Source organism: Mustela putorius, unplaced genomic scaffold (genome assembly GCF_011764305.1).
Source record: "Mustela putorius furo isolate JIRA1106 unplaced genomic scaffold, ASM1176430v1.1 tig00000107_pilon_pilon_pilon, whole genome shotgun sequence".
Taxonomy (NCBI): domain Eukaryota; kingdom Metazoa; phylum Chordata; class Mammalia; order Carnivora; family Mustelidae; genus Mustela; species Mustela putorius.
Window position 1 is genome coordinate 4,474,799 of NW_025421284.1, and position 60,948 is coordinate 4,535,746.

General features: G+C 63.1%; 1 protein-coding gene across 1 annotated transcript; it reads left to right on the forward strand.

The window, feature by feature from the left end:
* The first annotated feature begins 37,813 nt into the window (after nucleotides 1–37,813).
* IRX4 (iroquois homeobox 4) lies at nucleotides 37,814–42,100 on the forward strand. Its single transcript, XM_004768384.3, has 4 exons — nucleotides 37,814–38,194; nucleotides 38,928–39,040; nucleotides 39,917–40,245; nucleotides 40,711–42,100. Exons 1-4 carry the CDS (start codon nucleotides 37,949–37,951, stop codon nucleotides 41,535–41,537), a joined length of 1,515 nt encoding a protein of 504 aa, XP_004768441.2. The 5' UTR covers nucleotides 37,814–37,948; the 3' UTR covers nucleotides 41,538–42,100.
* Nucleotides 42,101–60,948: the final 18,848 nt, after the last annotated feature.

Sequence of the window (60,948 nt, forward strand, 5' to 3'; positions counted from 1 at the left end):
GGAACGCGGGTGGGGCTCCGGGGCACTCTGGCACGAGACCCATTCCCTCCGGAGCACAGACCCCCGGAGGACCGAGCCACGATCGGAGCAGACCCTTGAGAAAGGGACCATGTGGGGGTCTCTATTCCCCAAAACGTAACCAAGTAAAACGTTTCTCAAATATTGGAGTTACCCCTTTAAAGCAGTGACGAAAGTGTGTCCCCCAGGACAGTCTGAAAGCGATGAGGCCACCTGAGAAACATCTGGGGTCCTGATTAGAGGGAGGCTTCGGGTTTGCAAATTACGAGGTGATGACCCAGGTTAAATCTTCTACCAAACAAAAAAGACCATCACAGAAGAAACTGCTCCTAAGTAAGGATACTCAAAACCTGAAATTGTCCCAGAAAAATCAGAACTGTATTATAAGGGAAAAAAAGTCATCTCCGGACACATGCCTTTCTGGCCAGTGTCCCTGCAGCGCTGGAGGGAAGGCGCTCGGCAAGGCCCTTCCGTGTCAGGGGTCCGCCACGGGCGCAGAGAAGTCCTCCTGGGTTATCGCGAGTACAGACAGAGGTCCCTCACGGGAAAGCGTTCAGGAATGTCTATTCTCTAGGATCCCAGTCATCACCCAATGTTTAAAAAGAAAACACATCCAGGGCGCCTGTGGGGCTCAGTCGTTAGTTAAGCGTCTGCCTTCGGCTCAGGTCATGATCTCAGGGTCCTGGGATGGAGCCCCGCATCGGGCTCCCTGCTCAGCGGGGAGCCTGCTTCTCTCTCTCCCTCTCCCCCTGCTTGTGTTCCCTCTCTGGCTGTGTCTCCCTCTGTCAAATAAATAAAATTTAAAAAAGAAAGAAAGAAAGAAAGAGAGAGAGAGAAAGAGAGATGGAGGGAGGAAGAAATCCATCCCATGGTGACGGTGGCGGATGGGGACGGTTGGCCGTGGGGGACGGGGAGCAGGGCTGTGTGTCTGCTCTTGTTTGGAGCCGTCTGGACTCCGTGAGGACATCGGGGCGGCCGGCGTGCGAGGGGAGGGGTGCAGGGCAAGGGAAGGGCAGGTGGGGGCTGGGTGGGTCTGTTGGAGGGGCGCACCCGCCAGGGAGCAGGCAGGGCGCTGGGAAGCGGGAGCAGCTGGAACCGGTGATGACAGACGGGAGGCGGGAGCGCCCAGACCTGCGACGGCGGCCCCTGCCCCGGGCGGCACCAGGTGCTGGGGTGCAGGACAGCCTCCGGAAAACCCCCAGAAACACCGCGGGGAGGGCGGGCTCGTCTGGCTGAGCAGGAACAAAAGGCCCCGGACCTGCCAGCATTCACAAGCGCCGCGAGCGGGCTCTGCAGAGACACGGCCCCACCACACCCCCCGCGACTTGAAAGGAGCCGTCGGGATGAGACGTCACATGCGTGCAGCGAAGGTGTTCGAGCAATTAGCTGTGGCTCCTCATCTTCACGCCTTAAATGTCCCATGGCTGACGGCGCACGCCACGGGCGTTTGCCCCTCAGACGCAGCTCGTCTCGTATGAAAGCACGGTTGTCCTGTCCGTGGGAGCAGCGACCCTCCCTGGGGCTCGGAGCCCACCGCATGTGGGCAGCCCCATCTGTCTGACCGGTCCCCGCGCACAGTGCTCAGTGGACGTGGCGGATCCGAACCCGGCGAACGGGAAGATGGAGAGCCCATCGCAGGGAGCCAAAAAGACATCCGTCCACATGCCCAGAGAGGCCCCTGGCCCCACAGGCCGTCATGCCACCAAATTCAGAGACACAGATAGAGACGTCGCGCTCAGACGTCCAGGTCTGAGCCACCAGAAGGGGCCCCTCTCAGCGGACGGCGCCTGGCAGCATGGGCTCTGCCCCCCATCTGGGCTGCTCGGGGCTCCTCTGGGGGGAGATTCGTGTTCAGGGTCTGCAGGATTTGTGGTAAAGAGCTGGCTGACGAGACCGGGGGTGACCAAGCCTGCGTGACATCCCTGAGCAGGCCACCAGGAAGGGCGCACACTGACGCTGCCCATCGCAGGCGGGACACGCTGGTGGAGCCTCCGCTCTGTTCAGAAGTCCCTTCAACTGATTAGATCAGGCTCACCCAGATTATCCGAATAATCTGCTTTATTCAGTCACTGAACTATGGAGTTTAGTCCCGTCTACACAGTGTCTCGGCTACAAGACCTGGATGAGCGTTTGAGTCAACAACCAGGACGTGGCCTCTGGGCCCACACAGAGCACTGACCGCGGCTCCATCCCACTGTCCAGACCTGGGCGTGAACAGCAGGAAACCCCGGAGGAGGAAAGCACGTCACCCCCTGCATCAAACTAGCAACCAAACCAGTGATCCGTCTGCTGCCTGCGCCTCCCAGGGCTGCGGCTGCCGACACCGGGACGGGTAAGCGCAGACGGCAGGCGGCCAGGAGAGACCGTGCGGCGCGGAGCCTGGGGGGACGTGAGGGCTTCCTCCCGCCTGGCCTCCACACGTCCCACAGACCAGGTGTAGCCAACACCGTGACGTGTACGTTGTTCATTGGGAAGAGACTACGGACGCCTGGCTGTCCCGTTTTCCCCGCACACACTGCAGACCCTGCTTCCCGCACCAGCGGCATCGAGCGCCCGAGGATCCCACAGAGCCAGGACGTGGTTCCTCCAGAGCGGCGAGGACAGCAAGCCCGGCGGGCCTGTCTCCATGTCCGGGAACCGCAGGCAGGTCCCGCAGCCTGTGCGTCCCACCGACAGCGGGAGCCCTCCCCGGAGCCAGGAGCCCTCCCCGGAGCCTCGCTCTCCCGGCTACTCGTCCGTCGGCTCTCTCAGTTTCCACTCCGCGCCGGCGAGGAGGCAGGTGTGGGCAGGGGCCTGGCGGCCTCACCTCCACGGCGGGGCGGGGGAGGGGCACGTTCCCACCAGGGGGTTCCAGGGCCGCCGCAGGAGGGAGCAGCCGGTGCCTCCGCGCTGTTCCAGGCTCACTTCCAGCCGCGTCAGAGCACGGGGGCCCGGGCCGCGCCGTCGTGGGCCGAACACCCGTCGGGCCCTGGAGCACGTGCGCTCGCTCATCTGAAAACAGGAATAATCACCGAACACGCACTCTTCCTGTAACCCCGTGTGGCCACCCGCGTGCCACAGACGCAGAGGGGCGGCGAGGGGCATGAGCAGCCCGGCGTGGGCTCGCGGAGACTCGGGGAGGACCCGGGCCGATCCAGCTCACTGGGCCACCAAGAGCGGGCGCGAGGCCGGGAGCCAGACACCACCGAGGACCCCGAGCAGCTCCGGCCCCCGAGGACCCCGGGTGGCTGCGGCCAGCTCACAGAGGTAAGCAACGCTGCGTTAAGACAGGAGCCTGCGGCGGGGACAGCAAAAGCACGCAAACGGGCAGTGAAAGACAACAGCAGTGTGAGGCTCGCGGCCTGGCGTGGGTTTCCTGGGACCGTCCGGCGGCAGCCTGCACCGCCATGACGAGCGGGACGGGCCTGGACGGAGAGACCGTGTCTGTGAGCCGAGGTGAGGAACACGGGCCGCCCCACGCGCCCGAGAAGCAGGAGCCGACGCCGGACGCGCGGAGAGTCGTGGAGCCACGGCGGCGCGAGGCCGAGCAGCCTGACCCTAACCCGCAGGAGCCGCGCTTCACGGAGGAGGAAGCGCCGCGGAACTGAGCACCGCAGAGCGTGGCCGGCACTATTCATCACCAGCAAAATGCAAGTTAACCCGCCGCGATCTCAGTGCTGTCATGGACGTGGCAAAGGACGCCCGCACTTCCGACCACCGCGTCCAGAAGCCTCTCAAAATGCGACGCGCACACTGTCTCCCCAGCAAACCCTCCCCCCGCGGTGTTTCCCCGGCCGTCCACCCAGTGTCTGCTGCGAATGCGCGTGGCATGTCACTCTCCAAAGCGGCTGCTTGGTGGCGGAGCAGAGACAGAAAGAGGCTCCCGGGGGTGACGGGGGTGACGGGGACGCGCTCCTGCGACCAGCGGGGAGGCAGCCCGGCCTCCGAGGGAAGTCCCGCCCAGCGACACTGGCCCCGCGACCCCTCGCTCATGTGTTCTTGGGGAGGTAACTTGACTCGCGCTGGAAAAGTCGTGCAGATGGGGAACACAGAGGCCGCATGTGGCCCAGGGGACACGGAAGCCAGGGGCAGCACTCGGACTTCTCAGACGTTTGGGTTTCCTGGGCACTCGCGTTTGTCCAAACTCTGAGAGTTCATTGAGGTTTGGAGGTTTTCCTTATAGTCACAATACGTGTCATATGCACGTCCACAACAAAGACGCCGTAACAGAATCTGAGCTCAGGAGTCACAGCCACTGACACGTGGGGAGGACGCGTCCTCGAGTCCCCGCTCACCCAGACAGGTGCCAGAACAAGCCTGGTGTGAGAATGTGTGCAGGTGCGGGACAGGACAGGGAGGGCCCGAGGACACCAACCTACGTCCATTTACTATGAAATCACAAAGTTCTTTCAATGATGCCACATTTTCAGTTTTCATAAAAACGTAGATAACGTTAATGTGAAAAAAAATAATTAAATGGTGGAATTCAGGCTGAACGTATCAGCCAACAAAACCCGGGGGTGCAGGCTTGTCTCTGCTGGGACAGAAGGTTTGACGGTCCGACCCACGGGAAGCCCTCAGGGTGTTAAGGAGCAGGTATCAGTTGGGACACGAGACTGAGATGTACAAACAAGTCCCCCACTCCCCCGGGTCTTTCGCAGGTGTGTAAAGCACACAGAGAAGACTTCTGATCTGGAAATACTGCCGTTTCTCGGGGAACAGGGCAGAGCCGTGAGCCTTGGGAGCAGGGCCTCCAACAGAACGACTGGCAACATGAGCCTCACTGGACAGCATAGCTGCCGGGAGCAGGCAACTGCAGCTGCTGTCCCTTGTCGCCCTTTGAGCAAACACGTGCTCCGTAGTTCTGTGCATCTGGTCACCTCACTGGCAAGGCCAGCAGGACTGGAGCCACGTCCAGGAACAGAGGGTGACGGCCTCACGAAAGACTGAGGCTTTAGTTCACTCGCCGCTCCTCTGAACCCTGCATGTCCAGAAACCTTGGCTTTCCCGAGCTGCTTTCTTTCTCACTTCCCTTGTGTGCAGCTGTCCTTCCCCGGGTCGGAAAACGCGCTGTGGTGGGAGGAGGGCCGGGGGCCACTCTGCCGACTCAGGGCTGCGTCTGCTCCTCCGGGGAGAGACGCTTCTTAACTGGGGTCAGGACTCCTTGTGCCGACAGCAGTGAGGCCAGCAGGGGTGCAAGCTCGCTGTCCTTACGCGGAGCGCTAACGCCCGCACGGCGTCCGTGTGCGCACCCTTCCCAACCCCGCAGGCGCCGTGCCCGGTGACGAGCCAGAACCGAGGCGTGAGCAGTGGGTTCTCCCAACATCTGAATGCCCTCCCGCCACGCTGCTCGAGGTCTTGGGACAAAGAGGGTCCCCAGGATCTCGGGCGTTGGGGAGGTGAATGCTGGAACGTTGGTGGCTGAGCTCAGTGTCCCACCTGATAAAGGTCCGTGTCCGCAGCTGCAGTCGGCTCTGGGACCCACGGGGACAGCAGAAAACTTGTGCTTCTCACCCACAGCCCCGGCCACCCTCCAACCAGCAAGCTCTCCGTAAAATGGGCGTGGGGCGCGACCTAGGGCGGCGTGCTCTGGGGACACGCACGTCCTCCTGACAACACCAGCAACAGGAGCCCCCTCGAACAGGAGCCGGTGGAAAACCGTGTGCACAGTCTGCCTCTCCCCAAACGGGCATTCTGCTCAGTCAGCATCACTTACTGAGTCAGGGAAGCTCGGCGTAGGAAAGACAGATTTACTAACCGAAGGGCACGAGGACTTGGGAATAACGCACCAATATTCCCCACCGCACAGAACCCACCGCAATACAATTACTTAGAAAATAAAATTTGGATTTTGAATTTCTTTGACTTTTACTTGCAGGAATTGGAAGCTTGAAAAATACCCTCAGCCTCAGCTCCCTTGAACGGCCGAGGTTCTAAACGCCGGTCGATGAGAGCTGCGCTCCCAGGAAACAACAGTGCCGAGAAATTGGAAGATCTATTTTCTGTGAGACTCGTGTATCCATCTCACTGCACAACACACCCGGAGATCTCACAGCGCGGGCACTCACGGGCCCTTCCCACGCGGGCACTCGCGGCAGGCGGGACCCCGGCCTCCCGGGCCCTTTCCGGGGCTGCAGCCCGCAGGGCCAGTCGGTGGGAGAAGCGGCCCCAGCCACCCCACAGGGCCAGTCTGCAGCAGGGACGGGAACCCCGGCAGGTGGGTGTCACTTCTGCCGTCCCCACAGCTGGTCCCCCGCGCCCGCCCTCGAGGCCTCCGGATGGGAGAGGCTGACTCAGGGTCCCCGAGAAACCATCAGGAGGCCCCATGTTGCCGTGGAGACGGGAGGTCCTGTGTCACCGGCAGAATTCCCGGGACGGCACCGCCCCTTGGCAGGGGGCAGGGGCCAATCATGGTCTAGGAGCCTCAGTGTGACCCCGAACTTCAGGCACCTGCCCCCCGTGCTTCAGGACGGCTGCGGGACCTGAGCCGGGCAGGAGGGAAGACAGCACACGCAAAACAGAAGGCTGCCCTGTCCTGCGAAGGACACACGGGGCACCGCGTGGCCGAGGGACTGTGGGAGGAAGTCCCAGGGGAGGAGACGGCGCACGCGGAGGGAGGCAGGAGAGGCCTCCGGTCCTCAGACAGGGAGACGGGCTCTGGGAAGACGCAGAAGCGACACCGACGGCCACGAGGCCCTGGCCCACAGGAGCCGGATTCTCCGCAGGTGGACCAGCCCCGCAACCTGGCTGGGAGCGGCTCCTGTGAGCCACAGGCGTCGGCCGTCCCCCGACCACAGCCGGCGGGCGGTACACGGTGTGGACACGGGGGAGGGGGGCATCAGGACAAGGGGTGACCCTGGGGGACTGGTGGAGGCAGCTGGGGGCTTGCTGGTGGGGACCGATCCCCCGGAGGAGCTGCCGTTAGGGGCATCTCGGAGGGGGCGCTCGGCCTGTGTGTGGGACTGTTGGTCTGGGGCGCCCAGGGCGTCCGTGCCCACGTGTCTGTGCCAAGGCGCAGTCTGCTCACCGACCTTCTCCTCACGCCTCTGGGAAGCCACGTGTGGCACCTGCACAGGAGAACCGGCCCTGCTCGGGGCGGGGTCTGGGGGGTCGTGCACCGAGGCACCAGCCCGTGGGAAGGGCTCCTGCGGGCGGGCAGGCTGCGCCGGGTGCGGTTTGGAATTCCAGGACCAGGGTTTCGGGAATGACCGGAGAGGAGCCTCCTACCGGCACTCTGTGACACGACCCCGGTTTCTTGCCGGATGCCCGTCCAGCCTGGGTCTCTGCGGGAACCCCAGGACAGGCTGAACTGGGATGGCCTCTGTTCACTCAGCTTAAGGCGGCAACACTGGGGCTGATGGAACGGGGGCTCAAACTTCTGGAAGTTTCCACGGCCCGATGGTGTGACCCATCCCCCTCTGAGGCTTCTAGACGGATTCAGCAAACACCTGCCACCGTAACTTCATGGTACCCACGAGGCCTCTTACAATGCACAGTCCACGTTCCCAGCCAGGCCGCGTGGAGGCCATGGCGGGGTGCGGGTGCTCTGGAGCCCGTAGGCAAAGGAAGCCCCTTTAGAAGCAGACGGACTGGCAGATGCCCCACAGCACAGGGCTCCCAGGCCTTCCCTCGTGGAGAGCAGAGGCGGTGGGCAGCCTCGCTCGCCTCCTGGCAGGCTCGTCCACACACGTGGGCGCCGCCACCAGGGGCTGTGCTCGAGCGCTGACGACCAGCCTGCGCGTCTCCCCGTCTCGCTCTGACCCTCCGGCACTCCCGACCGTGGGAGGCTTCGTAGCTTCCGGCGCGGGGACGTCATTTGTTGAAAGGGTTGAGGCTTAACTTGGTCCTTGGACAGTTTCCCCAGCTCCAGAGCCTGGCGCCGCGGTGTTTGCTCCTCGGTTATTCATGCAGCTCAGGGAAGGAGACAGCAGCACCGCCCGTGGGAAGGCGGCATCTCCCCTGCCCTGTCCCCGGCCGTGGCGTCTCGGAACCGCGCACCCCTGCCAGGCCCTGACGTGGCACCGTCACACTGTGAAGAAAGTGAGGGCCTTGCACTGGAACTCACTAGATAACAATACGAAGTTGAAGCCTAAATTATTTGCTGATTATTCTGTACTTCTCAGGCAGATTTCAAAATGGTTGATTGACCATAAAACGAAGGGTAAGGATCAGGCATCACGTTTTCATGAAGATGAAGGAAGCCTGGCCCGTCCGCAGGAAACCACCCGCCCCGCTCCCGCGCCCTTCCCCTGCGGGCGTCGGGGTCTGCAGCCAAGGAGGCGGGCCGCGGACATCCGGGGGAGCGCTCGCCCACGCTCACCCCCACGTCCCCCCCGGTGGAAGGGACAGGACCGTGAGGAAAATGCGCCAACACTGGGAATCGCCACCTTTCTATTAGCGAGTTTATGTGGAGGGAAATGAAAGCCATTAAAGCCGCGGCAAGGGGCCTTGGACCCGCCGGTTCCTCGCAGTGGCTCCTGCGCACCAGCGCTGCCGGGGCCGGTCAGGGACGGGCTTTCAAGCCCGGAGCTGCCCGAGGCCGCGCAGCCCTCCCCTGGGTGCTCAAAGGACCTCGAAAGCAGGAAACTTGCTTTTCTCGATCTGTAAATGGCTCCATTCAAACCTCAAGCCCGCGGTCTTACCGAGGCGGGTCTCCACGGACCGCGTCCCACCTGCGGCACGAGGGACCGAGGCCACGCGCAGCGCCTGTGAGAAGCAGGACGTGGAGACTCGGAAAGAAGTGTGCGTTGTTAACTCAGCCTGAGACCCGGGGCTCACTGTAGGTCTGCGCTACGCTCACTCCTACTTCCTGGAAAGTCTGGGTGCACCGTTCCTTGCACCCCGTGTCCGCCGCGTCTGCTCTGAAGCGGGGACGGATCCCAGTGGGGTGGAGACGCGGCCCCTTCCGTCCAGCTCTGCCGGCCCTGCATGGGCACCGGCTCTGCGCCGGGATTCGGGAAGAATCCGTCAGTCTCCAGGGACGGGACCCCTGCTCGGAAGGTCTCGGGAGGGAAGGAGAGAAACTGAGACACTAAGGAAACATCGGGTTTGAAGGGCAGTTCGGTGGGAACGCGTTTTGCTCAGAGAACTTGGCGAAGACGTGCGCAGACCAAGCCACGGCACCGGCCCCGGCGTGGGACCCACACTCACCACCGTTGCTTCTCGGTACGCTTGACGTGTCTTTTGCTAAGACAAAAACACCATTAAGAAGTTTTTGGGCAAATAGTCTGCCACCACATTTGTGCTAGAAATCAGTGCAGGTCTTCCCGTCATGTGATGGGCGTGTAAGAAAGGGTAGCTCCTGGGTTTTTAGTGAAAAGGCCCCAAAGCACGCTGCTTGTCCATCCCGAGTACGTGCGTGCGGGAGCGGGCATCTCCCAAACCCCACGGCCACCGTGGGCTCCCTCGACAATAGGCTGCTCTGGACGGCCCAGCTAAGCCAGGGTGGCCCGGGACCCATGACCGGGCCCTGCAGGTGTCATCCTCAGTGAGGTAGCGGCTGCTGTGGCCCATCCCCCGCCTGCTCTTCTGCACGCAGTCCTCGGCACCCCCAGGTGTGAAAGATCGTGCACCAGACCCATTAAAAACGAGACGCAACCCAGGGCGATTACAACAGGAAGAGCCAGGACCCAAGTCCAGACACACGGGGCAAGCGGGACTTTCGTGGGTGACAGTGGCATGTGGGGTGTCCAGGGGCAGGGGGAGCCTGAGTGACGACAGGGCCGAGGGAAGCTGCACACGCAGCTTATCCAGACTCCTGCTGCAAGGGGCTGGCGGTCTGAGGACGGGCCTGAGCATCTGCGGAGGGTCTCCAGGAGCCCGGCCCTTGGCGGGGTGCACACCGCGTCCTGCCAGGACCCACGCGCGCCGTCTTATGTTCCGTCCACGTGACCTGGACGGCCCACCTGCCTGGTCTCGCGGAACCTACTGCCGATCTCAGAGAGCTTAGTGGGGGTTCTCGGCTGTGAGAATCTGCATGACGGCTTCTAGCTGAATCCATGTCCCGGGCGGTTTGATGGTGTGGGGGGCGGACACTCTCCAGGCCGCTCTGCTCTCCAGAGTCCCAGAGGCAGAATCCGGATGCAGGGTGAGCACAGTCTCAGTCACCGACAACTTGTCAGGACGCATTCTGGCGTAGGAGGGAAGACACGGCCAGACGGCAAAGGGAAGCCTGATTGCCCCTTCCATGTTTAAATGCATTCGAAAAGTCCTAGCCAAATTTCCAAAATTCTCACGAAAGAACCAAGGCAAAAATGTTAGAGCGCGGTCACACGAACCTCACGGTGGCCATCCTTGCGCTTCTTGCTAATCTGAATTATTCACGAATTTATCCAACCGATCGGAAATACCTTCCACACGGCAGCCACGCGTCAGCCACGAAGCAGGGGCAGAAGACCAGCGGGGTGGACAGGGTCCTGCCTGTGGGACCGCAGTGTGAGGACACCAGGACCACGGCGCAGAGCTCGGTGCCACGGGGCAGGTGGCGCACTGGCTCGGTTCTCCTGATCTGGGGCCCGGGGATGGCGCCGTCGAGGAACGAGGAGGAACAAGTGCATCCCGGAGACAAGGCTCGTCGGCTCCCACACACGCCTGGCTCCAGCGGCTTCCTTCAGTCACGCCGGGAAAACCTCCGTGTCGGCAAACACGCGGAAACGTGATGCTCCAGAGGGAGGAAATGAACCAGAAGCCCTCGCCCGAAATTCGCAGGCAAAAGAAAACCTTCAAACTCACTTAAGCTTAGTACAGTGCAGACCCAATTCGAGTTACATCGCCACACAGGCCCAAGGGAAAGGTGTCCCCCGCGGCCTCCGCAGACAGGAGGCAGGAAGGCCCAGCGGAAGGACAGGCGGAGGTTTCTCAGAGGCCCTGGTGTGGGGCCTGGGACCCGGACCCCGAGGGGGTGAACCCTGCAGCAGCAGCGAGCCGACCCGCCTTGGGAGGCCCTGTTCCGCCGAGGGGCAGGAGGAGCTGCGTTCTGATGCCTGCGGTGGCCGCGCCACTGCCTTGCCGCCGGCCAAGCCCCCGCGGGCTCCAGCGAGGAAATGTGCAAGTGCAGCGGCGCGAGGCCAGAGGCCACGGGACGGCTGGGGGCCTGCGGAGAGTCTGCGGACGCTTCCAGACAGAGGAGAGTGTCCTCGAGCAGCAGCGGCCCGTCCTCGGAGGGCCACGGCCCAGCGCCCGCTCAGACGGAAGTAACAGGATTTTATCACCTTGAGTGGCGGGTCCAGGTGCACTGATGGAAGAGCCCGTCGAGCCGAGTCCCTCTAGGTAGGAACTTCCGGATGCGTTTGTCTTTATTTCTCCAGAAAAAGCCCTTCTTTGGATACAACTTTAGTATTTTCTTTAAAAAAAAAAAAAAGCGTATTTCCCAGCTGATTCTTGCTTCGTTTTCAAGACAGTGTGTGTTGTTCCCTGCACAGGTCTCTCACCTGGGCTGGGGTCACCTGGTCGGTGACAGCGACCCACGAGCTCCCGTAAAACAAACACCCGAGAATCCTAGGAGATAATCAGAGAGGCTCCGAAGGCCCTTCCGCAAAGATGCGCCTTTTTTTTTTTCCTTAAACTACATGGGGCGCCTGGGTGGCTCAGTGGGTTAAGCTTCTGCCTTTGGCTCAGGTCATGATCTCAGGGTCCTGGGATCGAGTCCCGTGTCGGGCTCTCTGCTCAGCGGGGAGCCTGCTTCCTCCTCTCCCTCTGCCTACTTGTGGTCTCTCTGTCAAATGAATAAATAAAATCTTAAAAAAAAACCTACATTTTATAAGCCTGTCTTCCTTTCTGTACCAGGAGAGGAGAACTTCACTACTTTTTTACAGATTCACTAATTTATTATTATTGACAGTGCACACGCACAGGCAGGAGGGTTGGCATGCAGAGGGAGAAGCCAGGAGCCCAGTGCAGCGCTCGGTCCGAGGACCCCGGGATCGTGAGCCGAGCTGAAGGCAGACGCCTCACCGACGAGCCACGCAGGTGTTCCAGGATTCCTCTTTTCTTTCGGAATGTCGAGGTTTCTGAAAGAGATACACACACGAACTTTTTGAACCCATGAGTATGCACCAGTCAATGAAAATGCACATCAACACAGACTCCAGTGACCCCTCAGTCATAACAGACAAAAACCACCGTGTGTCCATCTACCGGAGAATCTGTCACACAATGTAGCATGGCACCTGCAGAATCCTGCCGGCAGCGAAAGGAGCAGACCGCCGGTTCGTGCTCCACGCGGAGAAACCTCAAAAACATGCTGAAAAAAATCAAAACATCATGCTGAAAACGCCAGACCTACAAAAGCCTATATCGAATTATTCCATTTATGTAAAGTTTCTAGAAAAGGACAAAAATAGCTACAAGCAGACCAGTAGTTGCTTGGCACTGGGGCTGGAGTTGGGTTTGGGGGACTATCACATTACTCGATGTGTTTGGACATCTAGAAACATTACTACGAGGTATTTGACACAGGACGAGAACGTGCGGAAAATACAGGACTCGTATCATAGAAAACCATGCCATGAAAACAGTCATGCCGATGTTAACTCCAGGAAAAATGTAAAGTAACACAGCGAGGGAAAGATAGACCCTGGGCATGACCTGACTCGGCCGTGAATAAAAATAGCCACCCAAAACTAGTGCGAAGAGTGAGTCAGGAAGAGAGGATCACGCTGGAGAAGACGTGTAGAGAGGCAGAGATGCCCACCAGCACGACAGCGACGTCCTTCGTAAGCACAGACGGGTCGCTGAATAGGTCGCGGAAACGGGAACTGCCCTGAGCCGGCACGTTAAAGTGTGGCGGGGCTGCACGGCATTTCTTTATAAACCTTTCAGTCTTCTTTGATTTTAAACAATGTTCAAATCATCTTTTGAAATCGTAGAACCGTTCTGAAAAGCAAAGACAATGAACAAAATAAATCATGACCATCACCTCCCTCGGCCACTTGGAAAGTGTATTGTAGTGCCAAAAAAAAAAGTTGGAAGAACAAAAATTAAATTGGTTCAAGGAAAGGGGTGGCTCAGTCCGCGAGGTAGCCGACTCTTGGTCTCGGCTCAGGTCACGATCTCGGGGTCCTGGGGCTGAGCCCCTCCAGGCGCCACGCTCGGTCGCTCCAAGATTCCCTTCGTCCCCCGCCCTCTGCCCCTCTCCAGTCACCCCTCCTCTCTCTCAAATTATTAAATAAGTCTGTGTTTTTTTAATTAGTTCGAAGAAATACTCATTTCTTTTTCTTAACTGCGTCATTTCGTTGCAGATGAATGAAAATCTCCTCGTGGTCTAGTGGTCATCTGGGATCAGCACCAAAGAAAGTGGACCCTGAGGTGGAGGAGCACATTGTCACGTTAGGCTTCCAGGAAAGGCTCTTTTTAGCTTTCTCGCTCTTCTGCTACTTCTCACCCAGAACGCAGGTGGGGTGGCGGCAGCCTCCGCAGGCACAGCAGGACTAGGAAGCAGACTCGGGATGGAGGCGGATGCGGCAGATCAGAAGGATGGGCCCAGCCCTGGTCCCTGAGGAGCTGGGAGCTCCGACGACAGCGCAGGCTGCCCCTCCAGCCCTCTGCGAGGGGAAGCTGGGTTCTGCTTTATTGAAGCTGCTGTCATGCCCGATGTCTCTTAGTCGCGTCCAAGCTCAATCCTTTGAGGATCTGGCTGGGCAGACCCCTCTCTCTACTCTCGCCGAGAGGCCCCTAACCTCTCCCTGTGGACATTCCCCGAGCGCAGCTGTTTCTTCAACAACAAGCATGTCCGCAGGAAGGAGCCGAGAGTTGGAACTTGCTTCCCCCCGCGGCAGCCCGCTCTGACTTCAGATCACCTCCGTGGGGAGTTTTTCTGAATATTCCTCCGCAGGCCTCTCCCCAACAGCTCCGTCCACCATCCCAATTCTGTCCTTAAGCCGCTGGTGCCCCATCTCACTCACACTCAGAATCACACTACACTGAGCTGCCGTGTGCCCGCAGGGGTGTCCACCTGGACCCGTGAGATGCGAGCGAGTATTGGAGGCACTTTCTGGACGGCTCTCAGAAGCCGCCGTGCACCAAGGTTGTCCGGCTGCAGCTCCGTCGACCAGGCGGCCCCACCTCTGCGGACGTGACAGGTGCCCAGGCCTGCCCCTACTCTAGGGCACAAGGCTGATACTCACAGTGGCCTGGGTGGTGGCCCCCAAAGGACACACCCACATCTTCATCCCCAGGCCTGGGGGTACAGCCGTATCCGGAAGAGAAACATTGCAGATGGAAGCTAGTCCAGGATCCCGGACAAGCGCTTATCCGGACTATGTGGGTGGCCCGAAACCAGGGACAAGTGTCCTTATCAGAGACACAGAGGAGAGACGCAGACTCAGCCAGAGGAGAAGCCTTGTGAAGGAGGAGCAGGGCCTGGAGGCCGTGGACACGAGCCCGGACACCCCTGCAGCCTCCAGCAGGGCAAGAGGCCGGACGGTCCCTCCCCTAGAGCACAGGTGCCACCAGGACTGGAGAGCATCCGTTCCTGCGGTCCTGAACCCCCAGTCCGTGACCTTTGTTACCCCTCCTCACACACCCCTCCCTGCGTCAGGACACGGACGCACCCCCTCTCGCACCCCCCCGAGCCCGGGACATGTTCAGGACACACAACCCCGTGTCACCAAGCCCCAAGACTCTCCTGAGTCACCGAGGCTTCCTCTTTGCCCCTGACCAGGGTGTCGCGAATTTGCCCCCGTGTCTGCGCCCAGAGGTGAAGGGTGGGGCGGGCGGCCCCTCCGAGGGAGCAAGGACAGAGCGTCCAGCAGCAGGGGCTGGTGACCCCACCTGGTGAACTCCCCGCGAGGAGCCTGGCTGGGTGTGACCCCCCCTCAGGCTCCCCTGCCAGGCTGTTCTCGGGAGCTGCGCCGGCTGAGACGGTGTCCGTAGCCCTGCTCGGTGCCCTTTCCCCAAACACAGATGCCCGCTAGGCTACCGTTTCCATGGTTCATTATTTTTCTCATGAAAAGTAATGAGTTTTAAAACCGTTCACCTCCTGGAGATGAAGACCGGCCGGGGGAGCGTTCGCGCTGCCCGACCCCGCGCCCACCGTGCACGGAGAGCTCTGGAAAGGTCGCGTCTCCCTCACGGGGAACAGGTCCTAGGGGAGGCAAGTGGCATTCGGATATTTTCACAGACACGCGGACAGGAATGTAGTTGTTTTTTTTTTATTTGAACACATTAGATTTAAGGGATTTTATTTACTTTTCGGACACGCGCTGGGTAACTGGCCTGCCACTGTTTGCCGGGATGAGGCTGTAGCACAGGACCCGCACGTGCGTGTGCTCAGTGCGAGCCCGCGGCCCACGCACACGGCCCACGGGCTCGGACGCTCAGGGTCGCGGGGCTGCTTCACTGGGACACGGAGCCGCGTGGACGTGACAGGGGCCGCGCGGCCCCGCAGGCTGGACGGCGCACCTGCAGGCGCTGCCCCGGGAAAGCCCGCTGGGCCACGACGGAGCGGGCGGACGTAGGGACCACGGGCACAGGCACCGCGGGTCAGAGGGTCAGGGGCAGCGTGGCGCTGCCGCATCGGAACGCAGCTCGTGGCAGCCTTATCTCTGAGCGCCGTGAAGTCCGGGCATTTGTAGTTGTTTCTATAATCTTTTCTGTGTTTTCCAAACTTTCCACAAAGAGCCTTGTAACTGTTACTTAAAAGCCTGCTTTGTTATGAAAGCGGTCCTGTCGACCAAGCCCACGCCCCGCCGTCCGTGGGTCAGAGGCCCGGGTCTCCGGGGGCAGCGGCAGGGAGAGCAGGGAACCAGAGCAGAGCGGGACGGAGGCCGAGACGCACCCGGACAGCCCAGGACCCAGAGCGAGCCGGGGTGGGAGGGAGGGGTCGGCGCTGAGCCTGCAGGGCTCACAGGGGAGGCTGGAGGTCCTCGAGTCCCCGCCCCACGCAGGGCACGCAGCCAGGCACCTGCCACTCTCCCCACAAGGGGCGTTTGCTGACTTGCCCTGGGCTCCCGGGGGGCAGGGCAGCGGGCTGTGCGGCTGCCCTGGTCCCTCCCACGTGGGGAGGGAGACACACGGGGTGAGGAGGCTTTGTCCCCAGCGGGCCAGCCGCCCTCCTCCACAGCGGGTCGGCGTCCACACCCGGTCTTGCCTCGGCGCAGGGGCTCACGGGCTCCAGACGGGTGACCCCCGCGTGCAGGGGGAGCTGCAGGGATCCTGCGTGCGACACGTCCCCGCGTGGGTCCCGGTGTGGGCTTCCTAGGAGCCGGGGTGACCTCGGCTTCTCCCAGACTCCCCTTCTCAGGAACACGACATGTTTTTCTCAAAGTCAACAAAGGTTCCCTGATGATGAAATGAAAACACTTGCCTTTATCTCGGGAAAATACCGGAGAGCAAAGGTGGTACAGAGAGGCTAGTTATGAAGACCTAGAGTCCGCTGGCCACCGTGTCCCCGTGGCAGGTTTACGGGTACGGGAGGCCCCGACCCTGCCCACCCCAGCCAGGGGCCGCCCCCCGCCGCCTGCCGCACCCCGGCCCTCCCAGGGCCAGACGCCCCCCACCCCAGAGCGGCAGCAGCGGCCCGTGCGGTCAGGGGCACACGGCCGCCGCAGCCGGAGCGTCTCGGAGGTGAGCCGCTCATCGCTACGTCCTCTCGTTGTTTTCCTTGATTAAAAACTGATTTTCTGCTCCGCTCTCAGAATTGGTTTTCGTTGCCTTTGGAGGAATAGAGGGAGAGGGATAAAAAAGCTGCTGTAAATCATCTTCCTCGGGAAGGAGATCGGAGAAAAGAAAACCTAATTTGTCTGAATTTCCTTTTTATAAAATAAGCTCGTACTTAATGAAAATGCTTTATGCCGCGCATATATCATCTTTATGTTCGGGGTAACTGGAGAAATCTCCGTTTTAAAACACCCCTGGAGCGCGCGGCAGGGAGACGAGCCCAGCGTGTCTGCGACGTGGAAACCCTTGTGCCCGCCGGGCGGGGCTGATGGATCTGTGCCCGCGTCACCCAGCCCGCGGGCAGCGCCGCCCGCACCCGGACCGCGCCAGCCGGGACTTAATATTCTGCGGGATAATTGAAACCCTTGGGACTAAAGTAAATGCACTTTTAAAATCATATGTCTTCTGTTTACTGTAAATCCCTTTTTTTGAAGGAAACTAACAATTTAACACGTCTCCAAGCTCTACCCAAACGGGTTGTCTGAAATGTGAGATTTTTAAAAAATAAGAAAACAGAGCAGACAGAGGCAAGACATCCTCTCAGGAGCGGAAGACGCGGCACGCGGGCGGCCGCCAACGCTGAGCGGGTGGCCTGACCGGCTCGGAGCTGTCGGGGAGCGGCCCTTGTCTGCGGCCTCTGTTCAGACAAAGGGGTGGACCCTGCAGGGAGCCGTGCCCCAGGGCCCCTCCCTGGGTGTGGCTCCAGAGGCGGGAGAGTCACCTGGACACCGCCCCCCCCCACAAAGGCGCTTGTCCTCTGCAGTGGGGGAGGCGGCTTCAGGGGGACGGGAAGCAGACGAGCAGGTGCTCCCCCCGCCAGACCTGAGAGCTGGAGGGGGGACACCGCGGAACTGAGCGTGGGCCGCTGCACGCAGCCTGCTCCACGCGGCACCCTCGGCCTCTCTCACGTGTCTGCAGAGGACAGCCCACCCGCATGGTGCCCCGGGGCCCACGGCACAGGAAACTGAGGCTGAAGCCAGGAGTGTCGGACCCTCGGGGGGCAAAGTCAGGACAGGACCCCTACCAGGCCCACAGGGAACCAGCCGGCTCCTGGTTGGGATCCCCCAGACCGCACTGCGCAGCGCAATCCAAGGGGCGGGTATCCAGGTGGTGCCGTGGCGCAGCCACACCCCGCCCCAGAGGCCCACGGGGCCACCCTGACAGCATTGCCCTGGGGACGACGCCCCAGGGCACCTCGTCCAGCCTCGGGCAGTACCTGCGGCCTGGCCTTGGGAAACAGTGGGCTTCCAGCCCCGACAGGGAGCTTGGAGACGCCATGGGGAGGGGCAGCTAAGACAGGGACGGGGCTCGGTGCCGGGTCTCTAGGAGCGGAGAGGGCCTGGGCTAGCTTTGGGGACAGAACGGTCGGAGGACGTGCTGCCTGCACCCCGACCTCACCCTGACCTGGCCGGGCACTGCAGAAGGCTGCCAGGTCGCCGCAGTCCTTCACCCGCTTGCGCAGAGGAGGGGCGCTCGTGGACCCGTGTCCACTCCTGTACACACAGAGCACTGCGTCCCAGACGGGCCCCGTTCTCGGTGGCCATGGAGCGTTCTCGTACAAACCCTTCATTTCTGCCCTAACGTCCGGAGTGTCTGATGAATCACCAATCGTCCCTCGTGCTGCTGTCCCCTTGAATGTGTGTCGCTGCCCTTCTGGCTGCGCCTGGATTTTCTTCCCATTCTGAGGGATCAGCGCTTTGTACCTTCCCATGTGTTGGGGTTTTTTCCAGTTTTTCCTGCATGAGGCTCACCGTCCCTTTCGGAACTGCCGGGTTGAATCTTTCATCAAATCTGGGGGAAACTCTGACTAATGTTTTTGAACATTTCTCCTCCCTTGCTGCCTCGTTTCTCTCCGGGACGCCCACTCGCGCGTGGCAGACAGGACGCGTCTTCGACTCCGCGGCCGTGCGTTCTGTCGACAAGCGCCCGCCTCTCCCTTGTACTGCGGAGCAGCCCTACGTGCTCCAGGAGGCGCGTGCGGGGCCGTGGGCCTGCGAAACGTCACTTACAAAGGCCTGTGGTGTCCCAGGGTGACCGTGCCGCTCTCGGGGTGTCCTCGGTCTTGTCACATGCGGTGTGATTGTCACATGCGGTGCGATTGTCACATGCGGTGCGATTGTCACATGCGGTATGAGCCTTGGAAATGGGCCCGCCCTTGGGGCGCCAGCCCGTTGGGTCGGGGCCCTGGATCTCCCTGAGTCTACCCCGCACGGCCGCTCGCCAGGCCCACAGGGAGAGAACCCGCAGCCCCCGAGGACGGCCCGTCCGCAGCCACAGAGCCGGCGTCCGCACCAGGGAGTCGGGGCGGCCTGGGTCACAGACGCACGGCAAAGCCTGGACTCGTTTGCAGTCGAGCCTCAACAGTGACGGCTGTTTCTCTCCGTTTCGTTGATTCACATGCCCAGAAAGGGTGCGTTTCTCCCTTACTGTGTTCCAGACGTGCTGGGCACGACACCGACGGACTCTCTGCTCCCACAGTGCCGCACGGGCCACGCACACGGGAGGCGTTCGCAGGCGGCGCGGACGCTGGCGGTGCCCCGGCCCGGGCGGCTCATCTCTTCTGTGCCTTACCTGGCGTGGGTCTCGTCTGCACCACGGGCCACCGCAGCAAGGGAAGCAGCAGAACGGGGCTCTGCTGGCAAACTGTAGGGTCCTGACCCTACTTTCTCACCACTGAAGGACTCTCTCCAGGGGTTTGACTTCCTGCGTCCGCACACGGATGAGCACCTTCCGAGTCGCTGCTGGGTCTGGATGGCAGCTCACCTGCGTCAGGGCTCACCCCAAAAAAGGTGGAGTGTAGGACAAGGTCGGCTGTCTGGGGACACGGCCCCAGGGAGCAAAAGTCGGGCGTGGGGAGACCCAGGGATGAGGTAGTCTGGGGCCGTCCCCGAGCCTGTCACCGACAGGGTATCTCGGGCACAAGCTCCCACGGTCTCTGGGCAGGGCTAGAGGGACAGCGCTTGTGTGCACCGGCAGTCCGTCCACGGTCTGCTCCCCCGTGCAGCAATGCACTGGCTCCCATGAGCCCGGAGCCACCACCCGCTGTAGGAGAGGGCCCTGGGCAGAGCGGGAGGGACGGGCCCTGGTGGGCTGCCCCGGGATGGGCTGTTCGTGCCAACCATGTCCAGTCTCCAGGGTGACCGGGATTCCCTGGGCCGGGCATAGGGGGGTTCGAACAAACATCAGAAACACCGAGTGTGGGGCAAGAAGCCGGAACCATTGGGGACTGGTGGGAACACACCTGGGGGAAATGCTCTCATTAACCCGGGCGACTGACCTCACGGGCCGACCTCTCGGAGCCTCGTTTGTCTGGAGAAGAGAGCGGCGGGTGGGCAGGCGGGACTCCGAGAACCGTAGCCAGAGCCGAGCAAGCGCTTCGGGTTCTGCTGGACTTGCCTCCTACGGGCCATAACCCTTCAGCAGGCCACGCTGGCGAGGAAGCGGCCCCCGCCCCAAAGCCCCTCCAGGAAGGCAACTGGACCGAGCCAGCGGCACGCGTCCCCCCCGCTCAGGGAACGGTGTGTGGGTTCGTCCGTGCCTGGCTCACCCCCGAGGGCTCTCGGCCGTCCTGGAGGCACGGCTCCCCCGTCACACGGTCTAATGGCGCGCCGTTCCGTGGGAGACTGACGGGCCTGGCGGCACCACGCTCTGTCTACCCTGCTGCCTGGGCTTTCTAGCAGCCCCGTCTCCAATCCCCAGAAGGCAAACCCACTGAGTCCAGACGCAAACTGAGTCTAGGAACTAACCCTAATCACTAGGCTGTGTCAGGTATAATGTATAATTGGGTGTAGAATGACTCTATCCCATTCCTGACTCCCTTGGCCGAGTGGCAATGACCGAGGCCACCCAAGGGCTTATGCGGGCTCTCCTCCGTGGGAGGCTGAGAGGCTGAGCCGGTTCAGGGGACAGGCACGCGGGGAGCAGGCTTGGGAGCGTGGCTGCAGGAGGTGGGGGTTCGGGCCGTTTGGACACCGGGCAACAGATGGCCTTGACCTGAGCCGGCCTCAGTCCACATGGGCTCGTCACTGCCCACGACGGGAAGTCCAGCGGCCGGTGGCAAGACAGCCCGCATCCCACCTCCCTGCCTGCGCTGGGCTCCACCGCGGGTCAGCGGCGATACCCGCCCTGTGCAGAGGTCACTCCAGACGCCGTGTGTCCGGCGGAGAGACGCGCCGTCGCTTCCCAGTTCCTCTCATCACAGAGAGATCTTTGCCCACCCCTGGGCCGAACACCCCTGCATGTCGCAGCGGCCGCTCACAGGCACAGGCCCACGGCTGTCCAGGGTCCTCCCTGCGGCGGCACGGCCCACACCCGAGTCTGGGCGGGACCCGGAGACTCACTCCAAGCCAGTGGCGTCCCGTCACCTCAGCAACTAGGCAGCAGGACAGTCTTCTCACCCTCTGTCTTCACAACAGGGGCCGTGGCTGGTCGACCAGAACTCCTCCAGGGGCTAAATTCTGACCACAGCCGTGGGAGGGACTGGGCACAGATCTCTCTGCTCCGGCTCCTTCAGAGGACGCCGCAGCACTGGCTGCTGCCCCGCAGCCTCGCAGGAGACTCTGAAGTCCAGGCCCCACGTGGGCGTCGGGCCATCTCAGGACACGAGGGAGAGGGAGCCCCTGGTCCGGGCCCGTCGGGGCTGGTCCCTGGAGCTGCGGGTGTGGTCACTGGAGGAGACTGGCCACGCGAGGGAACCTGGGGACGGATTTCCTCACCCTGTCTCTCAGACACACTGGCTGAGAAGCTGCTTCACTTCTGGGCCTGCGTGAGAGTCTCAGGTTCCCCAGAGACCCGGTGTGTCTGTGCCCGGGAAGCGCACGGCGTCAGTGGCCTCGGCCAGCGGGACCGGGGTCTGTCTCAGGCCAGCCCTGAGCGCAGCTGAGACTGGGCCTCAGACACGGGGCGACGGGCTGAACCGCGGGAACACGGGCGAGGAGGTGCGCTCCTTCTGACGTCAGCCAGCGGGCGGACGCGCGGACAGACGGCGCTCCGGGGAGGTGCTCTCGAAAACATTCCACGGCCCGTAACCCAGCGTGTTCGTAAGAGAAAGCTACTGTTCCAGGAAACGTCGCTGGAAAATCAGAACAGAGACCCAGGGATGAGCAAAGAGAGCAGAAGCCAACAATGGCCTCTCAGCCCCGACGTGGAGGTGGGTCTGGGCCGGCCCAGGCCGCGCGGGGAAGGGCTTCTGACGTAGGTAAGCCTCGCGCTTGACCGGCCCGCGCCAAAGCCTTTCCCTCCCGCTCCGGCGGCCCTTCCGGTGGCGCGGCCTGCGGGCCCATCGCCGGCTGTGAGCGGCTCCCGCTCTGTCCCAGACAGCTTCTGTGCCGGCAGCCACCTCCGCCGCGACGGCGGGACACATGGGGACTAGGACACGTGGTCGTGCCAGAAAAGCCGCCGGAGACCACAGGGCCACGTCAGAGGGACTGGGGAGGCTCCCGAAGCCCAGAGGAGGCCATGAGGACAGTAGCTGAGCGGATCAGCGCAGGCACCGGGTGGAAGTCCAAGAACCACAGCCCTACTCCCCCGTGCGGGGCCCTGAGAACCCGCTCAAGAACTCTCTGTCTCCATGCCGCGTGACCCCACAGAGCCCCAGGGGCGTCGCCCTTAGGAAAGCATCCAGCTCCCAGACGAGGAAAGACGACACTGCAGGACCAGCGGCGTCCCCAGCACGGCAGACAGGCAGCAACGCCTCATGGAGACACACACCGTCCGCACCCCGCATTGGGGCCGCTGTCGGTGTGCGGTACGGGCAGGGGACTGAGGAGCTCTGCGAGCCTGGGGTCAGCAGCAGCAGGGACACGGGCGCTCTAGAACCAAAGCCCCGTCTCCTCTTCGACAACAAAAGGTCAGACGGAAGATGAATGACAGAGGGGCCTGGGACGCCTGAGATGGACGTCACCTGAGCACAACACCAGACCCGCCCTGAACCCTGAGCCTATAACGAATGGTGGGGACAAGGAAGGGGACACGTGGAACATACGTTTGGGGCATTCGGAGAATTAGTGACTCTTTTAGGTGTGAGTGTGTCCAGACATGTCTTCTATGTCTCTGTTTTACAGACGTGCCCTGAAATAGTCACAGATCGATGCTCTCAGCTTGCTTCACAGCAAACAGGATGGGGAAACGGACAGGACCGGCTGTTGGCCCACGCGGAGCCCTGCCCAGGGCAGCTATGCCCACCACGTCCGCCCGGGCATCCGGGTCCTCTCTCCCTGCAAGCTGTTGGAGACCCGCGCTCCTCGGTGCCAGGGACCCTAGAGCCCCTGCAAGCAGGAGCAGCTCTGGCTCCTCTGTGGTCACCCCTCTGGGAACCACCCTCTGGGGACATGGACCTGCACCACCGCCAGCCGGCCCCGCAAGCCAGCCAGCCAGCCCTCCCCGCATCTGACTGCTCTGAGGCTTGGCTGCCCACGGGAGGTGCCGTAGCCCGGGAGAGCAGAGGTGACTCCGTGGGCGGCCAAGCAGAGCAGCCAGGCGCATGGCACCCAGCGTGTCGCCCGCGCACCGGGACCCTGGAAGACCGCCGTCCAGGTTGGAAGGAGCCACACAAGGACAGTGTCAGACCTGAAGACGTGCATCAGAGGCAAACACACGAACCCGGAACAGAAAGGAGCTTCGTGGTCAGTGAGGCCAGGAAGATGCGTATTGATTGCTGCCGAGTGCGTGCCTAGAGGACCGGCGGCCGGTAGAGAGGCCTCGCCCCTGCCTGACGCCCGCCGTCCGGTGTGCACGGCACCGAGCCTGCTGCCGGGAGTCACAGAAAAACCCTGGACACTGTTATCAGACTGGACACAAGCTGGCTCTCTCTGGGTTTCTCAGGAAAACACTGCCTCCCATGAGGCGTGCCGGCTGTTTTCCAGGGAGAGTTTGGCTACGGGCAGAGGCCGACCATCACCGTCTCCATCCCTGTGCTTCTCTGTCTAATGGTGACCACAAAGAGAAATCTGAGCCAAAAGCGCATTTTCAAACGCCCAGCTCAATGCGTTCTGGAATCTGTGCAGCACAGACAACTCCACTGAGCTCACGATTTCCAGGGCACTCAGCCCATCCCCCAGACCCCAAACAACGGCTAAGAATTCCAGAGAAAAACCCACAACCTTTCTCAATGTTGCAGGAGACGCTCACCTGAATTGTGACTCCTAATGAGACTCACCTCCCCGGCTGCTGGCGGGCGGCCAGGCAGAGGCCCCTGTGTTTGAAGGGCTTCTGTGTTGGGCTGATGACCCCTGCAGCCCCTCGCCGTCGCAGCAAGGCATAAGAAGGTCACTGAGAATCAGCAGTGTCATGAGGGGCGAGGGAGACAGGAGTGAGCAGACCCCACGTGGACACCGACACAGGTCCGCCCCCACACCACGGGGCGAGCTTCGAGCCCGCTGCCCCAGCGCCCGGGACCCCAGAGAACCTGCAGCCTCTCACAGTGCACTAGAGAGTCAGGAAAGCGAGATCTCCCATGACTGCATCTCTAGCGTCCTCCCTGTAACAGAGCGTCCCCCAGACGGGACACCAGAGCTTCTGCCGGCAGCAGGAGGGCCGTGTCAGGTTGGGGGGAGGGCTCCGAGCCATGTGTGCTGGTTCGGATGGGGGACCCAGGGCCCTGGCCACGGCACCTGCCCGACAGTCACCCTGAGAAGACAGGTGGGTCTGAGCTGAGCTGTCCTTGGACTGGGGAGCACAGAGACCCAACTAGGCCCACCCAGACTCCAGGATAACGTTGCACACGTGATGCAACAAACAAGTCCTGGGACGTAGGGTCCTTCAACATGGCGGCGACAGGTTTTGGGGAGTTGGAATGGGAAGAGCACGCAAACCCTGGGAGAGCATTTGGGTTCTGGCAATCAGGAGCCTCTGGCAGTTCTGGGGAAGCAGGCGGCCCCCACGGGCCTTCAGAGAGGTCCTCGGGACACCAGGCTGTGAGGCTATGGGTCTGAGGGGGCAGGCGTGCATTCTCCAAGGCAAGAACCCCAAGCCGCAGGCAAAGCCAGCCCATCTGGTGTGTTTCCGGGGAAGCTGAGTGCACATATGCTCCCGTGCCAGCCACGCGTACGGGGGCGAGGGGAGTTGGCCACCGCGGACGTCTGCGGGGCACAGAGCACGGGGTTAAGGGAGATACTGGGAAGGAAGTGCAGGGGAGGAGACCTCGTCTGCAGACTGTCCGACACTGCAACCGTTTAACCACGCCGTGTCAGTTGTTACAGAAAATACAGAGAAATCCACTTGGAGAACCTGACGCTTTGACAAGTGTCTCGTCTGTTTCTCGAGTCTCCCCCCACCTCTTGTCCAGGAAGCCCAAAGCACAGAAAACCCCAGGCAGGGTGGGCGCCAGGGGGAGGCGGGCAGCTGAACCACGCCTGAGGGCTCCCAGCCAGCCCCACCTCCCAGGCCGCAGGTGACAAGCGCAGCACTGCATTCCCCCACATCCTCTCGGACGCCTGCCTGCCTGTCGGGGCCCCACACGCATAACCCGCTGGGAAGCCCCCCAGGGCTCGCTAGTCCCCTCCTCCCCTGGCCCAACTGCACCGCCCCGGGGCAGGCACCGTCCTTCCCTGAGTGCAGGCTGAGCCGCCGCCACAGGATCAGCACAGGGACGGCAGCCTAGACGCACACGTTCAAAGAGACCAAAGACAGGTGGGGGTCCCGCAGGGGCAGGACTGACAAGCTCAGGACACGGCTCCCCGTTCTGAGTTCAGAGGGACAGAATTTTACCCCTTCCCAGCCAAGGCTGGGGGGAAGCAGTGGGGAAGCCGCTTCCTCTTCTGTCAGGGACTGGGAAGCCACATGCACCCGCCTCCTGTGTCCCGCGGACGGAAGACTTGTCCGCGCCCCACACTGCAAGGGAGGCGGGCCGTGCGGTCCCAGCGGTCTGTTGATGCAGGTCGGAGGCAAGGAGGGGCACTCATGACCTGTCCACCGGCCCACCCCTGCTGCCCAGTGGCCGTCGTCGTGTCTGCCAGTCCGCTGTCCGTACCCTCCATCCGCTGCCACCCTGGTGTGTAACGTGAGCCTTCACGAGGCCACCGAGAGCGACAGCACCAACACGCTCACCAGGCAGAGCCCGTCCTTCCCTAACAACAGTCTGTCCTCAGTGAAGAGCTACCGTCCATGAACATAAGACGGAGCTTCAAATCTATGTAGCAAAATTAATAGTTTAATTATTAACAAAATAAGTAGAATCAAATTTTAATTATTTAAATATTTTAATCAAGTATTAAAAATAGATAAAATGCACAATACTTATTATTTGATGAGTGATGTGTGTTATTTCATGAATAATAATGAAGAAAGTGGCTACTCTTATAAAGGAAAGAAAAAAACTGCTGATCCCTGCCTCACACCGTGTACCAAACAACTTCAGAAGGGCTGGAGGCCTGGAGGTGAAGGTCGAACCCAGAGAGGACGCACAGCCTCCAACAAGGGGTGGGGAGTAAATGACTGTGTCAAAATAACATCCTTCTCAGGTCGAAATACTATTGATAATATGAAATATCATTATTTAACATTGAATTATTAAATTTAGATAAAATAATGATACATACTACTTAATATTATTTACTATTAGTATTATAATATTAAATATCATCATCTCCCTAACGTACAAAAAATAAGGTTTTTAAAGATTTGTTCTTAAAGATTTTATGTATTTATTTGACAGAGAGACACAGTGAGAGCGGGAACACGGCAGGGGAGGGGCAGACGGAGAGGCAGGCTCCTCGCTGAGCAGGGAGCCCAAAGCGGGGCTGGATCCCAGGACCCTGGGATCATGACGTGAGTCGAAGGCAGATGCTTAATGACTGATCCATGGAGGTGCCCCAGAAACAGGGTTCTGATTTTTTTTAGGCCCACATGGAAACGTCTCTGTTTCTTTGTTCTTTGGATTGCCCATTTAAAACTTTAATTAGAATGCGCTTGCATCATTATTTTTCTGTAAGTTCTGCAGACTTGTCGAAACAGTGCTCCCTCCCCCCACAGTCTTCACGATATACGTGACCAGCGGTCCGTGAGTCCCCAGACACACTTATCCGAGCAGCCGGCCGTGCGGACATCTAGGCAGTCCTACGGAGAGCCCCCAGGGCAGGGAGTGGGCCAGCAGGTGCTCGAAGTGTTCATAAGTAGAAAGTATTCATGTCGAAATTAAGAAACCGTCTTGAAAACATGATTTTTCCTGACTGTGGCCACAGTGACAAGGCGCCTCACCCCGGCTTCAGCCCTTGTGGCACTGTCTGGGCTGCTCTGACATTGTCTTCTCCCTTTAAGATAGTGTTTCCTTCTCTCGAGTTACTCTCTCTGTATTGAAAATGAAATTGTCATGTATAATTACATAATAACATACACCTACAATTTATAATTATGTAATTTACAATTACAGCATAATCACATAATAGTATACAATTATATTATAATATCGCGACTCTGACTGGCTAAGAGTCCCGGTAGCAGTCGGCTAGTGCAGGCCGTGCTGCCATAACGAAAAATCCCCACACCCTGTGGCTGATTCCGGCTCTCACGCGTCGGCCCGGGCCAGTGCACCGGCTCACCCGCGGAGCCCGGCTGAGCCTCCACTGTCGGACATGCTGCCGCCCGCTGCGGCAGGTGCAAGTGGACAGGGTGAAGCGTGAGCCCAAGAGTCACAGGGTCCCGCCCCTCCCCGGTGGCATCAAGAAGCCCCTGGCGCTGGCCGCCAGCACCGAACCCCGCGCCTCATCACCATCTCACCACAACCCTTGGCCAGGGGCAAACTGAAGCCGGCTGGGAACCAGGAAAATCAGAGTGGTCGTGCCCGGAAGAGTGCTCCTCACCTTCAGGGCTAAGCAACCTTTTGCTCAAACCTCGAGCAGGTCAAAAGTCAGAGCAGGCGGTCACACAGGGCTTGGGCTCCCAGGGAGGTCGCAGAAGACCCCACCGTGCCCAAGACCTGCAACTGTGCTGCCCGAAGATGGGGAGAGAACACAGGGAGAGAAGGTCATGGGCGCCCGAACGTTTGGGCGGGACCTGGTGCGGCGTGGTCAGTCTGCAGCAGCGTGGTCGTGCGGCCGCAGACCACCACCGTGGGCTCCCTCAGTGAGGCTCTCACTCTTCCTCTGCCTCCCTCCAAGGACGGGGACGCACCACCAGGGCTGAGGCGCTTCTTTCCTCTGTGCACTGGCAGACCCCAGAAACCGCCCCAGGGGCTGGGACACGGGAGGCCCCCTCCGTGCATCCTGCAGGAGCCGTTTCAGCCCCCGCAAGGTAAGAACCCTCCGATGCCGCCTCCTGGCTCCGCTCTCCTTTACGGAGAATGCCATGCACACGTCCTCATTCCCCAACACTCGCTAAGCCCCTGCTGTGTGTTTAATGTGCACCTACTGTGTACAGAAACGCCCAGCCCTGCCGAAGCATCCGTTCTAGTGAGGAGGAATAACGGACGCAATGATCCAGTGTGTCCAGTGCTGGTTCTCACGTCCCCCCATAGCTGCATGGGGACGGGGGGTACCTGAGAGGCCCCGGGCAGCTGGGGATGAGGGCTGCCCTTGTCACTATGGTCGTACAGTCCGGGCCGGGCTTCCACCTCTGCGAACCCGACCATCGGGATGACTTAGTGGTGTCAGGGGGTCCATCTAAAGGAATAAACCCAGGCGCAGCCGTGGCCTTCCCAGACTCCTCTGATCTGGGTTGAACTGTGTCCACTCAGAAGGCACACATTGCGGCTTCGACCCCAGGCCCCCAGAGCAGGTCCTCATTTGGAAACAGGAACATCACAGATGTCATTAGTTAAGGGGAGGAGGTGCTGGAGTGAGGGATAACTGTGTCCTGATTAAAAATGAGACCCACAGCCACAGAGGGACGGCATGAAGACAGAGATATGAGTGAGGGGTCAGGAGCCCCAAGATGGCCAGCAGCCACCAGAAGACAGACAGAGGCCTGGAGCAGCTCCCGCCTCCCTCCTCTGGGGGACCAGCCTTGCCGGTCTCGGACTTCTCCCTTCCAGACCCGAGAGGGACACGCACCATGTGGCACTTGGTCACGCAGCCCAGGACACTGACACGCCTGCCACGCAGGACAGCAGAAGCGCAGGGTCCCCACGAAGGAGCCAGTGTGGCCTCTACGCGAGCGTGGGGTCCGCGCTTCCTTTCCGGAGCTTTGTGTCACGGGAAAGAAGAGCGTCTCTTTCTGCCATTTTTAAACAGAAAATGAAAAGGTTGCTAATGTTTAAGTAATTTTGACTGAGTCATTGATCCAGAGACTTTCAGAGTAAAACAGTAAGTATTTCTGTCACACTTTGAAGTCGGGCCGTGCGGTTCCCTCTCCTCCCTCGGGGTTATGTTAGTTATGTTATAGCCATTAAGAATGTTCCTTTTATCTGGGGCCTCCAATTAATTGAATTTCAGAAATACTCTGAAATGGTTTTTTTTACACAGACACCAACTACCTCCTGGAGGACGTTCCTGCATGACTTACCGCGGCCCTAATGGAAAGCCGGGGTTACGCGAGTCACGGCCGCGCTGTCCTCCACACGGAGGCTGACCGCGGGGTCTGGAGTGTGCCCGGCCTGGCCGGGGAGGCACCCTGGGCTCTAGCACTGCCCCAGGGGGTGGCACCCATTCCCCAGCCCCCCTGATGCGGACACAGCAGTGTTCATGGATGACCAAACTCAAGGCAGGCTGGTGCCTCCCGTACAGACCAGTCCCCGGGGCTGAAACGTCCACAGCTGCAGGGGTTCTGCCTGAGAGCACTGCGGACGGAGTCCCCACAGACCTCCCGAGCGCCTGCCGGTCAGGGGCCGCCGGGGTGAGAACAGCGCCTGTGGGAGCAGGGGGAGGCCACGGCGGGACCCGCTCCCCGGAGACTCAAAGCGCCGATAAGTCCGCTGCACGGGCTCCCACAGGAACGTCCTACCTGCGGCTTGGCCCGGGGAAGCGCCGTCTGGTGCCTGGTCCCCTTCCGTTGAGAGTGATGTTGGAGTGCGATTGCAGCGAACCCGAACCCTGCGTAGGCCCCAGCCAGGCTCCTCCTCGGAGCCCCCGCCCCCGCCCTGGCTGATCCATGCTTTGTAGGACCCGACACCGGCGCTAGATGGTGCTTAGGGCCCTCCCAACACCTCCTTTCTCTAAGGCCATCTTCTCTGACCCCCCCCGCTGACCCCCCCCCACTCCGTGAAGACATTCACAGCAGCACTGGAACCCCAGGCAGCCAGGCTGTCCGCCCTCTCTCTTTGGACAATGAAACTCACTTCCCTGGTTTGCACCGAGTGTCCGGCCCGAACGTCGCCGGTGCCGGTCTGCGGCATGCAGACGTTTCACCGTGAACCATACAGACGACAGACATTGTCTGAATTAACAGCCTTTCGCTTTTAATAGTAGAAACCTCCCTAAACTCTGCTGGTGCATTTCTGCATTACAGACATGACATTGTATTTCTGAAATGAGGGGAAGGACAACTTTCCAACTTCCGCGGCCCTGGCCTCCGTCCAGCTCAAGGGGGGCAGGCGGGGGTGGGGGCAGGAGAGGAAACGGAGGGACCCAGCACTGGTGGGACAGCCCTCGGCGCACGCGGGGACGCTCGAGCCGCAACCACGGGAGCCTCTGACTTGTGCCCAAGAGCCCGTCGCTGTCCCAAACCCAGGCACCACTCTGCTCAGAAAAGAAACTCCTCCGATTTTCTGCTTTAGATACTTCTGTCTGGCTCTGCACTGTGAATTGGGAGCGGGAAGAGAGAGACCCTCGCCCCCATGCAGTCCCAGGGCCCACGAGGAACAGGCCCATTCAAAGGTGAGAGACACACTCTCCACTCCACACCCCTAGGATCTGGGCCCCGAACGCGGCCCGGCTGCTAAGTCGGGCCACGGAGCCGTTGGAAGGCCGGCCCCTCCACGGATGGCGGCATCTTTGGGACACTGTGCCCAGGGGCACCAAGTGATCCTTCGCAGGCCGTCCTCTCCCGTCGTCCCGCAGCTTCCCCTGGACCTCCCACGTCCCCAGGAAAGGGGGCTGAGGCTGTGGGCCGCTCTCTGACGGCAGGCAGCAGGCCGCGGTCAGACCAGCTCGGCCTTCTCCAACACCAGATGCCTCTGCAAGTCGCTGCAGTGACCAGGCGGGAGGGGGTGGGAGGCGCGCGCAGCAGGGCCAAGCCCGGGGGCATGGAGACTTCTGTTTCACATCGCACTGGGCCGCTCTGCCAGCAGCCAAAACAAAAGCCGGATTGAGAGACGAGGGATCCATCAGGGAGCAAGTCCTGACCGGAGAGGTGGGGGCACAGCGGTGGGCACAGCCAGCAGCCTTGTCACAGAGCAGGGAACGTGCCAGGGCCCGCCCTCAGCCAGGCCTGGGAGCAGGGCGGGCCTTCCCAGGTGGCCACGGCTGCACCCTGGCTTTCTGGACCTAACACTCAACGCTGATGCCCCTGAGGGCTGTGCCCCGCCAGGCCCCCTGGGCAAGTCCTGGGGCATGTCCCTCCTTTCCCTGGGGCACCAACCCGTGAGGCCCTCCCAGGGCAGGACAGCCAAGGGCCGCGGGGCAGAGGACGGCCAGTGAGGCCAACGATCCAGGCAAGGTCAGGCCTGGCAGTGGCCAGAGCACGGGCTTTCGGGGAGTCCCCGGAAAGGAGGTCCTGCCTCCCGTGGAAAGGCAGTGGGAGGTGCTGCCTCCAGCTTCGGGAACGCCAGAGAACGGAGGACGCGGCCAGAGCTCCTGGGGGCCTGGGCGCTCCTCACAGGTCTCTCTGGCTGTTGTCATCGTTAAAAGGCCCCGGCGAAGGCAGGAGTCTATTTCCCAATCAGGGCTTTAGTCACAAACAGGCCTTGCTTATCTGCAGCATGAAAAGAATCTGCGTCCCAGGTGAGCTCAGCAGGAGGGAGGAGGTGAGTGGCCCCTGCTGGCCCCAGGACCCTGCCAGGCCCGCCCTGTGGCACAGGGAGGGCGGAGGAAGCTGACAGCAGGGGCAGGGACAGCAGCCAGTCCCCTCCCCACGGTGCTCTGTGTCCTTCCTCTCCACTTCCTTCTGGCCGGGCTCCCATCCCTGCCTCGCCCTGGAGACCGTCTGCAGACCTGCATCCACAGAGGGCACCCTTCCCACGACCCTCCTCCGTCAGCCCAGGCTGCGCCGGAGCGTCCGCGCACCTGCCCCCCTGGACGGCTGCCTGGAGCCTGGGGCCTGCAGGAAGCTCTTCGCATCTTCAGAGCAGACCCGGGGACCTCAGCAGTGTCCTTCCCAGAGAAGCCAGGAGAAGGTCTGGACTCAGCCCCGGGGAAGCCGGGGACGGCCGACCCTCTTCTTTCTGCCCTGTGGAGGAGACCACCACCCCAGCAGGCCACTGTGGAAGCCCGGTGATGTGCTCGGCCACCCTGGCTGCGGCAGAGCTCTGAAGAAAAGGGGGGGGGGGCGGAGACAGCAAATCACTTTTTCAGACATTATCCAATCAACAAATCTCAGCCGTCATTCTAAGGCCACAGATCCTAAGGACAACAACTTCATGGTTCTCTGAAATGACAGGGGTGGCGGGCAGGGTGAGAAGCGCCCCTGGTGGAGTGACCTGGGACCCGCCCGGGCGGACTTCCCCCCCTGGACTCTGGCTGCAGACCCCACAGGCTGCTCAGGTGAAGTGTGTCCCTGGCGGGGGCAGCCTCATGGGGCTCTGGGCTGCCCTTAGAAAGCTCCCTATGGAGCCACCGGGGCCCAGGCAGCTCACAGGCTTACAGCCTGCCCCCCCCCCAGCGGTTTCTGTCAACTTTGTGTGCCCACCTCCAGCTGCCCAAGCCCCCGGCCTGCATCAAGGCAACGGCTCCTGCCTAGAGAGCCCCAGTAGGCAGGGACCCGAGTGCGGGGTTGCTGTGAAGCGGCCTCCCTTAGTGCTGAGGGGAGAGGTTGGGGCGGGGAGCGCAGGGAAGAAAGCCCAGGCCTGGTTGCCTGGTCTACCGGATGAGGTCGGGCGCTGCCGGACCCCCGCCCAGCTCTCCAGTTCTGGAGGAGACCATGACTAAAGGGAAACCCAGGAGAACTGGGGCCAAGAACCAGTGAAGCTGTCCCCAGCCCCCTTCCACTGGCCCAAGACAGCGGGGCGGGGCGGGCAGGGGGCAGCCTGACCGCCCCTGAAGAGCCCTAGGCCGCCGAGAGTTTGCCCAAATCAAGGCGGCCCGCCTTCCCGCTGCCTGTTGTTGGGGGGCTGTCTCCTCTGAGCGGCATCCCTGCCCCCACCCCAGGGCGCCCCCCATGCCAGCTCAGACGCCCCACGCACCAAGGCGGGCCAAGGCGGAGGGGAAAGTTGGCGAGCGCGCGGCGCCCGCGGGGGAAAGCGTTAATGGGCGGCCGGGTGGGAGCCGCGCGCTCGCTCGCCCACGTCACGCCGGTGCGGGCTCGGCTGACGACCGCGGCGCCGGGGGACGCTGGCGCGCTCCGCTCGCCAGGTGCTCCGCCTGGAAATGTCTCCATTAGTTGTCGCCTGCTCCCCGCCGGAGCGCGCGCGCCGAGCGGCCGCGCAGAGCCCTCCCGGGCGGCCGGTAGTGGCCGGGCGCCACCGCAGGTAGGCGAGGTCCCCGCGCCCGCCCCCGCCCCGGGGCTCCGAGACCCCTCCCCCCTTCCGGGGAGGCGGAGGCTCGGCGCGGCCGCCGAGGGGCGCGGGCGGCGGCGACTGCGGCGACTCCCCGGTGCGTCCCGGGCTGCGCGCTGCTCCCCGCGGCCCCGGCGCCGGAGCGGCGCGGGCGGGCGCGTCCCCAGCGCAGGTAGGGAGTGGGCTCGGCCGCACAAACTTTGCCAGGATCGCTCCTGCGCCGGAGGGCGCAAAGTTTGCTGCCAGCCGCTGGGGTCTCCAGAGGCCGCTGCGTTCGCTGCAAGTTGTGGAAACGGGGGGGGGGGGGACGGGGGCGGCGCGGGGCGCGGGGGCCAACGCGGGGCAGCCGGGCCTGCTCCCGGACGCCCCGACTGCGCGCCTTTCCCGCTCGGGCGGCGCCCTGCGGGCGAGCGGCGGGGGCGCGGCAGGAGAGCCGGAACCCGCCGACCTGGAATGGAGGCGTCTCGGGAGCCGGATTCAGAGCGCTTGCCCGCAGCTCGACAGCCTGACTTCGCGTGAGACCCGCAGGACCGGCCGCGGAGGAGTGACCTGCCGACCTCGGGGCTCACGAGTGCCGCGCCCCCGCTCTCCAGAACGCCTTCCAACCCCGCACCCCGCCCGGGTGTCCGGGAGCAGTGGGCGGGCACAGGCGCCCCAGGGGCTGGCCTGCGCCTCCGCCGAGGCCCTTGCCTGGCTCTGCGCGCTCTAGCCTCCGCCCTCTGCCTGGGGTCAACTTTGTTGGGGCGGAGAGAGCCCCTGGCGGCTCTCGGTGCGGAGAAGCCAGTGACCCTGGGGGACGACTTCGGGAACAGACCAGGAGGACTGGCCTCAGCCGGTCTCAGGGGGGAGGGCGGAGAATATTAGGGCGCGGCCTAGCTCCCCCAGGCCCTCCGCGGCCTACAGCACCTCGGGGCCAGAAGGGTGAGCGCAGGCCTCTAACCTTTGGCGCTGGCTCTCCTCAGGCCCCCTAGGCCCGTGGCTCCTTTAGCACTCACCAGGCCAGTGAGGGCACGTCCCCGAAGCTGCGCCGCTGCCCTGTTGGAGGGGAACCTCTCCTGGGTGTATTCAGAACCCAGGGTCCTTGGGTGGATGTGGGTTCAGCTTGCCAGTCTATGCAGGCGCATTTAGCTGCTGATACCTGAGATGTTCACACTCTTGCTCTGTCCTCTCTTAGAGGGAAACCTCGGGGCCTCAGCTCAAGGCTGGGCCTTTCAGGAAAGGGCACTCGGATGTTATTCCGGTATCTTCCCCGCGAGGAAGCTAACCCAGAAAGTATCCCGGTTCCAGGAGGCCGGCCGCAGGCAGGGTGCTGGTTATCAGCGGGATATTCCGGGGTGCTCCAGACGGGAGACAGGCCTGATGGACCCTGAATCCAGCTCTGGATAGCAGGACCTAGACCCCTCCGGCGGCACAGGCCCCCGTGTCACAGGCCTGGGGCAGCGCGAAGCAGGGGATCAGTGTGCAACGCCTTGGAGAGTAGCCGTTGAGCTCGATTTCTGATTAGAAGAAAAGGTTGCCTGGAGAACCGGCCTAGGTGGGTGGGGACTGGGAGCTCCTATTTAGGAGCGCGGACTGGAAAGGAAACCTCGCAGTGATGGTCAAAGGAGGCCCTGGGCACCCCTCCCCCAGAGGCCCTCAGAGGGCTGCGACGGAAGGCTGGCGCTTCGGTTCAGAAAATAAAGGGTCGCGTGTTCAGGGGGGCGCCGTTCCCCGTGAGCTGTGGCCGGTAAGGAAAGGGCCTGGGTGCGCTGCTCTGTGCAGGGCGCGTTGCCCCGACCCGCCGGGCTGCTGGGACTGGGCGCTGGCTGTCGGCCGCAGCCTGAGCGCTTGCTCGCAGTCGCCGGGGTTGGGCCTTGGGGAGTGGAGTCAGGGGAAGATGCTGAATTCATCCTTCTCTCGCCATTACTGCTCCCTGAGCCCTCGGCCACCGTGCGCCCCTGCCCCTCCCTCACCCCGGCCTCATTACCAGGAGAGAGCGAGCTGTTTGTAAACAATAAATAATGGAAAGTAGGGGATGTTCAGAAAAGCCTCCCGCCGCCGAAGCCGGCAAACTGGAGGCGGGAGGAGGAGGGTGGGGGAGGGGAGGGGCAGAGGAGGAAGAGGGAGAGAGATTGAGAGATTCATTTCTGGCGGAGAAGCCCCGGTGGCTAGTTTCTGATTATTTACAGGAGGTGATATTAGCAATTCAGGTGAGAAAGAAAGAAACACGGCCGCCATGAGATCAATACAGAATTCAGAAACAATTATTAATGTCATTTGACTCGTGTTTTTTATATATCTCTCCCGGCTACAGACGCTTAAACTGTCTGAATAATTTGCATGGAAGGCTATTCATTATTTCCGATGATTTTCCTTCGCAAGCAGCTCGGACGTGGCCGGCTGTGGTTCAACGCGATCGGAGAGCTCGTATTTTCATCTGTAAATTAAAGCAATTACGCAGCAGATATCATATGATGCGTACTCTGGTCTCCAGATAGTCATCAATCACCTTCAACCGAGCTGTCAGAGCGGGCAGATTTCGTTTCTGGGAGGCAGGTTTGCAGCTGGGGAGAGGGCGAGAACGTCATCATTAATTAGAGGGTGACCCTGGGGCGATTCACAGGTCTGAACCCAGGAATCTTTCCGAGCAAGTCTGCACAGCGCCGCCGCGCATAGCTCCCCTCCCGGCCGACCGCGGGAGGCCCAGCCGGGCGAGAGCAGCAGGGGCGAGCCGGGCCCCGGGAGGGCGGCGGCATAAAAGGCGGGGAGCGAGTTCCAGGTGCCCGGACGCCCCTCTGCCGCCTGCGCGCTCGCCTCTGTTTTGGATTCGGGCACGGTCCCAAGACCCGGGCCGAATGGGGAGTCCTGGGGTGGGTACTCGGCCTGCTCCGTGCGCCCCGGTCACGGAGCTATGCAAAGGGGGCGGGGAAGGGCGTCCCGGCGCTCCCTCCCCGGTACCTAACCCTGAGGGTCGCCGGGAGGAGCAAGCGTAGCGGGAGGGGCCCCGGAGCTCATCGGGAAACCTGCTCTTCGAGCGCGCGGGGGTGTCTGGCAGTCCCGGGTTTAGCCGCGAGGGGCAGGGGGAGGCTGAGGCTGAGGCTGAGGGCGGCCCGCGCAAGGGGGTGGAAGAGGAAAGGGAGGGCCGTTGGCCGCGCCGCAGGACCTGGGCTGGGACCAAGGAGGGGGTGTTCCCCGGGGACAGGGCTGCGGGGAGTCGCAAAGCCCCTCAGCACTTGGGCCACCCACCCCTGGAGGAGATGGCTCTGGGAAGGGGTTCAGGACCCACACGCCTGAGGGCACGTTGACCTCCAGACGCGGACCCTCGCAGCCGCACTGGGGCCTGGAACTCCGCCCCGGAGCAGGGTCCGAACTGGCGGGAGGCGGAGCGGCTGACCCGCCGAACAGCGGTCGGAGCGGCGCGCGGGCCAGCGGAGCGGCCGTCCTCCACCCGGAGCGGGGCGCGGAGGCCCGGGCGGCTGGTCGCCTGCGCCGGCGCCGGCTAATTTTAACTGTTGATTACATCTTCGGTGAAGACTCAGTCGTGTGTCCCTTCACATGTCTCATTTGTAATTGAGACTAATGATTACAGTGGGGCGGGAAGGAGCAGGTGCTCATTAATTAATTTCTAATTAAAAGTGCTTCCCGTCCTCGGTGACTAAGGAGAAACAGCAATTCGTCGGGGCGATATTGACTCCACGGATGAAATTCATTTGTTAGAGCCTGTTGGCCCCTTCGCCCCGCGCGGCGCCCCCAGCCCGTCCCCGCCCCGCCGCCCGGCCTCAGCGAGTGACCCGCACGTCTGCGGCCGGGCCGAGCTGCGCGGCGTGGGCTGACGTCAGCGCCTCCGCCGCTTAAAGCCAAGCACATCTGACTTGACGGGTTCGCGCAACTCGGTTTTTTTTTTTTTTCCTTTTTTGCAAAATATGTATTTGTGTCGCCGCTGCGAGGCCAGTTGGTCCCAGAGCCCCCTCGAGGCTCGGGAATGTGAAGCTAAAAGGCTCGCTGCGGCCGCTGCGGCTCTCTTTCCCACCGGGTTAGAAAAGTTTGCGGGGCACGTGGACGAATTAACCCGCTCTTCTGCTTCGCCCTCCCAGCGCCTAGGAGCCGGTGGCCCCGGAGCAGTGGCCGCGTCACGCCGGCCACCGCGCGCAAGACCCCGCCGGCCCCGCCCGCCGGCCCCGGGCGGCGCCCGCCATGTCCTACCCGCAGTTTGGATACCCCTATTCTTCCGCACCCCAGGTAAGGGGGCCTCACGAGGGTGCGGGAATGCAGCCTTACACACTGGTGGGTGGGCGGATGTCCAGCGACCCGGTGCCGCTTCCCAGAGAGCAGGGCCTGTGCCGCGCGCTCCGTGCACCGGCCCCGCGAAGACTAGAGGCACTGAGAGCATCTGTCCTGCGGGGGGACGCATTTCTCCGGCTTTGTTTGACCCCCAGCACGCCCCAACCCCCAGCTCTGAGGCTTCTTTGCCCCAGAGGAACCCGGGGACCCAGGAGAGATGTGGCACAGGAGGGCGTGCACAGCCTTAGAATCCGCCCCCCCACCCACACACACAGACACCCCGGGGAGGGTGCGAAAGGTCAGGGGGCTGGCCGGGCTGGGCCCCAATTCTCCAGAGGAGGCCTGGCCAAGCAGACTGGCAGCACTAAGGAATGCGCGGCCCGGTGGACAGCGGTACGCCCGAGGCCACCGGGCACGCCCTTCTGGGCCGCGTGCCGGGCAGGTGGAGGCCTAGAGCCCCAGCCTTGAGCCGGGGTGCCGGCCCTTCCTCGCGGCCCCTCTCTCCTCCAGTTCCTGATGGCCACCAACTCCCTGAGCACGTGCTGTGAGTCGGGGGGCCGCACGCTGGCCGACTCCGGGCCCGCCGCCTCGGCCCAGGCGCCTGTCTACTGCCCGGTCTACGAGAGCCGGCTGCTGGCCACCGCGCGCCACGAGCTCAACTCGGCCGCAGCGCTCGGCGTCTACGGGGGCCCCTACGGCGGCTCGCAGGGCTACGGCAACTACGTGACCTACGGCTCCGAGGCGTCCGCCTTCTACTCGCTGGTAAGGGGAGGGAATTATCCGAAACCTTCCCCCTCCCCCGCGATGCCTCGTCCCTCCCCCCGGAATTGCCAAGCCTCCTCCCTGAACTCTGGAGTCAGGGGCGCCGGTGCCCTGGACCCCAGATTGGAGGGGGCGGGACAGGCACACCTTAGCGGCTCCTTCCGCTTTGCCGCTCCTAGTCCGGCCCCGCGGCACACCTCCATCCCCCGGGTCTGGGGACCTTGCAGCTCTGGCCACATCACCGGTCCAGTGCCCCTTCGCCCCATCTGCTGCGCGCTCCCCCACAGAGCTCCGCTTCCCTCGCTCCCAGGTCTCCCTCGTCCTCTCTGAGCAGCCCCCACCACGTAGCCTCGCCGGCCTCTCCCTCCCCTGCCCTCTCCATGCCCACCCTCTTGCTCCACCCCCGCTTCTCCCCTCCCCTCCTCCCTTCGATACTCCCCGGGTCCCGCTCACCCTCCGCTCCTCCGCTGCCTCCCAGCGCCCCACCCCCTTCTCTACCCCTTTCTTCCGCCAATCTCATTCTCCTCTCTCCTACCCCCCAGTTCTGCTCATTCTCCCTCCCCCTTTGGAGGTTCCTTGCTCCCTGGGCAGGGGAGAGAGTCTGGGGACGGGATGGCTGGTGAGGCTGCCTGGGGGTCTGTGCAAAGCGTGAAGGAGCCGAGGTGTGTGGGGGGCGGGGTCGAGCTGGGTCGCCTCCCAGAAGCTGTGACCCCAGGCTCCTGGGATCCTACAGAATGGCTTCGACTCCAAGGACGGGCCTGGATCTGCGCATGCGGGCCTGGCGCCTGCAGCGGCTGCTGCCTACTACCCCTACGAGCCAGCGTTGGGCCAGTATCCCTATGACAGGTGAGGGCTGGAACCCCTCCTCACCGCACCACAGGGCCCCCTGCGCTCCATTCTGCCATCAAACTCCCCAACCCACGCCCTTGTGAAAGCTGGGGAGACAGGAGGAGGGACAGTCTCAGGGTCGGGCTCCTGCTGACCTTGGCTTAGTCCAAGTCCCACCTCCTAGGCAAGCCAAGCCCCACAGACACAAATGTGTCCCCAGCCTCCCCTTCCCGCTCCCCACGCTGTCTGCACTCCCAAAGCCCTTGCTGGACGGGGTCTTCCTGGCAGCCAAGTGTTGGTGCTTGGGCTTGAAATGACTGCCCCCCCTCCGCCCAAAAGGGGCAGCCTCTGCGGTATGTGGGACCCAGTCCACCCTCCCCTGTGGTGGGGACTGGAAGGGGGAGTCCAGTGGAACCCACTCTAAGACAGCATGACCCATCTGGGCGGGAGGAGGACAACAGTCGGAATCGTGACTGCAGGAGGTCTGCAGAAGGCCATCCGGGCGCTTTCTCCCGCGGGAACTGAAGGCCGTTCCGCCCATGGGTGTCATACCGTCGGGCTTGCACTTCTGTGAGGGGCTTTCCTGGTTTGCGGATCTAAGGAACTGAAGAAGAGAGGCCTAGGTGGAGTGAGCGAGACCTAGCCTGGCCTTGAGCGCTCCACCCTGACCCCTCTGGCTGAGCAGGAGCCCGGGGTCCCTGTAAGTGTAATAGACACAGGCAGAAAAGGCAGTGCCTGTAGGCAGTGGCAAGGGGTGGGGGCCTGGGTCCCACCCGGTCTTACCACCGTAAGCACACCCCCACGACAGGGACCGAAAGCCGGCAGGGGCCTGGCTCCGGCTGCCGGCGCAGGCAGGGGTCCCGGCCGGCACCCCATTGCCCAGCCTGTCTGCAGGTACGGGACCATGGACAGCGGCACGCGGCGCAAGAACGCCACGCGCGAGACCACCAGCACGCTCAAGGCCTGGCTGCAGGAGCACCGCAAGAACCCCTACCCCACCAAGGGCGAGAAGATCATGCTGGCCATCATCACCAAGATGACCCTCACGCAGGTGTCCACCTGGTTCGCCAACGCGCGCCGCCGCCTCAAGAAGGAGAACAAGATGACGTGGCCTCCGCGGAACAAATGCGCAGATGAGAAGCGCGCCTACGCGGAGGGCGAGGAGGAAGAAGGGGCAGAGGAGGAAGCCCGGGCGGAGCCCCTGGGGAGCACCAAGACTGAAGGTGCGAGGGGCGTGGGCGGTGCTGGTGCCGGGGCGCCGAGCTCGGGGACTCCCAGTGCCTTCTGTCAGGGATCTAGGACCTCCAAAGACATCGAACCTGGGGTAGTGAAAGCAAACTTCAAGGTCCTGCGCAGCAAATGAATGAGCTGGCCCCAGAGGCCCTGAGCCCAGGGGGCCCGCAGTGCCAACAGGGACAGGCTTAAAGAAACCCAAAACAACGTTTAAAACGTGGACACACCCACCCTAACCGGACCCCTATTGATTTGAGGAGGAAATCGCCCTTTGTTGCCACCTGGGGGATGGGGAGCGTCCGAGAGTGGGAGGTGCGGAGAACCGCTCTGGGTGCTTTTCCGAGCTCAGGGTGGGCCCTAGAAGCACGGGTGCAGAGCTAGGAAGGAAGTGCCCGGTTCTTCAGATTAGCCCCCGCCTCTGTCCCTGCACTGGCCTCTCCTTCTGTCCTGCGCAGAGCCCGGGCGCAAAGAGGAAAAGGATCTGGAGCTCACTGACCTGGAGGACTTCGACCCGCTGGAGGCGGAGCCTCCTGAGTGCGAGCTGAAACCGCCCTTCCAGCCCCTGGATGGCGGTCTGGAGCGCATCCCTGCCGCACCGGATGGTCCAAGCGTCCCGGGAAAGGAGGCCTCCAGCACCCTCCGGATGCCCCTGGCTGCCGGTGGCGGGGCCCCCCTGGACCAGGACCTAGAGAGGGCCAGGAGCTGCCTCCGGACCACAGCGGCAGGGCCAGAGCAGCAGTCCGGTGTGGGGGGCGGCTCGCAGGCTTGCGAGGCCAAGCTGGGCTTCGGGCCCGCTGGGGCAACAGCAGGCCTCGAGGCCAAGCCGCGCATCTGGTCCCTGGCTCACACGGCGACCGCCGCCGCCGCCACCACACTGAGCCAGACTGAGTTTCCATCATGCATGCTCAAGCGTCAAGGCCCGGCGGCCCCTGCGGCCACCTCCTTGGCCCCTGCCTCATCCTCGCCTGCGGCCCCGGCCCCCACTGGTGCCCTGGACAGGCACCAGGACTCCCCGGTAACCAGTCTCAGAAACTGGATGGATGGGGTCTTTCACGACCCCATCCTCAGGCACAGCACTTTGAACCAGGCCTGGGCCACTGCCAAGGGCACCCTCCTTGACCCAGGACCGATGGGACGCTCGTTGGGGGCAGGCGCCAACGTGCTGACAACACCCCTGGCGCGCGCTTTCCCGCCGGCCGCACCCCATGACGCTCCCACCTCGGGTGCAGCCAAGGAGCCGCTGGCCCTTCCGAAGGCGGGAGGCAAGCCCTTCTGCGCCTGACCGGCCCTGCCCCTGAGCAGAGGAGGAGCCCAGGCTTGGCCACAGGCCGGTGGGTCACAGACTCTTTTTTCTACCAAGTTTCCAAAGCAGGACAAGAGCATGGCAAGGTTCAGGCAGCGAACCCACCGTGGAGGAGGAGCCGAGCTCGGCCGGGTCAGGCCGCAGACCAGGGCCACCAACCCCACTCGGACATTCGCTAGTTCAGGCCATTCCCAGACTCCAGGAGCCCTGGGGCAGGGCCGCGCTGGGAGCAGAAGGGAGCCACCCTGAGGCATGAAGTTTACGAGCGAAAGTTTACATGGAGAAGACATTTCCCCTCCCAGGCGCTGTCGGTTTGCCTGTCTTCCTTTGGGTTCGAGGCTTGCCTGGGCTCCTCCTGAAGACTCATCAGCCCATGAACTTGATCGCGTCCTCCGCACACTGGCCAACAGCACTCCACCTCGTTCACACTATTGCACACTTAACGCGATAAAATTATGTTTTTTTAAAATGTATGTTCACACCAATAATTGCCTGCTTCAGAGGCTAATATAAGAAAACCAATAAACCGAGTGGTGGTGTTTGCATTGCAAAATGAACACGTTCAAACCCGGGGATTAGAGCTCTCGCCAAAGGCAAGGCTCTAATCCCGAAGGGAACGAGTGGGAGAGGGGTCTTTGGGCCAGGGTCCTCGGGGAAGTTGCTGGCTGGGCGCCAGACGCCCTGTACAGCCAGTTCTTGGAAAGAAGAGTCAGCGACGAGAGGGTCAGGACTTGTAAACTCTCCCCTGTACACCAGCCTCCGAAATTTTGAGAAAATAGGAGTCCCTCTTGCTAGATTAGAATAACTTTTAAACTTCCTCAATTCCCTGGGCCTGCGACCTGGGGAGAGCGGGGGAGGGGCCGTCCCTGCCCTGAGGCCCTCCCGCTGCGGCGTCCTTTCAGACGGTCCTTAGCGACCCGAGAGGTCCGCTGCGGGGCCCAACGCCTAAGCCCGCCTCCCCTCCCCGCAGGGACCTGCCCCAGGCCTCGAGCGTCCGCGCCGGGAAAGCCCTGGGCCACGCCCCGGTGGGAAGCGGGAGGCGGGAGCGCGTGGCAGCTGCGGGGAGGCAGCGGGGCTGGGAGTCAGGCCTCCGGCGGGGGCGAGTGGCAGCGGGCTCCCCCCTCGCCTGGGTTCCTGCGCATTGTAGACCCCGGGGTTCGCTCTGAAACACGGGCCCCCACACCCTCGGCGCCGAGCCCAGGAGCGGCCCGCTCCCCTGAACTGAAGGAAAGTCGCGGTTCCCCGGCTTCCGCCGACTCGGCGCCGCGTCCCCCCGCCCCGCAGGCGCCTGGACCCCCGCGAGGGCCCCTCGAGGGCTTCGGGCGACCGCTGCGCTCTCCGCACTCCGGGCGCGCCCTCGCCTGACCGAGCTCGGCTTCGGGTCCTGCTGGGCCTCCTTGAAGCCGCCGGAGTCCCGAGAGGGACCGATCGCCAAGTCCGCGCGCCTGCGAGGGGGCAGCGGCCAGGCGAGCGCGGCTGCAGACGCACGTCTTCTCGCGGGCGGCGGCCAGCCTCGGAGGGACACGCGAGGCGGGACCTTTTTCTGCGAGGGTCGGAGCTGGCCTGGGGCCCTGAGGGGTCCCGCGCCCCGGGGAGAGGCTCGGGGCAGGCGGGATGCGCCGGGCCTGGCGGGCGGGGCCGGGGGACGGCGCGCGGCGGGGCGAGTCGGTGCGGGGAGAGCGAAGCGCGAGCAGCCGGAAGCGGGTCGCGGGCGGGCGCCGGGCCCCCCTGAGCGCCGGGCCCCCCTGAGCGCCGGGCCCCCCTGAGTGCCGGGCCCCGGGCGCCCGGCCGGGACCGGAGCCGCAGCGCGGGGCGGAGCGGGCGGGCCGGGGCGCGGGCCTGTCCGGGCGGCGCGGTAATTGGATTGTATCCGCCCGGCGCTGTCACCGTATTGACTTTCGCTCTCTTGGATGATATTATCGGAGTCGGAAGCGCGCGGCTGATGCGCCTGTCAAAAGGCTGCGGCGAAGCCCCCGGCCTGCGAGCGAGCATCAGCCAAGATAATTTGAAGTGAAATTTTCATTTTGACAGTAAACCCCTCAATTTCTAAAGGCTCCGCGCTCCGAGAGCTCGCTGGCAGGGGGAGGCTTTGCAGAAAGCCCACGTCTTAGACTGAAAAGGGCAAAAGAACTCGAATTAGTTGTAATAGATAAAAGGGCAAAAATAAAGAGTCAAGGGTACTTGACAGTAATAGCGAAAGTGCGGTCTCGCGGGAGACGCGTGCGGCCGGGGCTGGGGCGCCAGGAATTTTAATGCGGCGGGGCCGGCCGCCGGGGCGCCCCCACCCCAGCCCCAGACAAAGCCAGACATTTGCAGCAAAAATCGGGCTTCTCTGACGCAGGCAGCGCAGCGGGCGGGGTCGGTGCTGTGCGGACCCGGGCCTGGGCCCCTGGCTGCCGGGGGGCAGGGGCGGGTGTGCGGCCCCCCTGAGTCTGGACCACCCCCTGCCACTCCGCTGCTGCCCGGGCCTTTTGCCCTGGAGACCTCACGCCCTGGGCAGGGCCTGTGCTCTGCCGGCAGACCCCGGCCAGAGCCCCGCATTGCAGGAGCCCCCAGGTCTTGGTGGCACCAACCAGAGAGATTCATTTGGCTAACCTGCAAAACTGTGTGAAATGAAGACTTCAGGCCGGCTGGGGGCGTTCAGCCACGTGCTGGGGGCTGTCACCTCCACCTCCTCCTAATCTCCGGTGGGCGGTAAACGGGAAGCCTCGCCCTCGGGGACCCTCACCCCCCCCCCCCCGGCCTCTCTGCCCTGGGGGCGCCTGCCAGGACTGGGCTGGGATGGGGCCCTGGACTGTAGGAGTTGCTGCTTCTGGGGAAAGCCCCGTGGTCGGGGGCAGGGGCCGCATTCCCTCCCCAGGAGGCTGTCAGGGAAGGAGCTGCAGGCGCCCGAGCGCGCTTTCAGCCACTCAGGCGTGGCGGATTCAAACACACCGGGAAGGGCTGAATTAACGGGCGCTCTTTACATAGAGCCCAAATAAAACTGTAATCAGCGGCGCGTTACTTTTCATTAAGCGAGTCTGACAGCGGCATATCCAGAGCCGACAGGGGAACAGGCGCGGGAAATATACGGCGCTCCCGGCCGGCCGGCCTGAGATAATTCCTTAAGCTCCATTAACAACTCTTAGCCGCGGGAAATGGGCTCCGGAAAACGTCTCCCAATCTAAAAGCTTTATCGACCCTCCACTCGCTGAGGACGCCTCCGTGCCTTTGTTTGTCTCTTCCTTTCCTCCTCCTTTTTCCAACTTAAGGGAGAGACGTCCAGCAAGGTAATGGAGTTTGACACGACACCTTCTTAACTAGAGAGAGGGGCAGGGAAGCCCGCCCTTAAATGATATTTAAAAGGCAACCAATTAAGACTTAAAGCGGCGGCCTCCGGAGACGAAGCCTGCGGCTCTTCCCGCCCCCCCACCCCCACCCGCCTCCCTGGGCCGCCGGCCTGCTCCCAGCAGATAGCCCGGTCCCTGCTCTGCCTCCACCCCTCTTCCGTCCTGCCTCCCTCTCTCCTGGCTTAGAACAAGAGAAGAACAGGAAGCAAGGTCTTCCAATGCGCCATTCCCCCCGGTGGAAGGATGCTTGCAGCCTCCTGGCCCCTAAGACAGATAATAGAGGATGACGGGAAACTAAGGCTGGAGCGTCCTGGAAGCAGGATGCTGGCCCCGTGGTGGTCCTGGCGACTGGGTGCCCAGACACATTCCCTCTAGGGGGGTGTGGGTGTCCAGGCTGCAGGCCTATGAGGTCAGCCTGGCTCCCTGCGAGCAGGCCTCCACATGGACGGACAGCCCAGGCTGGGACAGCCGTGGGGGGTGGCAGGCAGTGTCGAGCTGAACGGACCCCTTGGAGCCCGCACTCTCAGGGCAGGAGGCCCAAGCCCTATGCGCGCTTGCCCGGCCTAGCTGTCCTCTGGGCCCGGGTGTCCGGAAGGTGAAAGAAAGCCCAGCGTCTGGGGTCAGCTGCTGTCTCCTCCCTCACCAGGGATGCTGGCCAAAGCATCTGTTCCCTTGGTGCCCCTAAGTGGAAGAAGCCGCGAAGCCCCTCAGTCGGGATCCGGTCCTGGGAAGGCAGTAAAACCTTTCCATCTGGCCCTGTCTCGGGCCCCACTGGAAGGAGCTGAAGCACAGGGGCCTCGAGGAAGAGAAGGCCCGGATGGGGGAGGGGAGGGGGGAGGGGAGGGGAGAGGGGGGAGGGGGAGGGCTGAGGGCGGAGGGCGGCAGAAAGGGAGAGCGAGACTGGCTCCCAGCAAGTGTGGCATCAGCTTCTTGAAGAAATGATTGTGAAAAAAAATGCCTCCCCCGCCCCCAGGACTCTGGCTCTGGGATGAACGGTTTATCTGAATCCCAGGACCGGACAGGCCCCTGCACACGCACTTGGGGGCGTCCTGAGCCTGTGGTGCCCCCTTGCTGGTGTTGGGGAAGGATGCGTGGGCGCCTCTGAGTTCTTGGGGCATCGGCCCAGCCCACTCTGGACTGGAAGAGGCCTGGCTCCCTCAGCAGCCAGGGAGCAGGGAAGGCGCAGGTCCCCGGGCACTTGCTGCCATGTCTAAAGCAGCCCAAACACCAATGCTGGAATTCAGAAGGGCCTTGAGGTCTTGAAACGAACCCCAAGCGCCCAGAGTGGGAATTAGACCAGGAGACATTTTCCAAGCTTTGCGGGACCCCTGGTCCGAGTTGGGGCCAGCACCACTGTTCCCAGCACCCCACGGTCATTCCGTTTCGTTAGAGCGACGTGGTCATTCCGGGGATGGGGCTTCCGGCAGATGAGCTGAGTTTCCGCAGGATCCTCTGTGTCCACGGCCGGATGGGGCCAAGGCCTGGACTGAGCAGAACTGCCCTGCGGTTCAGGGACCCCACTCCCTCCCGGGAGATAGCAGTGATGATAGTAGTAGCACTGGGGGGGCTGAGGCAGGGCAGGGGTGCGGCAGGGCAGGGGGTGCACAGGGCAGGGGTGCGCGGCCCACTCTCCTGTACTGTGCGCTTGGGCCGCCGCACTGTTTTAAAAATGCATAACGCATGTGTTCTTCACCTGAAGCCAGCAGCACGAGCTGACCGACCTGTGCACAGTATTTATGGGCGCCCCATTTCCGCTGGCTTGGGCCGTCCAGACACACACCAGGCTGGGGGGGAGAGGCTGGAGAGAGCAGGAGGGGCCCATGCTGGGCCCTGGAAGCTGCTCCAGCAGAACCGGCCTATGAGGTCTGTCTTTGCCCCTGTCCTGCTGACACCATGCCCCTGACCATGGTGAGCCGGGGACCCGCAGCTGTCCTGGGCTCTGGTCTCGGTGAGCACCCACGATGTTGGCAGACCGAGCAGGAGGAGGAGCATTCTTGGTGGGGGGAGGGGCCGGTGCAGAAGCCAGGACACCGGAAAGGAAGGTGCCCCTTTTAACCCCGAGACTTGGGGGAGGGAGTCCTGGAGCAAGACCCTGGAAGCCTGGATGGGACAGCAGGTGGGGCGGGGGGCTTGGGTCCCTGCAGCACCTCCCCCCACCCTGCCAGGGGCAGGAAGTGCTGAAGTCCTGGTGGCTGGGGATAGGCAGGTGGCCAGGGGACACTGCATGCCATGGGGTGGCCAGGGATGAGGGAAGATACCCAGAACCCACCAGAACACAGGCAGCAGGGCCAAGCCCGGCACAGGAGGAAAGGTGGTTTTCAGGGGACGCTTTCTCATCAGTTAGTGGCCTGTCTGGACACAGTGGGGACAACACAGTGTCAGGAAGACTCAGACAGGCTAATAAAACAAGGGGCATTTCTGGGAATAGAGAAACAGGGAGCCAGTGGGTGGAGACATGTGGGTGCCACGGGACCCACAGAGACATGTGGGTGCCACGGGACTGACCTCACTCTGCAGCCGGTTCAGCAGCAGAGAACGGCCCCAGCCTTTGGGCACCCAGCACCCAGCACATAGTGCAATGGCCACTGTGCCCCTCACGGGCATCCTGACCTGACCGAGGGCACCTGCCCTGAGGGACCGCAGGCCCAGAGCTTCTCTGGGGACTGCCTGTGCTGGAAGGCCTTGGCGTGGGTGTCGGGGGGAGCTTAGGCACAGCCAGTGGCAGCTGTGGCCTCCCCCAGGCAGGGGCAAGGTGGGGAGAAGTGCGAGCCAGTGGACGAGCGGGGGAGAGGGGAGGTCCCAGGGGCTGGAGCTGAGGCGCTGGTACCGCATCCAGCAAGGGGTGGCTGCCACGGGAGAGAGCTCGTGGGTGAGGAGTCGGGGCGGCAGCCGGAGAACTGTCCCGGGAGGTCTCGGCCTCCGGGCCACTGGGAGGCGGGAAAGAGGAGGCAGCAGAGCTGGGCCCCGTGTCACTGGACAGAAGAGCTGAGGGCCTGGGGCTTGGCGCCATTCTCTGCCAGTCAGGGACGCTTCCCTTTGCAGCAAACGGGGGGTGTGCAGTCCCTCTCGGGCACAGGACCGCCACCCCACGCTCCAGCCTGAGCTCGGAGCACACCCTCTCAGACCGCGACCTCGAACTGAAGGGTGCGTCAGCCGCCCGAGGCCCTCCGGGCTTCCTCACTCGACTGTCCTACCCTGCGACTCCGGGACAGACCCACCCGCCCAGTCACGACGGCCTCACCGGCGGGGAGCATGGCCTGTCCCGTCCACAAGCAACTCTGAGTCACAGTCCGTCTGCAAATGGGACCTTAATTAATGATAGAGACTCTGTTTTCATGGAATATTAGCCCAAGTTCAAGATAGTCAGCGCGAACGGAAACCCTAACCTAACCCTCTCCTGGGGCGACAGCGTGATTTTCGTGGGGCCGTAAGCGCGCTTGTTCCGGGGTGGCGGCCCGCGGCCCCTCCAGGCTCAGCGCACTCCCGGCCCTGGCGGCCGTCTGCGGCGGGCGCACTCCACGTTGCCCTCGGCACCTCTCCGGGCCTGAGTGCGCCCCGGGCGGCCGTGGGCTCCTCTCCGCTTCTGTTGGTCGGGGGGGTCGAGAGGACACTCCCAACTGTCCAGAAGGCTAGGATGGAGCCTTTCTGCGGTGGTCCCGTCCTCGTGACCACGTGTCCTGAAAGTGGGTGTGGGACACCCAGGCCTGGGGGAGAACATCAAAATTTGGGGGCCACACCAGGCCCTTCCCACCTGGTTCTTGTGCTGTGAAAAGCGGTCATGCGTGTGGTTAGGTGTGGGACCACTCCAGGCTGCTCTGGGGCGGAGGTGGCCCCCCGGGGACCGTCCAGACACAGACTGGGGTTCTCAGCAAGGACCGTGTGCGCAGCTCAGCCGGCTGGACAAAGGGGCTCCGCGTTTGCAGCAGTTTCAGGGAGAGGAGAGGGGCCGCAGGTGCACGCCTCGGGGCCCCATGCGAGGGAGGCGGCCCTCGGGACTCAGGAGGGCACCGCAGCCCTGGCGGGAAGGGGTGACCCGCTGGCTTTCCTCCTTCCCTTCTTGCCCTCGGGAGAGCGGGCCTCTCTGGCTGCCTTGCTGGTGGGCGGCTGGAGCCTCCGGGAGAAGGGAGGGGTCAGTGTGGCCACACGGGAACACTGCTGAGGCCACGTGAGACCCGGGGCCTGCAGGACCGGGAAACCCCAGACGAACCTCACTTCCACCTCGGGTGCCGCAGGGGTACAAAGTGGAAACAGAGCGTGAGCGGCTCAGCCCGTGTTCTCAGAAACACACCAGCCTGGAAGCTCCCGCTGCAGAAGGCACCGCAGTCCCATGGCCAGGACAAGACACGGGGACCACGCTGCTGGGCCACCATCCAGGCTGGGCCGCGGGCGTGAGCCGCACCTCCGCAGCAGGCCACGTCCCCGCCAGACGCGGGCCCACAACCTCCTCAGGACCAAGTGGCCAGTGGCACCCGGGCTCGGCCAGGCCGGCCGCCCGCCCCTGGAGCCTGGCCGGCTGTGCGCGTCTCTTGACTGCACTCCCAAAAGGCAGCTTCCCCCACCACCTGCTCCTGCCGTGGCCGGCTGGGGGCCGGCGGCACTGCGGGGACATGTGTGGGCGCAGTGGATTCCAGGCTCCCGTCACACCCCCGTTCGGGGCTGGTTCCCGTGCTTCTGGAAATCAGAGATCATTCTGTTCACTCCTCGAGTCTAAGTGCAAAATAAGGGATTATCTCACACACTCGCCGCGTCCCTGCCTCACGGAGTGTCCAGCGGGAGCCCGTCCGCTCGCAGTGTGAGCGTCCGTGGGGCGGGGAGGCCCGGACGGGGGTCTCCCGCCCCCTCCTCAGGGCACAGGAAGTGCATTTGGAAACACGGTCCTTGGAGGGAACAGACTGGACGTGCTCCAAGCTGGAGTCACCGGAAGTCCCTGTCCCAGGCCGCAGGGGTGGGGAGGGTCTGCGGGTCTCGCGGGTCCTCACCCCATCAGCTACAAGCCCGCCCCCAGACCCCGACCTGTTTCAGGCTGTGGAGACCGACGTGGTCCAGGGAGCGGGAGGGGCGGGCGCTGGGCTTGGGCTGCCTGGTCTCGGCTCGGGTCACCATCCCAGGGTCGGGGACTTCGCGCTCAGCAGGGGTCTACGGGAGGTTCTCTCCCTCTGCCCCTCCCCCCACCACACTCTCTTGCTCTAAAACAAATTTTAAAAATCTTTTTAAATAAAAATGAATTAAAGCAGCGTGTCGCTTACACACACGGGACGCGTCCGACACGGCGCCGCGGAGGCTCCTCGAAGATCGGGTTCCGGCCTTTCATCACAGCGTCGCTTTCATTTTACACTTTTGTCCGACTCCAGAACCCGGGAGCCGGCGGCAGCCCGAAGCACGTGCGGCCCACGCCGGCTTTCCGCCGCGTCCGCGGAGCCCCATGCACCCGGCTGAGTGACCACCGCGTCCCCCAGCACACGGGGCAGGGCTCTGGGACTGTGGGAGCGTTTAGGAGAGTAAGTCCTTGACAGACATAGGGACGGTCCGCTGCGCACATGCCATAGGGACGGGAGGGAGAAGGCCCTCGGGCTGCGGTGACCAGGCTCCTTCTCCCGCGCCTGTCCTCTGCCCTCTGCAGGGACCAGGTCGGCCTGCCATGGAGAGCGGCTTGCGAGAGGCTGGGGCATCGGAAACAAGGGAGCCTCGGAGTCCGGGAGACGGGGAGAGAGCCGGCAGACTGCCGGACCCCAGCCGGGCCAAGACCACCGTGGTGCGCGGGCGTCCCGCACTCGGGGCTCTCCGGCTCTCTCCAAGTCTGTAGGCTGACACTCCGGGCCGTTTCCTTCCAGAAGACCCACCACAGCCCCCCACGCCCTGCATCCCCTTAACCATCCCCCCCAATCAAGGCTTGTGCGTGTGGTCCCGGGAGCAGAGCTCAGGACAGAATTGTAGATCGAGTCTGCGGACCCCGTGAGGTCCAGGGGCATGAATGACCCTGGGTGTCACGGTTCCTAGACACAGCAAGAGCTCTCCCCGGGGGCCACGCTGGGCATGGCCGTCAGTGGCGGATGGACACGTGGACTCTCTGGCTGACGGGAAGGGCATGGAAGCCTGGGGAGCGGACTCTAGTGGCTGGACTGACCGTGCCCCTGTTAGCCTGTGTCCGTCCAGAGGTCAGAGAACATCCCCTCCTGGGCCTTGAGGAGGGTGCGGCTGAGGAGAGAGCCTGGGTTCCCAGACACGCGTCGTGGCCACTCTGTGGGCCGTGAAGGGCAGTGGTGGGCATGGCCGGTGCTGCCAGCGCATGGCCCCAGGCCCCGGGGGAAGGTGTCCCAGACGGCAGAGGCCAACGGCCGGGTCCTGACCTCCAGAGACGGGGTGTGGGACCCCCCACAGACGCATCTTGGGGGCCGTGATGTGCCCAGCTCGCCGGAACAGCCCACCCAAATCTTACTCCGTCGGTATGATGACTGGGACAAAACCAGGAAACCTGGAGACAGATAAAAACAGTGTGAAACTGCTGCTGAGTCTGATCGAGGAGGTTCGACTCAAGCGACGGCTCCTCGCCATCTGTGCCTGCTGAGAGGCCCTGGGCCGCTGGCGTGGGCAGGACACTGGGTCCCTGGTAGACACGGCCGCACTCCCAGAGCCGAGTACCGTATCCTTCCAAACCTTCTCGACAGGACTGTCCAGGGGCCCCTACCCGCATGCCCGCACACCGTGGGGAGACAGAGCCGGGCCTCCTGCTGACTTCTGTGCGGCAGCTCAGGACAGACACTAATGCCTCCAAGCCCAGGGGCCACGGAGGGGCAGAGCCCACAGTCAGAACAGGACGCCACGGGGACAGGTGCATGCAGTCTGGGCTCAAAGCCTTGGGAGGTTCGGGGCTGGTGACCAAAAATCAACACCCACCAACCTCCCAGGAACCTGTGTGCAGGGGACAGCCGGACCATGTGGGACACCAGGGCGTCAGCACGCACTCAGAAGGCCCCCGGCCATAATCGCATCTGCAGGGCACAGCCCCTGGCGCGCGGGCCGCTCCAGTGAGCCGACTGGCTGTCTTGATCATAGGAGGGCAAGTGGCCAGTCCTCCACACGACGGGGAGGAGGATGTCTGGGTCCGGAAGGCTCTCGCCCTCCTGCGGCGAGAGAAAAGCTATAGTCGTGCGCACGGGGGAGACAGGATTTTATTTGGAGACAAGGTCGTTAAAGAGGTCATCAGCTTAAAAAGCGGCCACTAGGGTGGCCCCCAAACCCATCCGACCGGCCTCAGGACACAGACGCACAGGGAGGAGGTGGCTGTCCACAGGCCAAGGAGAAACCCGCCTGCCCACATCGGGGTCTCGGACTTCCCGCCTTCAGGATGTAAGAAAATAAATGTCCGTTGCTGGGAGTCACTGGGTCTGAGCACGTGGCTCCGGCAGCCCGGAGATGCTGGGCGGGGAGGAAGCTGGGCGCCCCCACACCTGCTGTGAGCCCCACACCCGCCAAAGTCCCACGTGCCCGCTTTACCTCCAAGCGCCCCCGTGCCCCCACAGGCCTAACGTGCCGGGGCAGACAGCCCCATGCGAAGCCCCCAGGCCAAAGCTGACGTGGCGCAGGAAGTGGCGAGGCATTTCGGGAACAGAGATTCCCGTTCACAGCAGGACCCCGCGGACCTTCTGTGGGCTCAGCCCCTGGGACTTTGCAGGTGACCCCCCCGGGGACGTTCTGTTTGCACACACGCCTGCTGACGCGTCTGCGTGGAGCACCGAGCCCCAGATACGGCGGGCGAGGCAGCGCGTTCACGATGCTGACCGGCTTTCTGTGCGAGCTCTGACGGCTGCATGGTCCGTTCGGGCCTTGACAGAGGCCGAGACCGTGTTCCGCACGCTTCGTGAAGCCAGTGCTCTGGCCTCATCCGTGGCACCGTGATGGGACCCCTGGGGCCGCTCCCGCACAGAGAGACCCCCGGCGCCCGCTTCCTTTGTGAGGGGGACCCTGCAAAAGGCCCCGCACCATCACCGTTTGCGGCTCTTGGCGGCACCGAGACACAGACAGTGTCAGCCTCGCTTTCTGACGGCCTGACTCGTCCTGCCTCCTCGGACCTCTCTGCGGGTGCAGGGCTGGGGCAGCACCCCCAAGGTTCACCGCAGCCTCCTGAGTCCATCTTCGCTGAATCCTCGTAAATGAAACAACAGGGCGTCGGGGGAAGTGCGCCCACTACCAGCCGCCTTTGTTGGTGGCAGAAGCCGGCAACAGCGGTCTGTTCCCCGGGTGCCACACGCAGGCCATGCCCTCCGCTCCCTTTCTGGACCCGTGTCCTTCCGGGAGACTGGAGCAGGGGCTACGCCGGCAGCTCCCGGGCACAGAGTAATCCAGACGATTCCTGGACGCTTGCCATGTGGATGCGGGCAAGATGGCACACGGACCCCCGGGTCGGGGTGTACGGTCAGAGCCGTCTGAAGGAGAGAAAGCGTGTGCTCGTGCGTCTCCCAGCCCGTCTCGCTGGGGACGGTCCTGTGCATGGCTCTGCCCCCTCCAGGGACAGCTTCTCAGCAAACACACAGAGTGAGGGTCCTCCTGCGGGGGCCAGGCACACACTCACGACTCCTGGCTTCTCAATTACTAAAACCACACCCGGCGGGCCAGGCCAGCCTCTGCTTCTCGCACCAAGATGCTGGGAAGATGTCGGACGGTGAGGCCAAGGACCTGAGCAAGGGGCCCGGGGTGTCCAGTCACGGTAGCAGGAGGTGACCCTCGCCCGTGGACAGGAGACAAGCTGACTGGGCGGCCCTTCGGTCAGGGCCAGCGGCTCTCCTCTGGGGCTCCTCACCGTGTCGCCCAGAGTGAAGCTGGGGTCGGCAGTCAGAGAACGCAGGGTGGGACATCTCGGAGCGAGAGAAACAGAGGTTCCCGCGGAAGGGACCCTGGAGAGGAAGCCCCTGCGGGAGGGGCTCCAGGTCCAGGAAGAGCAGCAGTGCTAGCTTTGTGTGACTCTGCAGGGACAAAAGGGCTTCCTCGGAGGCCGGTCCCGGGGTGGGATGCCTTCCAGAGCCTTCGGGGTCCCCCGCCTGGGCTCTGCTCTCCCGGACCTCCAGGCCGAGCGCAGGGGCTGCACGCGGCCCCGTCCGGGGGCGGGGGGCTCTCCTCCGTGAAGCCCCCCCCTTCGCCGCACACTGACAGCTCATCAGCTCCGCCGAGGACAGACGGCCCCGGGTCATCCTGCGAAAGTCACATTGTCCTTTGACCTTGCCCACATGACCTCCCATCACTCTGTGTCGGAGAGGCCTAGCGCATAAACCGCCCTCCCCTCCCGCCTGCTGGTTCGCTGTGTTTCTCTCCGTTTCTAGCTGTGGGGGAAGTTCCTGCACGGCTCGGGTTGTGACAAATGTCCGGCAGTAAATGCTCGCCGAGCTCTGTGTCCTCGGGGTGATGGCCGCCCCCCTCCATGCAGACTGTTCCTCTGTCGGTTACTCTGGACACGGACACCGTTTGGGAACCACAAAGGAGCTGAAGAAAACATAAAAATCCCGCGTGGTGCCCTCCCCCCGAGCGTGCAGGACCCCGATGGACCCTTCCAGGATGTTTTCTCTGCACGACTTTGCAGCCACCGCCTGAGGGACGCAGACGAGGCTGTTCCAGAAAACGACTGCAGGAAACCAGGGCGAGGGTTGCTTCTCCCGGGCACCGCCCTCAAGGTGCCGGGCAGAGGAGAGCTTTCGGGAGTCTGGGTGCGCGGGGGGAGCATTTCACGGAGGTGGCGGTCACTGCCGGCCTCACCCCTCGGGTCCCGGCTGGGTGCCCGGCCGAGCACCGCGGGGTCTCCCTCTGCAGGCCATGCCAAGTGCTCTTCGGGGCCGGGACCCGGCCAGGCTGTGGGGCTGCGGGGGACGCAGGGGTCATAGTGGGGAGACCGCCTGGGCCAGCGGCAGAGGAAATGGGCCCCTCGGCCAACATTTAGCCTTCAGAGAACAGCTTTAAGCAGAGTGACCAGCAATTGCATCCAGGGCCCGGCCAGCAGCAGCACCATCTCCCTAGCCTGGCGCATCAGCACACAGCCGCCTGACCTCCGGGCTCACTAGGGCTCTCCGGCCTGTGGGAGGAAGAGCTCTGTCCTAACCACCCCCCGCCCCCGTGGCCCTCTTGGCCGGGGCCTGGGGAGGCGCCCCTCTCCCTGCGCCCTTCTGAGTGCGGGTCTGGGTGCCTCGCCCGATAGGAGGCGCCTCCCGGCATGTGCCCTCCATTCCCCTCCAACCCCTGCCGTCCGTGTGGCGCACACGCTCCTGGCCACTCAGGTGATCCGGAACCAGGCGGATGCAGGAAGCCAGGGGCCTGGGTCTGGGCCGGGAGCTGAGCGGGAGCCGCATCCGGGCCGCCTCCTGCCGCCGGTGGGGCTCCCCATGCGCACCCGGGAGGCGCACCCAGGGAGGGAGAGAGAAGAGACTGAGAGGCCACAGAGGGACGGAGGCAGAAGAGCCGTCACTCACCCTGGCGGGAACAGGTGGGCAGTGCCAGAGCAGGAGCCCCGGAGGCCAGGAGAGGCAGACCAATGCCCACAGCCCGGGAGATGCCCCTTCCCTCGTGCCCAGGCAGCACAGGCAGAGAGGACCCCCCTGACGGTAAGTTGGAGGGAAGGTCCCGTCTCGATGCAGAGGGACCAGCCTGCGTCCTGAGCCTAGGGCTTCCTGGAGGCCTGGGGCCAACCCCCAGCATCCCTGGCCCCTTTCCAGACAAAATCACGGGTCCAACTGACAAGATCTTGGGTCTGCAGCCCCAGAGACTCGGCCCCTGTAGGGAACCTGGGATCTGCAAGGGGCACTGTCCCCTTGGCCGTGGCCAAGAGCCGCCTCTTGGCGTAACCCCGTGCGTAAATGAGCTCACCCGGGGAGGGCTGCTGCGGGTTTGCCACTCGCATCTGCATGCTCCTGGGCGGGCGAGCCAAGCCTGGCCCAGAGGTGCCGGTCTCCTTGAGAAGTGATCCCAGGGACAAGTAGGGCAGGCGAGCCTGTGCAGAAACCAGCCAGCCCCATGGCCACCCCCCAGGGCAAGGTGGGTTTTGATGCCGGGACTGAGAAGCCCAATGAGCTGTGAGGCACAGCTACCCGGAGGAAGCAGGGAAGAGCCTGCCCCCACGGGGCTCGGCCAGGGTCACCACCTGTGGGCGCTGACCTCCCCTGGGCGCCTGCGACTCACTTTTCTGGCTGCCCTCGGGCGTCCATTCTGCTTGGCGATGGTTGTCGGCCTGACGGAGCTGCCTCCCGAGGGGATGCGCTCTTCCTGGATGCAGCCACACCCCTGGTCTGCGTGGTGCGGGAGAACCCTCGGGCTGAGGGCCGCCTGACCTCCGAGCTCCCCAGGCCCGCAATGCCTCTATGGGGACCCCACAGCCGCTGCCTGCACCCCTGCCGGCTCCCCCACTCCCCATGGAGACTGGGAGCCTGCCTGTGACTGCTGGTGCTCCGTGCACAAGGACAGGCAGTAGGGGGGCATTCTGACTTCGGACCAGCTGCTGGCCGTCCCCGGGTGGGGACCCTGGTGCCCGGGGGCAGGGCCGTCATTGAATGCTCCAGCTGACGAGATCCCCGCAGAGGGAATGGCACGGAGGGGAGGAGGGGTGTGCCGACCCTCCCAACACAGCAGAGGGGCGGCCGTCGCACAGGATGATTTAGGGGCAGATAAAGGACAGCTGACCGGTCCGGTGCCACTGGCTGTGCCCAGCCGCTGAGAGCAGAGGCCGGCGCAGATCCGGCATCACCCTGATCCCATGGCAAGGCGACCTCATGGGATGGGTCGGCAGCCCAGGGCAAAATCTGTGTGACCCCCTGCACCCACAGGAGCGCCCAGAGAGCACAGGGCCCCGGCCGGCGGGGGTGCCTGACAGTCCGGCCGGGAAGCACTGGCTTTCTGTCCACTTGCCCTGTGACCTGGGAACAGAGGGGGACCCTGGTTCCCTCTCAACACAGCCCGAAAAATTCCCGAACGCAGGACCCTACTGTCCCCCTCCCCCAGTCGAAGAGCAGGGTGCTGCCGGCTTCCGGTCACCCCGCGGGCATTGGTGGGGACGCCTGTGAGTTGCTACGATTGGGCTGGGAGCCCGCTAACGCGCTGAGTCCTGCCCGTATGGGGGACTCGCAGCTGAAGGCCAGGGGGCCCGGTCGGGTCGGACGCACGCGCAGGACGGACGCACCCTTGCTTTGTTTGGGGTTGCTTCTTCATTAACCGAACATAGGTACAGTGATGTAGGCCCAAATACATCCACCTTATTTATTTAAGTCTCAAAAGTTTTGTAACTGCAACATTTTGTTTGTTTTATTTTTTACCTGAAACCTGGCGGACACTATCTCCGGGCCATACCCAGCCCCATGCGGGGCCGCCCCCGCCCCGTCACCGCAGGCGACAGACGCATCCCGGTGCCCTCCCCGCTGGGAGCTGCCGAGTGGTTCTCCGTGTTTAGGGTCTGTGTCTGCTTCTTGTGTGTTTGTTCGTCTCAGACCACATACGAGTGAGGCCACATTGTGTCTGTCCCCTGCGGCTCGCCTCACTCCCCACCGCCCCCCCAGCTCCTTCCATACCGTTGCAAACGGCGAGGTACCCCCTTTCTGACGGCTGCGTCACATCCGTCGTGCCTCTGGCCCACACCTGCTCTACCCCGCCGGCCCCGATGGCCGGCCAGGCGGCTGTCGTAGTGAGGCGGTCGTTGAATATACGGCTGTGACGTCAGGGCGCGTGTAGCTTTTCAAGTGAGCGTTTTTATACGTTGGCGGTAAATACCCGGTCGATGATTGCTGGGCCCTGGGGCGGCTCTGTTTGTAACTTCCTGAGGGACCTGCACACCGCTTCCCGCAGCGGCCGCAGCGGCCGGCCCTCCCACCAACCGTGCAGGACGCGGCCCTTTCTCCGCAGCCTCCGCCCCTGTTCCTGTCTTTGTGGTACGAGCCTCGGACCGCTGTGCGGGGGCGTCGCCAAGGGTCTGATCTGCATCTCCCTGGCGCGGAGTGACGCCGAGCCTCTTTGCATGGGTCTGCTGTCCGTCTCGGGGTCTGTGGAGGAACGTCTGTCCAGACCCTCTGCTGACGGTTTAACTGGATTATTATCTTTGGTGCACAGGTTCTTCACAGATTTGGGATATTAACCCCGTATCATATATATGGTTTGCAAACACCTTCTCCCCTTCAGCAGGCCGCCTGGCCGCTTTGCTGACGGTTTCCTTCGCTGTACGAAAGCGCTTCTCTCTTGGTGTCGGTGATTTCTGCTGTAGCTTCCCTGGGACAGACGCATCTCCGTAAAGACCCAGGTGGCGGCAAGGTCTGCTCAGGGAAGCTCCGTTCAGCCCAGGAGTATCAGGGCCACCTGGGGGAGAAGGCAGTGGGTCTTCGTAGGTTGAGGTAGCTTCACAGGAAGAATAAAACCAAGTCACCCTCCCAGGCGCCTGGAACAACGTCCCGGGCAGGGCTGGGCAGCTCCAAGGCAACTCTCAGAGACCTCCCGGGTCCATAGGACCTCTCCCCATAGGCTGTCCTCCTAGACCCTTCCCCTTCTCGGGGCCCTGGGTGCTGCTGTCCCGAATCCCCCCTCCCCCGCACAGTGGCAGCCACAAGCCTAAGGATGAAGGTGTCCAGCCGGCAGGGAGAGCCTGACCTGGGCTGTAAGTCAGTGAGCCCACCCACCTGGTGACCTCCTTGTCATTGGCCATCGCTGGAGTCCTGGGCTACTCTGAGCACCCTCCATCCCCTGCCCACGGGGCCCTTGTCCCCAGAGGCCTTCCCCACCCTGTCCCTGCCGGTCTATGCATGAGGACAGAGACCCTCTCTTTGCTGGAACTGTCCCGTGGAAGCCAGACGGCTGCCGTTTTACGTTCTGCTGTGAGCACCACGGTCAGACGCCAGCGTGGGGACAGACGGCGAGAAGAAACGCAGAAGGCCCAGTGCTGCTGTCTTGTCTTGTCTTGTCTTTTTTTCCTGGCTCTGAGTGAAAAACCTTGCTACCCAATAATCTGTTTTCACAGCGATCCATCCCACACAAGGCCGTCGTCAGGGTCCTAACTCCCACCCGCCTTCCGCCTCCCTGGCCCGAGCCCCATCCTTGTCCGGCTCCGGCCTCTGCCTCTGGGCGCAGACGCACGTGTCCCCCACACTTGACTCGGAACCGTGACCTCCTCCGTGTCCAGGCAGGGAGTAAAGCGGTGACTCTGCTTCCCGGTCTTCCCTGGTACAGACCAGGTCCGTGGTCCCCGCGATGCTCCGAGTTCAAACTTTACTGTGTAATCATCGCGTGAAACATATGATCTTTCTCTTTACTCGTCCTCTCTCGGTTAACGGTAAGTTTTATTGCATAAATAAATCACACACGCCGTGATTCATGCCTCGCGGCCTCCACACCAATTAAGCCTGAACCTGACACAGTGCGGGCAGGAGTGCCGGCGATCTGCAGAGTGGAGCAGCCGTTTATTGGCTCTGCAGTAATAGTCAGTGCCATTAGTGACACGGTGGCCGCGAGTCCCCGGGCGGCAGGGCTCACGTGCCCATGATTTACGCGCTCCGCGACGAGGGTGCCGGCAGCGCACGGCCTCCCACCCGGGCTCTGGGCGCACCAGGCACCCGGCCACCCGCGGGAGCGTACCTGGAGGAGGGGCCCCGCGGGAGTCTGTCCCCAGGGCAGCCGTCGGCCGCCTCCCACGGGCCGCAGGCAGCTGGGTCACTGGGGCGAAAAGTGCACACATGTCGGTCTGCCTCCCTGAGCTCGGCCTCTAGCACTGAGGGGTCCTGAGGGACGGACCCCGCTGCAGGCTCACAGCCCGGGGGCACAGCCCGCAGAGTCCCGTGGGCGTCTCCATGCGAGGGGCGTGCAGCTGGCCGTCTGTCCCTGCCACGGCCTCGGGCACGTTCCCACGAGCGAAAGGGCAGCGGAGGAAACCGGGCTGGGCCGGCCGGGGGCTGGCGTGTGGCATCGGGGCTCGGGCTGCTCCAGCGCGAGGGGGGCTGCGGAGCTGTGGGGGTCCCACGGCCACACGTTTCCTGAAGGAGAGATTTCTGAGGCAGGAACAGGTGTGCCTGGCTCGGTTCCGGGGCAGGGCGGTGGCGGGCAAGGCCGGAGCGTGACCGCCCCCCGGAGAAGGCCACGTGCGGAAGGCTCTGGCTCCGTGTGCAGCCCAGCCGGGGGCCGGGGGACTGGACGGGGGCTGTGCGGGGGCGGGGGGGGGGGGGCGGTGCGAGGCAGCGGGAGCACCAGGCCCCGCCCCCAGCCCCCTGCAGGGCCCAGGTGGGACCACCTCCCCCTGCCGCACCCGCGAGCGGAGATCTGGAATCCAGCTCCGGCTAATGACTCGGCTTTAAGTTTCTGATTAAACGAAATGTGCGCCAGCTGCTCTGTTTATCGGCCCGTCTGAACCTGTGCGAGCTACTCCCGTCCGAGCCCCTGTCAGGAGAGGTCTGGTCTAGTCTGCGAACCAGCGTCGTGTCCGCCGCACACTGAAGACATGCCCTTCCAGGACAAGAATGTGCAATGCAAGTGGCCTCCTCAGCCCGCACAGAGGCCCCGGAAGCCGCTTCGCGTGGCACCTGTCCACGCAGCCATGCTCCGCCAGGCGGCACGTGCCCGTGGCCAGCACGTTCTGCGAACGCGCGCGAGCCCTCGCCCCAGTGCTGCGGGGCCGGTAGGAGCCCCCCCCCCCGTTCCTCTGTAGGGAAGAAGCCCGTTTCCCGGGACGTGCCCCGTCATCCGTGGGAGAACAGGTGCCCCCCCACTCGGGCTCCGCCACGTGACCTGCCTCAGTGATGGGACGCGGGCAGAGGCCCCAAAAGCCACTTGAGACGGAAGGTGGGAGGATCCGTGAGCTTCCTCCCTGCCCCCCGTTCCTGCCGTCCACCACGAGGAAGGCTTGTGCCACGGGGGCTGCTCCTTCCTCGTGGCCAGGATGCAGAGGGACACGGAGCAGAGCAGGAACCAGCCCTCAGGCGAGGGGTAGAGGTGGGGGATGTAGCTCTTCGACATCTGGGGGTGTCCGCAGAGTCGCTGACCGCTCCCCCATCAGGAGGAGGCTGGCCTCACGGGGTCGAAGGGCCTTGGGCAGCGGCTCACAGCACGGGCGCCCTCCGCAC

Excerpts from the sequence above, each read along its gene's own strand:
- IRX4 (XM_004768384.3), top strand. The coding sequence starts at position 37,949 with ATGGCCACCAACTCCCTGAGCACGTGCTGTGAGTCGGGGGGCCGCACG. Across the intron at positions 38,195-38,927 it reads CGTCCGCCTTCTACTCGCTG|AATGGCTTCGACTCCAAGGA; the intron begins GTAAGGGGAGGG and ends GGGATCCTACAG. Across the intron at positions 40,246-40,710 it reads GGGGAGCACCAAGACTGAAG|AGCCCGGGCGCAAAGAGGAA; the intron begins GTGCGAGGGGCG and ends TGTCCTGCGCAG.